At 33.6% G+C, this 72,089-nt stretch overlaps 1 protein-coding gene across 7 annotated transcripts; it reads right to left on the bottom strand.

The window, feature by feature from the left end:
- Window positions 1–34,348: 34,348 nt before the first annotated feature.
- On the bottom strand, window positions 34,349–46,756 carry LOC145675689 (uncharacterized). Of its 7 annotated transcripts, none has more exons than XM_081746284.1 (3): window positions 46,687–46,756; window positions 41,534–42,017; window positions 34,349–36,370 (listed from the first exon to the last, which is right to left on the bottom strand). In XM_081746284.1, exons 2-3 carry the CDS (start codon window positions 41,896–41,898, stop codon window positions 35,032–35,034), a joined length of 1,704 nt encoding a protein of 567 aa, XP_081602410.1. In that variant the 5' UTR covers window positions 41,899–42,017; window positions 46,687–46,756; the 3' UTR covers window positions 34,349–35,031. The 7 variants fall into 7 exon arrangements, with proteins under 7 accessions (XP_081602410.1, XP_081602409.1, XP_081602413.1 ...); XM_081746283.1 differs by lacking the exon at window positions 46,687–46,756 and adding an exon at window positions 46,410–46,665; XM_081746287.1 differs by lacking the exon at window positions 46,687–46,756 and adding an exon at window positions 46,507–46,665.
- Between the last annotated feature and the right edge of the window lie 25,333 nt (window positions 46,757–72,089).

The raw sequence follows: 72,089 nt of genomic DNA, 5'->3' as shown, positions 1-72,089 counted from the left end.
AGGAACGATTTTATACCTAAGCAGCACTTTACTTTTTTAACGTCACCTAAACTAGCTCGCATTTAATATAAAAGGTACAAACTACTTAGTGAAAATTCGATGGGATTGCTACAAAATCTATTAACCTGTTTTCTAAATTAATCTATTAAATTACAAATGCCTGCAGAAAGTTACGAAAATATGCTAATATTATAGCTATTCAAACACAGGACTGAATTAAACCACTACACATTTTCAATTTCATTTGTTTTCATAGTTACAGTCTCTTGTTTTGGACTGCAATCTATTAACAATAATATAAAACAGATTTATTACCTCTATGATCGTGAAAAAGTTGTTTCAAGTCCGTTCGAAATACTTGTTCAAGTGTCTCGAACAATACTCTTTTGAACGTGCAAATTTGATGTATTGCATGGTCTTGTTCAAGTTTCCTTGGATCGTCTACAAACAGCATTAGCGAGAACGGCTGTCCTGTACAGAAAGTTACACTCGGTTGACTTGCTAGTTGCTGGGCTAGCACCTCTCGATGGAATAAAACAATTATATCAAAGATTCACGGCGGACTTTCTGTTTGCAATGGATCTTCTCGGCCAACTCCAACTCCGTTTCTTCCCAGTAGCCCTGGGTTTATAAAGATGAATTTCTCCGATGTGTTGAATTCAAGGCGAAGTTCGAGTTCACGAATACGTATGTAAAAAGGTTAGTTCATCAGGGAAAAGGATTCTCTCAGCATTTATTACATTAATCACACATTGACATAATTCATTACATAACGTGAAAAAACATACTTTTCAAGTCCTGCAAAAGATGCATTAAAATACGAAAGACAACACAGAAAACGACAAGATTATCTAAAGTCTCAGACACAGATGATTCCATTATTATGATTTAATCTTCCATGTTTGTCATTCAGATTTCTATCAAAATAGCTTTGTAACTAAAAGAGTTAAAAAAAAACACACACACAACTGACTCCAACAATTATGAGTTTCCTAATACTAAATGCAACTTTTCAATTTCCAATCGATCGATAGATCGACTATCAATATCAATCCGTGAATAACAATCACTAGTTTCTTCACAATAATAATCAAAGCAAAATAAGTGTGACATCCTCGCCTCCCCAAAATTTTTCTTGGCTTTGATATCACCTCCCTACTATTATGTGCCTAGTGCCGCCACCGATCGTTTCTACACGAAACTGTAACGTTTGAGCTTCAATAATTCCTCAGTTATAAGGCAGAAATTGAAATCAGAATTCGAAGCTAAATACAAATGTTTGCTATTCCTTTTCAAATAAAATGCATGCATACCAAAAGCAAATATAAGCAAAAAACTTATAGGGAGGTAAGTTCACGCTAGCACGTCGACTTCAAACAGTAATGATGAAAGAAGTATTGATCGTTAGTGCATCGTTTCTGCTCTTTCGTAAAGGAAACCTAATTGTTTATGCTCAGAATTTCCACCAATATTGCAGAAAAAAAAAGGTGTTCAAAAATGTAATGAGAGTGCGGGTGCTCGACTTTTAGAAAACTTTTATTATTTTATTTATTTATTTATTTATTTTGCTTTTCTCGTATTATCTTAAAATTCGGATTTAACACAAAAGGTGGCACGTTTCTACTGCAATCCTAACTTGAAGAAGGTAGAAAAATGTTGAATTAGCCTTTTAGTTTTCATTTTTTCTACTTTGCTTAAATACTCTTTATAATCAAGGTGAGTTATAATAGTAACGCTTTAATTCGCTTGACTCATATCGAACTAAATTCCGTCGTAGATTTCGTGATAATTGTATGCACGGGGAAATAAACTTCGGATGTTGTCCTAAATTTATCATTTCTATTGTCGTTCTTAGATTTGTATTTGCCTTGCTTGAAATGAAAAATCTCCATTTTTTACGACAGACATCAGTCAGTCTTTTTTGAGCGTTAGCACATTACCTTAGGTCAGGGGCAGATCCAGGGTGAATGTTTGGGGGGCGTTCTTCCCAAGTCTATAGATTTTATTTTACATTTATAACACAAACGTGAAAATTTTAGGATAGGATTTCCTTTTAAAATTATCTTATCCTCAGACGGTTAAAATATTCTTACGTGTCTCCATAAATAAATAAATAAGTCTCTCAAATAAAATAATATAGCTTGAATTGAATTTAAAAAAATGGATTGCTTTTATTTCTAGAATTTAGGCAATGGAGGTGTACAGCCATACTAGCGAGAACCAAATGACAGAATGACTCAGTAAAGATAGGCAAAAGTTAATAAAATATTATTAAATAAAAAGGATATGAAAAATAAGAGCATAAAAATTTAAATTTCCTATCCAATTCTCGTTACCATGACCATACAAATCCAGTTGCAAAGTAGTGTAGATCCCTGCCTCAAAAAGACCCGAGATCCTTTCGAATAAAATGATCATTTAATTAAAAACTCCATATCACTTATATCTCTAGCTTAGGATCACAGATTAAAAATATCTTAGATTAAATAAAATATTTTCCATAAACTTACCGTAAATCAGGTGCTGAGAACGTTAAAAAATGATAAATATGTAAACCGCTGACATTTTCAAAGCTTTATTACCCTCAAGGGGATAACAAAAAAAAAAACAACAAAAATATAACAACAAGAAAATAGTATAAATTAATCTTCAGTAAATAAAATATTAGTGATAACCAGCATTATACAAATATAAACTTTTTAAATGTATCAGGTTCACAGATTCATCAAATAAAAGTTCTCTTGTTTCATTTTTATCTAATAAGAAATCAAAAATAATGTTCCTTAAAATCATCTATCCTCACAGGTGAGAAACGGCTAACTATTGGCACAAAGGAGTAAATATATAAGCTAGTTGAATTACGTTCTGGCAAAATTGTTCAGTTCAATATTTTATTTTATTTTATTTTATTTTACTTCAAATCACCGTGTTCGAGCAAAACGTTTAGTATTCTCGCCTACAGTTAGACACATATCTCGTCCATCGTTATTTCAACCTTTACCCGAAGAGGAAAGCTTTATAACGTTGAAAGGAAATAATATATATAAGTTAGTGGTTATTCTTATTCACAAACTTAATCCACACGTTAAGTTTAATAATTTTGTCACCAATTAAAGTTAATACTTGTCCAACAAAAATACACAGGAAACCAAAAATAATTCTATATTAATTTCTAGATACTGTAAGCCGAAAGTTTATTAAATATCCATAATATAACTTAATTCCACGGTTTCGCTCAGTCCAAAAAAAAAAAAAAAAAATGAAAAGCAAACTGAATGCTTTTAATCTTAATTTGTAGTACCAAACATCTAAACTCAAATTAATTAACTATCACTAAAACTTTCTCCGATTATCCAACAAAATATAACGAAAATTGTTAATGCCTCAGTTAAACTTTCAAAATTTTCCAGAATTGAAATTGGTGAAAAATTTCCAGAATTATAGATGATTCCAAAAAAAGAAGAAAATTATCAATTTGGTGAATGTCGATGTCCAATTATCAGGTATCTCCTATACTTCTAAACACATTAAGAAAATATTTTTTTCTTTTAAATTTTCAAATTTCAAACGGCAGATAAAGGAACTCCAGGACCAAGATTGAGAACCACTCAAATGCCCCATCAGCATGTACACACGATAGTCAAATACAGTCCTTAATATCGTAGTGGTTTTGTTTTAATTGGCCTTGTATTTTCACTAACGAACTGAATTCATATTGACTTCAATTACGTTATAATTACAGTAACATTTCCACTTCTAGGGCATTCACAAAATTAATACTTTAAAACCAAACGCAATGAATAAGACGAGAGGGAGACAGACACTGGGATTATTTCCTTTCTTTCTCAGCGCCGTTGCAACTTTTACTACGAGTACTGATTTATCATAATATTATTTTCATATTTGCCATTCATCGGTTATTTTTTGCAACTGACGAGTCGCTATATAACTTATTCAATCAACGAAGAAAGGAGCTACATTTCGAAATCATATAATTTACTACGATATATTATTTCGTTAGAATTGCATCCTCAGGTAAATATTTAAAAAGTCTTCTTTCAATATTACTTATACTTCTCAAAAATCAATTAAAGCTCGAAACTTTTACTTAACCCTAATGGCTTTACAAAAGGGGAGGTTAAACGCCAATCATAAAACGTAGAATAAAAAAGTGTCTCAGAAATTCACGATCCTTTGGAGTTTCAAAATTTTTAACTACTACTCCGGAAAAGCAATAATTAGTATCATTAATGAAGGTTTACAAAAATAAACGAAAGGTTGGACACACTTCAAACGGTCGAAAACGCAATAACAGCTTTTCTCCAGTTTTAAAATTTTGAATATTTCTCATCACTGATCAAAATAAAATAACTGTTATACCTAGGTATAGCTTAAGAAGAAATGGAAGTTAAATGTTTATTAGGGAAAAAATTGGAAAGAATTCAAAACCATAAAGTTATAAAATCGAAATTAGACCAAATGTGATAAGTTTCGTAACATTTCCTATCTGAGAATCATTTCTGTCACAGACACTATATTCGCAAACGTCCAATCAGAAGTAATCAATCGTCTTGTATTCAATTCAGTAATACACATTACCAAGATATATTTTAAGATAAACGTAAACACATTTTTCTTCGAAATTACGAAAACTATAACACTATTAAAATAAATGACATGGAACAGTATAACTGACAACACATTTATCCTCCTTTAAATACCTTTGGCATCAGACGCTAAGTATAATTAAATTGGGTTCTGTATGCTCAAGGATAGGCAATCGATCCCCGAAACATATTACGGTACAATAGTAAGATTGGCAGTTGACACACGAAAATAGAAACATTTCACATTAGTCGACATATCATGCAGAAAGTAGAAGAAATGGACAAGGGTTGTAGGGTGCAAAAGGCATATATGTAGCCCTACATTTTTTTTAAATAAAGAAGCGAAGGCTATGTATGATCAACTATTATCAACAGAAAGCTGTACTCAATAGGACCTTGAAATGTAAACAAACCAAGACTTTGTTTTAATAACTACTGTAGAAATATACGTATCGCAAAATAATTAGTGAATATATTAGACAGCATAATTTAAACTACCCTGTTTTTGACTTATTCCCTATTTTGAAATAAACATGTAAAAAGACATTTAAATTTCACAGAAATAACAATACCATGCCCTTACTAATTAGAATTTCAATATTTTTACCGGTAACGAACTTGATGCAACACGAATTTTTATTTAAAAAATCCTAACTTTATACCTGTAACTTCCTATCCTGATATGGGAAAGAAGGGTAAGAGTACCCACTTAATATGTTTTTCGTTACTAACCCGTCATTAGGGTATATTATTTTAATTCTTCAGAATATTTACAAGTGTGTACACTACAATGTCTCCTTAGTACATAAAGGCAAAAGAAACAGGAAACAAATACCAGTTCTGAAGGAATAATAAAAAAATAAAACAAGGTAACTTGCGTACTCTTGCCCGCAAAGTCGGGTAAGAGCAGTGGTGCTATTCAGCCGGTTTGCAAAGGTTCTCTAGAACCGGTTAAAATATTTCGAGTTAGCAGAACCGTTTCTTATAAACAGACATGAACACACACACATGGACGAGATACTACACGCTGTAAGCATTGGTGGAACACCGATGGACAACTAGCGACCTCTCGGCAAAATTAGCGGCTCTTCAGCGACGAACCGCGGTGGACCGACTTCCGTTTTGAAAATTATACCATCACCGGTAGAGACGTGACTAAACGCCAATGAACAACAAAATTACTCCTCCAAAATAAGTTAAATCGCCTAAATCCGTAATTTGTTTACTTTAAAATGAGTGTAAAAAACACTTTTAAAAAAGTAAGAAAAGACCCTGGGGTGGGCGCCAACCATCGACCTTTTCATTACTTGGCACGTGCTGTTCCGACTTGGCCACGGAGGCGATGAAGAAATCGTCGCTTGAAGAAGGATAAATCGTTGAAGTCTTTTTAATTTGGCTAATCAGAGTGCTCCTTTAACTGTGTATATTCGACGACTTTTGGGATGAGATGAAATGTGTTCACTGTGTAATTCTCTAACAAAATTACGCTCTTCTATTTACTTTATTTCATGGTTCTCCTATATTCACTTTCAAATGATCGGGGACAGTTACCATCAAAATTTATACAATTATACGCACTCATTTTATGATTTTTCACTTGATGATGTAGAGGTAGGGACTACTATTGAACCCTGGAACTCAATTAAGAACAATTGATTGGGAATATATATATAACTGCATGAACATGACTGGCGGTAGATCTTGTTGATCTCTTCGCGAGGGTAGTGCAGTGGTGTAGTGTTTTAAGTGTGGAAGTGGCGCCCCCCCCCCCCGAAAGGTGGGTTGTCAAAACTTTTTAACTACTTAAGATACAGACTCGGTTGATGCGGAAAAAGGACCACTTTATAACATTCGATAAGGTACGCAGATCTCATTTTATTCGCATAAATAATAAGAATGCTATCAATTTTTAAACTTTAACGTTATCTTTAATATACTAACATATGTTTTAAAGCATAACGTTCTGAGTGACTGTAAAAGACAATTTTATTCATTTAATAGGAAGCAATTGCATGCATTGACATCAAAGGGTGCAAAGTTAACAGTTTTGTGTTTTCGGTATTGGTCTTTGAACTCTTATACTAACAAACTTATGACTGGTGCGTAGGCAACCCATTGACTTTGGTGTAACACTCAATTGCCTAACATCTGAGGCGTTGAACGACTATAATATAATACTTCTATAGGTAGAATAAGTTGGGCGCGGCTGCAGTGCGGGTTATCCGTATAAATAAGGGGCAATCTGCACTGTAGCAATCATGGATAAGGAAAAAAACAGACCAAGATTTCGGGAAGATGGAACCGCGCGTGCAAGTTTCGGGAGCTACGAGGAAATGCTCGATGCTCAACTATACCAACTAGGAAACAAATCGCCGAGCAAATCAATAACACAGGAGATAGAGAATCAAGATGGTGAAATCACTGAAGATAATAATTGGAAGAAGTATGAGGAAATGTTGAAATTTATTGATACCACACTAAACACCAGCAAGGTTGGGAGGCTGAAAATCGAGAGCTTGGAAAAAAAATAACGGAATGGCTTGCTCTACATATAAGATTAGAGCAGAAAATTGCGTGCCTGAAGGAAGAGATCGGGCTACTAAGAGAAGAAAATAATGACCTACGAAAAGAAAGTTGTTTGCTAAAAGAAACAAAACCAATGGAGACGAAGGATACAAATTTCCCAGCCCTTTCATATGCTGCAGTAATCAAAGAAATTGACTCAGCACGGAGCAAATCCATAAAAGAATCATTGAAAAAGAAGCGTCCAGTGGTCTTTTTAAAAGAAGCAAATGGAGAAATTGGTGGAAAAAAGCTCCAAAAGAAACTGGAAAAGACTTTTAATCCGGCAAAAGGGAAAGTGAAGATAATGTCTACCAGGGCAACTGGTAAAACTCTGATTGTAGAGACGGCTACAAAGGTAGACTTAGATAAGTTGCAAACAAACCAAAACTTGAAATAGGACTTTATCATGGAAAAACGAAAGAAAAAAAAATCCTCAATTGATTGTATACAACGTTCCGGACGAATTTTTATTGGAAACTTTGATCGAACAAAATCTAGACGACGAAGATAAAGAACAGGCGGAAAAGGAATTGAAAGTAAAGTTTAGAACGGGACCAAAAAATACCGCAAGGTGTCACCTAGTAATTCAAGCGCCAATCAAGCTTTACAATCAATTGATCAATGGGAAAAAGATTCCTAATATATGAGTCTCTCTCAGTTAAAGAGTTTCTTAGTGTAGCCAGATGTTCTAAATGTCAGGACCTTGTTCACATAGTGAAATTCTGTAAAGCTACAGAATCCAGGAGCTCACACTATGGAGAAGGCAAACATGAAAAGAAGGACTGCAAAGACAAAGATAAACCAAAAGCATGTATTCCTTGTCAAATTAGAAAGAAAATGTGTAATGCTAACATAGATCAGAACTGTCCAACATATAAATATTTCTATGATAAGAAAGTTAGTAAATACGATTATGGCCAAGATAACTGAGCCAGGACCAATAGCTCAGCTTCCAAGAATTGACAGTCAAGGAAAAATAAACATGTTGGACGACAACTCTGTCAAAAATAGGATTCTAAATTCCAAATCACCGAGTAAAATAATAAGAGATCAAGAAAGGATGAGAACATACAATTTACAAAAAGGCAAAGAGAAATTCCTACAGTGGGCACTCTCAAATATTTCAAAGCCTCCGGAACGCCCTGTTACACGGAAACTGTTAGCTGTTGAACCCAATTTAATAGATATTAAAAAAGGAGGGCAATGTGAATTGCACTTCATCAAAACCTGTGTATCATCCATCATGTGTATTGCCTTAAAACATTTCCTGCTGGTTTCGCTAAATTAATCTCAGATTCACACGAAACTTTCAAACTACAGAATTTCAACGATTTAGAAATATTAAATGAACAGGGTAAATCAATAAAAATCCTTTATTCTACAAACAAATACAGCTGTAAATTTTTACACGTAATCTCAAGCAAAGAATCCTTTCTGGAAGATCTGGAATCAGTCTTAAAATTTTTCCAAGACCTTAGGACGAAAATTGATCCTAGATTGATTATGATTCCGGCTATCGGCATGGGTCTATGGAAGAAACGTCCTAAAGAAATGCTCCAGATCTTTAAAGAATACTATAGTACACCAGACCAAGGAATCTATTTCACAATGTACATGATAAGACCCAATTATTCGTTGAGATAGACTGGATGATCAAAAAATTTGATTACAGCCTTCAAAAACGAGCAGATACATTATATGACGAAGTCCAAAAATTAAATAAGAAAGCTAGACTATCCCAAAAGGAGCCGACTATCTTAGAAGAGGCGGAAACAACTAGAAGAAGAGGATAAAGGTAATATTGTAGAAAAAACTAAACCAAAACTTCAACCACTAGAAACTGCAGCAGATGGAAGGAACAGTGAAACAGGAACAATCTCAGAAAACAAAATACGTGATCTTCAAAATAAAGAAATGTGATCCTCAGCAAGGAACTAGGGATGCGCACGAGTCGAGTCGAGTCGAGATTTAAGCCTGTCTCGACTCGTCTCGAGAAAATGTTGGCTCGACTCGAAAATATGTTTCTGTCTCGACTCGAGTCTCGACTCGACTCGAATTCGAGTCGAGACGTCTCGAAATTCGAGTCGAGACAAAATATATGAATTAAAATATACGCACACATCAGCTAGAACATTATGAGTATTTACCTAATTGTCAGTATGTCCTCCTTTGGCACGGATAACAAAGGCGAATCGTCTTGGCATGCACGTAATGATCCTTGGTAGGTCGCTGGAGAAAGTTGGACCAGATGTGCACACACAGGCCACCTAATTACCGTAAATTCCGGGGAGGGGATGATGCGCTCTGTCACGTTCAATCACATCCCAGATGCGTTCGATTTGGTTCAGATCTGGCGAGTTGGGGGGCCCGCACATCACTTGGAACTCGCCCCTATGTTCCTCGAATCACTCCATTACACTCCTGGCCTTGTGACATGGTGCATTATCTTGTCAAAAAATTCCACTACCGTTGGGAAACATGGTCGTCATGAAGGGCTGTACGTAGTCTGCAAGCAGTGTGAGAAACATCTCGGCGTCTTGGTGCCTTGCTCAAGCTCCACTAGATACATGGGTGGTCACGTGAATGTTCCTTAAAGCTTAATTAAGCCGCCGCCAGCTTGTCTCCGTCCCGCAGTACAGGTGTCAAAGAGTTATTCCCTTGCAACACGACGGATTCGTACCCTCCCATCGTCATGATGAAGAAGGTATCGGGATTCATCAGACAATGCAGCGCTCTGCCACTGCGTCCAGGTCCAGTAGCGATGATCACGTGTTCATTTCAGTCGTAGTTGCCGATGTCGTTTTGTGAACATTCGCACATAGATGGGTCGTCGGTTGCGGAGGCCCATCGTTGGGAGTGTCCGGTGCACTGTGTGTTCAGACACACTTGTACTTTGCCCAGCATTAAAGTCTGATGTTTGTTCCGCCACAGTTCGCTGCCTGTCCTGTTTTACCAGTCTGCCCAACCTACGACATCCGACATCAGTAAAAAAAGTAGGGGGTGCCCAATGATATTTGATAGCACTTCTTTACCTGTAAAAATTTGAACGGCCCGGTAAGTTTGTGTAGGATAATTAACAAGCACAGAACAGTACACACCACACGTTTAGGGAAACTTTGATAAATAAAGAATTTCTACAGTTCATACAGGATATTTTGGTGCTTAAGAATGGTACTTTGATTTGAGAAGAGTTTCTTTAAGCTAACTTTCATGAAATAACAGATCAACTTTTCAGTCCCGAGTGAAGTCGCCTACTTAAGCCTTCATAAAACCATAACTTCAAATCGATTTTCTTTAACGCAGCTAAGTTGTGCTTTAATCATGAGAGAGCAGAACATGTGTTTTCTTACATCATACTCCATCAACATCTTAAAGAAAATTTCATTAATCAGAAAGCTGTCTGGCCTAAAGTCCTAAACATGGAATGGTCTATAAACAGACTCTCCATCAAAAAGGCTAATTCTGTTACTTATAGGATTGAGTTGGTTGAATATAAGAAAATTCCTCTCACCAGAGAAGTGAAGTGCCTTCAGCAGAATCTTCGTTTGAGGTTAAGTTTCTACAAAAACAGTCGTCAAGTTCTCGCACCGAAAACTGAGTCCACTATTCTTTAAGTTCACACTAAGTTGAATGCAGTCAGACTGCGGTTAAAAAAAGCATCTAAAAAGCATTCAAGATTTAAATCACTTGATTTAGAAAAAATCGTTGATTTAAATCGAATTACGAAATAAATTAATTTAAAGTGAAAATAAGTAAAATCCCGTTTCTGTTCTGTTATTTCGATTGTGAACGTTAATAATCATAATACAATGAGAATCAAATGTAGAGTATAGTATGAAAACGAGTGTCATGCAGAGGATGATAAGGGAAAATCCCGTTTTGAACAGGTATCGGAGCAATCCTGCTTTATTCCTTTCTTAACATTGGGTTTGGGTTTTAAAATCGTGAACTATTCCAACGGGGAAATCACCATCGACATTTAAAACGAAAAATCTTTTTTTTGTGCGTATCTGTTTATTTGTTCCCAGATAATATTACGTATTTAGAGGGGTCCTATCCCCTCTCCATGATTTTTTTTAATTTTATAATTTTAGGCGAAATTTATGTATTTCATGCCGCAAGCTAGTTCTCAGTTTTTAAAAATAGGCCTGCCAAATATCAGTAGCCATTGAGAAAGAACGTGTCATTTTGATAAACGTTGCTGTACTTTTTCCTTAATGCTTAGCCTTTTAAATTATATCACCTAGTTTTAGGTGATAGGGTAGAATATTCATTATTCGATTAAAAATGTACCAATAATGCTTTTTACTTCGTTTTCTTTAAGACTGGAGGCATTTTAGAACAGGTTACATATGCTTTCACGCCTTTCTGCGTTGAGGCATAGTGTGTGATATCATAAATTTAAAAAGATATTTTTTGTTATGCGTATTATTATTATTATTATTATTATTATTATTATTATTATTATTATTATTATTATTATTATTATTATTATTATTATTATTATTATTATTATTATTATTTGGCGGGTTACATTTTGCATTCAGAAGACTGAAATTTTGGACACTCGTTCAGTGCACCCCTTAATAATTTTCAGATTTCTGCGTGGAAACAGCGAGGTCCAGAGGGCAAAAATGTTTAAAAAGGAAGGATATTTTTAACAAAAATAGCTTTTTTCGTGATTTTCCCGCCTCAGATGGAGACATATGAATGGTACCGTTTGAAAGCTGTTCCATTCTGAAGAAAATGATTTAACCATAACTTTCTTACAAGGCTGTCTGTATTCTTTATTATAAATTAACGAGAAATGTAACAGTTTCGGAAGTATATCACTTCCTTCTTCAGACTACTATTTCAACTGAAATCATAGATAACATAACATAATTTGTTATCTCTACCAATCAAGAATCATCTTTTTCATTAAAATTCAAAATATATGCCCATTGTTGTGATAATTTTAAACTCTTAACAGAAATCATAGATTGTTACCTAATCTTTATATTTGTTTTAATATATATTAACTAAATTAAATACTAATTAACTATCTAAATATAGAAATTTTCTACCTAATATTGAATACTAAATTTTCTACCTGAATATTCATTACTAATTAACTACGTGAATATTGAGAAACATATAAATAAAATTTGACCCTATATTGTCCTTATATTCTACTTTTCTTCTTTCTTCTTTCTTCTCTTTTCAAAATGTCCTCCCATTCTTCATTAATACTCAAACCACTATTCAATTATGTTATGTTTAATTTATGTTTAAGATGGACCTTTTATAAAAATATCTAAGAAAATGATGTACATACTATGCTTCTAGGATAAATAGGGATGTCTCAGGAAACTGTTACCTGAGATCCTGTTTTATACGGAAATCTGGGGTATTTGGGGAATATTGTTTTTCGCGGGCTTACTTTTGCACCTACAAGATTGAAATTTTGCACATTTATTTAGTGCACTCCTCAGTATTTATCAGATTTGTTTCAGATCTCTGCCTTAAAACAGGGGTAGGGGTCCACAGAGGTAAAAAATTTAAAAAAAAAGATATTTCTAATATGATGGAGACCCCAGATACATGATGGAGACATGTGAACGGTACCTTTTGAAAGTTGTTTTATTCTGAAGAGAATAATGCACAAATCATGATCCTAGGATAGATAGGGATGTCTGATGAATTTTTTATATCACATCTGGGTCATCTGGGGCATTGTGGGAATGTTCTTAGCTCATTGTTAAATAATTTCCTCACCCTTACTACTCAAGATAGAAGCTTGAAATTTTGTACACACATTTAGTACACCCCTTAGTATTTCCCAGTTGATTTTAAGATCTGTGCATTAACACAGGGGAGTCCAGAGGGGATCAAAATTAAAAAAAAAGAATCCGATTACTCTCAAAATTTCCCGCTTCAGGGACATGATAGGGAAATGTGAATGTTACCGTTTCAAAAACTGTTCTATTCTAAAGAGAGTTATGTATGAACCATGATCCTAGGATAAATAGGGATGATGCTGTAGTTGCTTGCCTGAAATTCTATAATTTATCTTTAAAAAGAGCCATAATTTAAAAAGGTTAAAAACATTGTTTGGGATTGATATAGATTAACGATTGGGGATAATACAAAATTCAACCCCAATACTTTCACTTAAATGGCGTAATTATCATTTAATACTAATTCCTAATGCTTTTTCTTCAGTTCGTGACTTGTATTATAGAGGAAAAAGATTTGATTTAAATAAAAAAAATCAATTTAAAAAAATTCAAAAAAAAAATTCCCACCCTGCTAAGAAATAACATAAGAGTAATCTATTTCTCTATCTGGAGATTGCTTTAAAAACTAACTAATTAACTCTATGGCCTATGGAACCCGGAGGTTCAATGCCGCATTCACAAAAGCTCTCCACTGACTTCTATCCTTAGCTAACTGCATCCAGTTTCTACTTTGTATTCCAATCTCTGCGAGATCCATCTTAATATTGTCCTCCCATCTGCGCCTAGGTCTTCCTAATGGTCGTTTTCCGATTGGTCTTCCAGTCAACACTTTGAAAGCGTTTCTACTTTCTTCCATTCTAGCCTAGTGACCCGCCCACCTAAGCCTCCTAGACTTGACAACCCTAACAATGTTGGGTAAATCATATAAATTATGTAGTTCCTGGTTATGAAGTTTCCGCCATTCCCCATTCCCGTTCCTCCTGGGTCCGAATATTCGTCTCAGGATCTTGTTCTCAAATACTTTCAGACTATGTTCTTCCCTTGATTAAGTGATCATGTTTCGCAGCCATACAAAACAACAGGCATGATTATCGTTTTGTATATTTAAGCTTCAAATTCCTCGACAGAATTCGCGACTACAAGAGATTTTGAACCGAATAGTAACACGAATTCTCTGCTTTTAGTCGACATTTAACCCTCCAATACGCGCGCGGGCTACCATTGTAGCCCAGCGTTTTTATTTTCCTTGCTGCAAAGTAATGCGAGATGATAACTCAAGGGTGTCTGTGTACCTTTCTATCAACTATCATTCTGCGTGTTTAGTGTGTGGTCAAACGTAAAATCGAGAGGAGCTCATTGTTATTCTGCTTGAAAGTTTCATGGGCTACATCTGTAGCCCGCGCGACTATTGCTGTCACAAATGTTCCAAAACGTCAAAGTTTCTTCATTATAGTTTTAGTGTTGATCAGATGGTCAATGAGTTTCAAAAATGCCAATTCTGATGCGGCATGTTTTCTAGATGGCGATAGTTAACATTTTGAGACCACATAAATTCATTTCTCGGACACAGAAATAGTGAAAATTCAGAAGATGTGACTGAGAATTCCGGGCGGCAGGAATCACTGATACCTATTGATAATAGTAGTAAAGACAGTTCTGAAGTAAATTGTTATGTAGTAAAAGACAATCTCAAATGGAAATAAGTCACTCCTACTCGTAATATTTGCGCTCGTGCTCATAATATTGTGCTTTGTTTTCCAGGACCTAAAGGTGGGGGCAGGTCTGCGTTGTCGGAGCTTGAATATCTAGAAGTGCTTTTAGCTGCAAACATGTTGATACTTAAGGTTGATTTTACCAATATTTACATTGAGAATATTAGATTGAGATTTGTACTTAATCGTGATGCAAAATTTACAGACGAGATTGTACGTGCCCTTATTGACATTTTGATGCTTTTGATGAGTGGTCAATGAATGAAGGAAAGTGTGCATTGACCACTCACCACTTGTGTGCAGAACATGCTTAGAAGGACATTAATACGGAAACATAAAAAGAAAAATATATGAGTGTAAATAGCATATGTAAAATTATTCAAAATCGTAATCAAACTTTGGTATCAGAAACTCGTTATGCTGAAAAGGTATATGCTTTATGGATAATGCGTTTATTTGTAATATTTGTAAAATTTTTGAAAAATTATAATTAATTTTTAAAGAATTCTAACACATATGTTTAAGAGGAAGGAAAGTTTAAAATGCGCCAGATTGGTCCATTTATTGATAAATACAAATAACTTTTATTCTTTTCCTTTATCACTTTTGAAAAAATGAAGGGTGTTGGTCTTCTTTGTATATACCTAGCTTTCAAAATAAACATATTTCTCAAATTTTTTATAAAACCTTTAAAACAGGTTATAAAAACAATTCTCTACAAGAAAGACAGAAATATTAACAAAGCTAGGCAACATAATAAAATAAAAACAAATGGGCTACAGTGGTAGCCCGCGCGACTATCCACGTCACAAAAATCCACGCGCGTATTGCAGGGTTAATTTCTCCGTGAATATGATTTTCCTATGTTAATATTGATCCTAGATATTTGAAACTATCCACCTTATCAAAAGTATTATTTAATATTTTAACGCATCCATAATTTGCTGTATTCCGGTCCCTACGCACTTCCATGTATTTAGTTTTCTCTGCATTTACTTCTAAATCCATGTCCCTGCAAGCGTTTAATAAGACCTCTGCATTTCTTTCTATTGTTCTCCTATCACCTCCTATTAAATTTACATCATCAGCACACTGGGGATTGATTTACCGAGCCTTAACTAGAAAAAAGTCGAACTGACTCAAAATAGTTCATAATTCCAGTCATACACTCAGAAATAACTTATTTCAACATATATATTTCCTGCTTCAAAGCTTGTCATAGAGAATACTGCTCCAACTTGAGACTATGTATCTGATATATAACAGAGAATCCATCTTTCTCGAAGTAAAACCTTTAAGTCAGGGTTGCTACACTTGAGACAATCAATGATGCCAAACACGCGCCTGAATTACGATAGATTTTTCTAAATTATGCCAGATTCTTTACTTATCTTTCCACACTAATTTTAAAGACCAGCCACCACTTACTTTCATTAAGAGGAGTTAACTGTATTCATGTACTTGTATTAAAGAACTAACATGACTCTTACAGAAACGATAAAAATGAATTAGTAAATGGCACATCATATGTACTATACATTCAATTTTAGTTTAAAGATATTTGAATGTGACTTAAATTTATATTTGTAAATTTTTAGTTTATATCCGTATCAAACACCCAGTTTATGATGGATCTACTGCATAAAGTAGGATCTACTGCATAAAGTAGGATCCCAAAAAAGGTCATTGGAATTTGTACCATCCTTCAGTCGAACCAGGAACTGAAACATAAAGAGTGACATTTTCTTTTTAAAGATACTGTATTAGGCTGAGTATTGTGAAAATTTATGTTAGTACCTAGGTAGAACTACTAACATTATACAAGCGCAATTCCACAACTTTATGTACACATTACCCAATATTGAACCCCCTTGTGTCCATATGGTTAGCGTACGCGTCTTTGTTGCGGGAGACCCAGGTTTGATTTCCGATGGGAACTCCTGTGGTTCTGATCCCACGTTAATTTGTAACTTCACGTCTCATATAGCTTCGATGCTAAAAAGTATACTAAACTCTAATCGAACAGTAAATACAAGTATTTAAAGAAAAAATGATGAGGCACCAAGATGACGTAAATTTGGCTATCAAATCCATCTTGTGTTTTCAGTTATTTTCCAGTAGTATTTTTTTCTAGACATCCTTTCAGAAGACAGTGATGTAAATTTCGTAACTACGAATTCCTGTCCGAAGTCATGAAATTTTCCGATTAGACGCAAAATTTCCCACCCACTGAGATAGATACCGTACATTTACAATATCTAGCAATAAATAAGTTTGAAAAATATCGCTTTAGAGGTGCTGTGACGTACAGTTGAATTCATTCTCGATGTATGAAAGGCATTATATATAATTATGCATGATAAGATCACAAACAAAATTTAGAAATATTAGGTGCACTTTCTTTTAACAAACATTGTATTTTCTTTTATGGTGTGGAAGGGGATATTAAGTTCGGCAAGAAGAAAAAAATACATATTGGCCTTAATTAATTTTCAATTCCTTTACCTTGGCTGGATGTTTGAAGTCTTTTGTATGTTTTGGAAGTTCACTTTTACCACAAAAGAGCTCAATATTAACAGGTCTTACATAGATTTGGTTCGATTCTCAACACGGACTGCAACTATACGTTAAATTGTAGATCCGAAAGCCACTCTTTGTTAAACCTCGCTTATTACCGCTCATCTTAATAATATATATAAGTTTACCGAGAAGCAAATGTTGCATTTCTTCCTTTCATCCTAGCACGAAACAAAACTAAACACAGCTGTGACACGAAGGAGCTACTTCGAAAAGAAGTAAGCTATACTTATGTGGAAAACAACTTCATAGAGATGTGCACCAAATGATATGAAGTATTGTTACCACGAGGTACCAAGCGGAAAACTTGGTCTATTGTAATATTTGCTTCCCTCTGTTCGCTCTTTCGTATCATGTGTATCGGATGGTTTTGATATTTCTTCTGATCATTAAAACATAATAATGATGCCTGTGTGCGGGGAAAATAACCAAAAGCACCAGATAACTGTCTTTCCATTTGTTTTGGAAACAACAAACCCATTTCACGTGTGCGAGTGAAAATGAGCAGAGCGAGATCAGGTGTTTAGTCACGGTCAGTTCGCAGCAGGAGTCCATGGTTAAACATTTGGATCGCTATCTTTTCATATTGATGTGAAAACATACTCGCAAAACCTTACAAACAGAAAAGACTGTACTTCAAAGAAAATTTTAAGATACAGCTAGTTCAGTTTTCTCTTAGCATCTTTCTTCAACAAAAGAGTCGGTTCACTGTATTCGAAGGGAAGGGTTGAAAGGGTGAATTTATATTTTATAGGGAAGTAACAATGTAAGTAACATAAACAATACATACCGCTTCCGACACTGTACTGAAGCATTTCTTTCAGCGGTATATTACTAGATCTATCCTGACCCTCATCCCACCTCAAGTTGTAAAGTAAAAAGGGATAGAAATATCCAAGATAACTGCGCACTTGAGTTTCAGTTCACAATAATAAAACTAGTGGGCAAGTAAAGTCTTTTGTAAGCTAAAGAAAACGGTGATGTTGAGAATGAATGAAATGGTGGAATGAAGTAAGTGGAAGGAAACTAAAGAACCACAAGAAAGTGCACACACACGGTGTTTCTATGCCACAAAGCCCACTTGGTACCAGCTGGGATCAAATCAGAGTCTTCACACACCAAGGGTGAAAGCTCTGTCACTGAGTCACAGCGGCCCCGGGGCTAGGTCAAGTCGCCTTTACGTTTAGTTTCTTAGTATTTAAAGTAATGAATGTTACGATTATGAAATAGATTTTCCTTAATGAGCTGAATAAAAACAAACCCTTCGAAATGCATTAAACAATCAGCGCGATTTGATTGTAAACTTAATAGTTTCTGTAAATTTAAAACTGATTGCAAAATGAAATCGTAATTTTATTAGCTGAATATCAAATATACTCTCAGCACCAAACAAAACTATTTGGAATTGTCATGAAAAGAAAGAAAGAAAAAGCAAATATCATTGCAAAAAGATTAGTAAGTAAGTGAAATACATTTCGGACGTGAATTTCGGAACATAAAAATTACTAAACCCATTTCTCTTTCAGCAGTGCGCAGAATCAATGTCTAGCGAATGAACACCTCCATGATAACAGAGAGAAGTCGGTTTTAAGTCAATAACAAAAGAAAGCTAAATAAATCCATACTAAAAGTTATATCAGTGTGTAAATACGGAGACGCACCAAAGCTCGAAAACTTAATACACTATTACTCCTATGTATCAAGCAATCGTTCAGCTGTCATTTGAGAGGATGGAAATCCCAGGCTCCTAACCAAGTATGTTACTAGAGTAAAGTAAGGAGTGTATTTATCTTACAGTGAACTGCTTTGATGCTAAGTGGCCTAACTCCAAAATTGAAATTTTCCAGGAGCGAAAGTTGAAGTTCAATATCTCATGGACAATTTAAGTTTCTTTTATGTTGGGAACCAAAACCGTAACTACTGTATGTAGTTTATTGTTTTATGATTTAGTGTTTACAAAAATCATTTTGAAAAATATCTATCTATAGAAGTGAGAAGTACCTATCTCTACTAGTTATTGGCATCCAAGCAGTCCATTTATTGTAATATACCATGTAAAATAGTCTCGTATGTGATGTACAACAAATGTTACATTATATATTATGGACATTACGGAAGTTAGAGAAGAAATATTTGGAGAGCTTCGAAATGTGGTGTTGGAGGAAGATGGAGAAGATAAAATGGACAGAGAGAGCAACAAACGGAGATGTTTTAAAACGGATAGGGGACAAGAGGACTCTTCTAGCCACCATTCTTCGTAGAAAGGACAATTAGATTTGACACATCTTGCAAAGAAATTGTCTTCTTAACACCGCCATACAAGGAAAAATGGAAAGGAAGAGAGGAATAGGAAGAAGAAGAATACACCTGATCCAAGATTTGAAAGATAGGAGAAAATATTGGGAGTTAAATGAGGAAGCTGAAGATCGAGAAAAGTGGAAGAAACATTTCCAGGCCAAAATCTAAAATTGAGTAAAAAAAAATCCTAATCAGTCCCACGACCTGCCGAAAGGCAGAATACCTAATAATAATAATAATAATAATAATAATAATAATAATAATACTCGTAACTCGTGATACGCTGCAACACATTAAAGCCTCAAAATAGTTAGGAAACCGAATATCCAGAAGTTATGTAGTCCTATTGCGTTCATGGGAACGAAAACAATAATTATAACTATGCTAAATTACTATAGACTGCCAATTGTTCATGCAGAGAATTTATGAAGTTCACTTTATCGCAATAGTTTTATACAAACTACATATAGGCTACGGATAATAGTTTTATACAAAGTAGATAATCAATTATTATTATTATTATTATATTTGAAGTACAATCAATATCACGACATTAGTATTAATTAGCTGAATTGAGCTGAAAATTAAATCTTGATCTCGAAAGATTAACTATTAAGTTTATGCGTTCTATAATTTTCTAAAGTAATAAATGCTGCAACTGGTTTCAAGGCTGTTTCTCAGTGAATATTTTCTTCAAAATAATATTAAAAATTATAGAAAGATTTTCGAGACATTCGAGTCGAGTCGAAATTTTCACGAGCAGTCTCGACTCGACTCGTGTCTCGACTCGAAAAATCGAGTCGAGAAATACGTTTGTCTCGACTCGTCTCGAATTTTACAACGTGTGTCTCGACTCGAATTCGAGTCGAGTAGAGTCGAGATTCGAGACATGTCTCGACTCGAGCGCATCCCTACAAGGAACCACCAAACAGGTCATAACCTTAAAACAGAAAGGATTATTCAGTTTTCTAAAGAAGATAAATACCATAGAAGTTAAAAATAGATCGGAAATTACTACATTAGTGCAACGAAATGAACCTATAACACAGTCAACAGATGTGAGAAAGCAAGTGAGAAAGCAATCACACTGCGAATCTATCAATAAGCCCAAAGTGGAGCAAGGCACCGTGCGGGATCCAACGCCAGTTTATGACACATTTGAACATACACCTAAATTATCTAGACTTGAACAATCGAGAGCCTTTAGATTAGCTTTACGACACATCATTTGGAAACTGAAGGAAAACGGGGTGCAGATAGTTTTTCCGCAATCAGAAGATGAGGACCTCATGGAACTAAGCCTGAACAATTTGTCAAGTGATCCAAGAGAATTACTAGAATTAGTTGATATGGCGTATGCCAGACGAAAGCTAAATCTTGACTTAAATAGAATCTACGTGCATTTTGTCAGACTGTATGGTCACATGGTATACAATCATAGGAACGAATCGCCAAACACGTGGGTTAAATCCTACCACGTATAAATGGATAACATAACTTGTAGTACGCTCAAGATGCTGCAAATCAACACCATGCTATCAGAATTAGTCATGGAAGAAATAGTACAACTTAATATCTCTTGGAAGAATGATATAGTATGTATACAGGAACCTTACATAAATGTGGACAAATTAAATGCTTCCCAAAACGATTTTAGACTTATTTACAATAATCAGAGTGTATTAGCTTCCGTTTTAATTTTAAACAATGACATTCAGATATTAAATTTAATACATTTTAGTAATAAATGGACGAATTGTTTGCATGTCAAGCACGGAATAATAGATTTTGTTCTTATTAACCTGTACTGCCAATATTCTTTACCAATTCTAGAAGAAATAACGACAATTTGCAAAACATATCCGAACAAAAAGATCCTTATTTGCTCAGATGCAAATGCCAAATCCCCCTCTTGGCACTCAGGCGTTCTAGATGTTAGAGGTGGAATGTTAGAAAACACAATTAGCGAGCTCAATCTACATATTGTAAATGAAGCAGGGAATCCTCCAACTTATCGGAACAGAAACGGCAATACATCAAACATAGATGTCACATTAGTATCAAATAACTTCACTCATGGAATCCTTGACTGGTCCGTGGTAGAAAATGAATCCTCTAGTGATCATCATCTAATTAAATTTACTATAAACCAAACTACAAATGTAGATATAGTAAACAAAAATAATACCTTTAACTATAATGTTAAAAAAAATCCCCTGGGAAAGATTTAATAAAATAGTTAGGCCTAAACTACCAAATATTGATTGCAAAAATGAAGAAGAACTAAATAGGGCAGTCGTTGATATTGAGGAAGCAATAACTCAAACCATTCAAAAAATAAATAGCAGAAGAAACTTTAAACAGAACAACTATTTGTTTTTCTGGAATAATAATATGCAGTCCTCAAAAAAACAAACAAGAGCGAAGAGAAGGCAGTACCAGAGAACTCACGATCCCTACCCTAAGGCAAAAAGGAAGGAAGAATATATAAGATTATTAGCGCAATATAAACTCAAAGAAAGGAAACAAAAGGCCTGGAATTCGTTTGTGAAAGAAAAATTAGACACAGACTCATGGGGGATGCCATACAAAATAATAATGAATAAAATCAAACCGCAATGAATGAGCAAAATGGCGAATACACAAGAGATATTGAAGAAACCTTAAAGCTCATCATCAATAAACTGCTCCCAGACGACAACCCGGACACCGATAATGAGGTAATGAGGATTATAAATTAATCAGATAGAAATATAATTCATTTAGCTATAGCAATAATAACATAAACAGGGACATAATGGTCACAAATGAGGAAATTGAAGAAATTTTAAAAAACATAAAAAATAATAAGGCACTTGGACCTGATAAACTTAAAGAAGAATTTTTTAAAATGAATAGTCAATTCTGGATTCCATATTTAACTAAATTGTACAATAAGTGTATAGAGTTTGGAATTTTTCCTAATAGATGGAAGAGGGCTAAATTAACCATTCTAGAAAAAGTAATATAGGAGGACTTAAAACTCCAAAATCCTATCTACCCATATGTTTATTAAACATTATGGGTAAAATATTTGAGAAAATACTAGCTAATAGAATAAGTGCCAAGAGAGGAGATTTAAGAAATTGTGGACTACAATATGGCTTCAGGAAAAATAAAGGAACAACAGAAGCCATCAATTGTTTAATGGATCATATTGAAACACTGAACTGGGAGAAAAATATACAGTAGTAATCTTTGTGGATATATCCGGAGCCTTTGATAATCTGTGGTGGCCGAAGATATTTTCAGAGCTTGAAAAACTGAATATAAACAAGGGATTACTCAAAATTATTAAGAATTATTGTTCGGATAGGATAGTAACATATATTGGCCCAGCATTTGAAATAAACAAGATTGTAACAAAAGGCTGCCCACAAGGTTCCGTATTGGGGCCATTATTATAAGACGTTGTATTACAACCGGGTCTAGAGAGAATCAATGAACTAGATATAGTTTCCGGTGTCGTCGCCTATGCTGATGATTTGGCCATAGCAATAAACGCAAATAGTAGATCAAAACTAGAAAAGAAGGCTAACATGGCCATGCATGCTCTCTCAAAATGGACCAAATCTACAAAATTGGAAGTGTCTGCTAATAAAACAAAGTTCATTCAGGTCAAAGGAAAGCTGGAGAGAAGCCCCATTATTAAAATAACGAATAATTCAATAAGTAGTGTTCACTCCTTTAAGTGTCTAGGTATTTGGATAGACGAACACTTAAATTTCGACAGTCATGTGACGAAACGAAAAGAAAAAATAATTGGAATAGCAAACAAAATTTTCTACATTATGGCCAAAGAATACAAGTTATCACCAAGGCGCTGTGATGTATACTATAAAACAATTTTCCAAGCGATAATAGCGTATGGAGCCAGTGCTTGGAGTCATAGACTAGTTGAAAATATGAAAATAAGGAAGAAGATTGACAGGGCTCAGAGATCAATTTTGTTAAGAATATCTGGAGCCATGGCGACTACACAGTGGAAGCACTGCAAATTGTATTGGGAATAGAACCATTGCACTTAGCAATCTTAAAGACAGCTGGAAAATATTGGATCCTAAAACATAATCCCGGAAAAACTGAGAAATTATTTCAAAGAAGAATTGTACTGAACGACTTAGATAATTTTTTTCTTACCAGATGGCAGGACAACTGGAATTCCTCTGAGAAAGCAAGAATAGTGTACCGTCAAATGGAGTGAATAGAAACACATTTTTGGCTATATGAGTATATAAATTTGGTGATAAAGATTTCGCGTATCAGATTATTCCAAAAAAACGGTCTTAGTATGATAATGAAGTTAAGTAAACGTCATATTAATTTATCAACTCCACTTTTCTTCACCTCGACTTTTCTTAATGTTTCTATTCACCCCATGGGTAGGGGTGAATAGAAACAATGACTTTATTTTCATTGTTGTTTCTTTTATACTATTGGAAAGGTAAAAAGAAACAGCGTATTTGTTGAAACGAACTATTTATTTGATACCTGCATGATATAAGTTCAATAAGACCAGTATTACCTAAGTTACAAACTTATAAAACAATACAATGTACAAAGTAGGCACAAACGACCATAGAGTTTTGATATTTGAAAAAAAGACTTAACCACTGAAATCACTAAGGAAACTTATCATATACTTAAAACGTGCTGACGAACTCCTAATAGGACCCGAAGTTTCTGAAAATTTCATTGTTTTTGGTGCTTTTATAAAACACTCCCATATATCCACCATGTTCACAATTTCTTACTTGGGTAGCGAATAGCCTCACCGAGTATTTTAGCTTCCCATAAACCTTTACCGCAGCAAAATCATCAGCTTTAGAAAACCATCATCTAGTTCGTGATCTTCTGGAGTGTTGTCTTTCTCCTCTTCCGACAATACACGGGTTAAACTTAAATCTTTTTCACTGTCGTAAAGAGAATAATAGTCTGGGCTCTCTGATGACGAGTGTTCCACGTGCATCAACTTTCTTGTTCGTGAGGGATTCGTTCCGTTGCTGTCGGAGTAAGGGAGCCCAGGTTGAGTTTCGTTATGATTTGATGAAAGTGTATCATTTCCAGAAAACAAACCAAAAATCTTACCAGAAACAACATCTATTCGTACTCTCTTCTTCCGTTGTTTATTTTTTTCATTTTCTCGCATGCTCTTGAGAAGACCCATAAGGGAACGGTCTGCAGTCTGAGATGTTTCTTGCTGTTCTGTTTCTTCTCGTTCAGTGTCTCTTTTCGGCAGCATCCTCAGTACTTAGTCTCGAGAAAGGGGAAAAATTCCACACTTTTCAAATCCAGCCCTGATATTTACCTCCTTCAGTTTGCCACACATTTTTTAAAGAAAGAAAAAAAAGACTTGGGAATCTGTTCCTAGAGATGGTTGATTCATTCCTATCAGGTCCTTTTTCCGGTCCTCAAGAATTTTCCAGTCCTCAAGAAGTGTTTATATTCACACCATTAATTAAAAATCATAACAATAATCCAGCAAAATTAAATTTTGATTACAAATAATTTACAAAAGGAAAACTTTTACCATGAACCTCATTAAATGAAACAACAAACTACAAAATAGGCATATGTCCTGATGCAACAAATATGAAAATGTCATACTTACCAAGAAAGTTTGAGGAGCACCAAAATACCGTGTAGGATTTCAGTAACATATTACTGCTGCTGCCGTCCAGGGAAGCCTGGGAATTTCCCCCCTTCTAAATTTTGACTTCCCTGTCTCTAGGTTTAATTCAGTCTTCCCAGCCTGGGAAGATATTTTCTCCCTTTCTTAAGTTATAAACTGTTTTGAAGTGCAATGATTCAACTTCATGTTTTAGTAGCCATTCTTTATTTTTTTTCAGTATGTTTATTGCTGCGAGCTATGTTGGTCTTGTTTATAAAATTGCTTCATGAAGAGTTGTTCATAGAATTCCTTTCAGTTTCTTCTGCAGAGTGTAAGAGAGGCTTTTCCAACTTAAACTTACAGCATACTGACGCTAGAAAACATTTATTTGTAAAAACCCTCGAATCCCTTCTTACCATAAACGTTAATGGCCCAGACGTTAATTACTTCTTTCAATGCAGAAAAGTATGCCTGCAGCTGGATAAAAAGTGGACATCATGTTGCTACCGACAAACCAACTGAAAAAGACGGTATCCGATGTAAACGAACCTTTTATTGCTTCACTATTCTAAAGTGAGATACGCTGTGTAAATATTGTTAATTTCTAAAGACAGTGTTAGATAAGTCATGCTTCAGCCTAACTCAAGGTGAAATAGGCAGTCAATCCTTTCTTGTGATTTTGTTGTAAAAGCTGTAAATATGGTAGGCTACAATGGCTGTTTCAATTTCGAGAATAAAAGTGAAAGAAAGTGTAAAGTATTTTTTCCTAGGTAGCATCATGTTGGTAATTGTGGTATTAATACATGCTCATGATTCTTCAGAGACCAGATTACAGTCTTTATTCAATTCTGGATTCGTTTTAATACCAGTATGTATTGTTGACCAGAAGTTTACTTTCAGCAGAACAGTTTTAGGGTCACACACCCCTGAATCTAATTTTATTAAGTAGGATGAGTAAGTGCAAAAACTCATTTATGATATGAGGAATGACATTTAATACCATCTTTCCCCTTCTATTTAATAAAATCAGGTTCAAGGGTATGTGCACCTATCACTGTTCTGCCCAAAGTAAACTCTTACCTTTTATCGTATTTATTGTTCGGGCGAGGAATTTGGTTTTCAAAGACCAAATTAGAAGGGACTAAACAATTATTTGTCATAATAAAACTGTTTTATGTAGGAGTGTGACACTTGTTACGACAAGTTGTGCAGATTGCAATGTAACTATAGGGCTTTTACTGGATGCTGCACACTTGTCTTCAGCAATAGGACGAAAAGTAGCAACGTAACACATGTAAATTAATCTACCTAACCAAATCTTATCTAACGTACCAGCCCGTATTTATCATAAAATTGTTTTTAAAAAGGTAAAAAATGAAGAACTTGGGGACCGCATATCAAACTAGTACCATAATTTTAAAGTAGATAGGTTTAAAAATAACGTCGTCCCAACCTGACTTTAAAGTTGTTCTGTTATACGGAACACAATCTTACATAAACATTCCCCCCTTCTGCAAAATCCACAAATAAATCACTGCTGCCATCTACCTCAGTGTTCTCAACTCACTAAAACATTTTGTCTCTGCTGTGAACACTTTAGCCATATAAGACTATGTTAAGAAATTTCAGTTTTGTTGATTAATTTATCGTGCAGATAAATCCAAAACTAATCTGGGAGTTTTTGTTTCTATTCGCTCCCATGTTTCTATTCACCCCATTTGACGGTATGAAATCTTCCCAGATATAAGACAATGATTGCAGTTAGGACATCTTGACTTGAATGAACACGCTTTTCAATTCCTAAGTGGCCATGGTCCCTTTCGGACAACATTTCATAAAATAGGACTTTTAGAAAGCGATTTATGTGACTGTGGACAAATACAAACCCCGGATCATCTAGTGTTCAACTGTGACCGAATACATTTAATGGATGATGATCAAGGAGTAAGGAGAGACTTAAAACAAATCAGTGACACTTATGGACTACTCGAAGTAATTGGCAATGAACACCATAGGAAAAATCTAAACAAACTATGTACAAAAATACTAGAGATCAGCAGAGTTCAAATAGGACTAGACCTTGCAAGGAGACAACAGAATGAATAAACGAAAACGAAATAACAATAATAATAGTGACAACAATAAAAATAATAATTTCTGTCCCATCTACGGTTTTAATTAATATAACCAAGAAAATACTTAATCAACTTTAAATAACAAATAAATTTTAACAAGTTTCACATTTTAACAATAATCATTTTTGTCAGTTGCTCTGGGGCGACACTACAGATGTTGGGAAACACAAAACCTACTCCCCTGAATGACAATTTCCATAGATTTCACAACGAACATCTTCCTAGCTTGCAATCTTTGAAGAAGAAGGAGAATGAAAATTAAAACATTTATGAAGCTATGGGAAGAGTTTGTGACAATTTTTTATTATTATTCGGAACCGAAAAAGCATTTTAGAACAAACGTATATAAGATTAGGTTTTTGAGCTATAAACCTTCTAAACTTTGTTTCTTTATTTTACATTTGAAACAAAAGAGTATATACCGTCACACACTGGTATAGAGAAGGAGAGGTGGAAAAGAAGTTGAAAACTAGACTGGATGAATACCGGAAGGACCCAATCGATCGAGACGTGTGTTGCTGAATGCAAAAGCAAACGGGTCAAGAATTTTTTCTTTTATTAATTTGGACTTAGAACTTTGTATCGATTTCTATGGCGAGAACTGAGCAATTATTAGTTTTCATTTGTTTTATTGACGCATCTTTTTTACAAAATAATTAAACTCCACTTTATATCTTTGAAATCGATTATTGTCTTTTTTTATTTAATGAAAAACGTCCTAGTAATGTGTTATATGAGAATTCACAAATAGATCAAATTAATTCAGAATATCCATGTTGTAATATTGGCTTGCATACTTTAGTTTTTGTCTTTGCTGAATGTATCAGTGAATGTGCATTTTCTTTACTGACTTTTTTTTTACGGTTGTCATAAGATAATTAGTTATTATAAAAAGAAATATTGGACTTATTATTTTACAGCTACATAAAGATAATAAAAAGAATCGGAGGCAAAATATGTGTTGAAACGAGTATCCTGTTTAACAGCAAATAACAAAAACAAGTAACCAGAAGCATTTCGAGTTGCATTCTGATTGGCTTCCTGAACATATTTTGTATTAACTTGTTACATTAATGTGCCAGATAATTAATTTGAGTCTGGTCTCTAGGATTTTAAAACATACTACATAATGATATAGTAATGATATGTCACGCATCCCCCTTTTGTTGATGACATATTTTGAGGTATAAAAATAACATTAAATTTCGGTGATGAACCTTTAGTAAAAATATCAATACAACCCTATTATTGCATTCATGCTTTAAATCATCTCTAATTACAAAATGTGTTCTTTCTTCGATGAAAATTCATTACTCTGTGGTAGAGATGCAAGGGCTCGAAAAAACCGGCATTTTTGAAAAAAAAACTCGGTTTTTTTCTGCTTCGCTTCTTTGCTTGGGAAATGTTGGGCTTTTTTGAAAATTCTGCTTTAAATTGATAAACCAGATTTTGTTTCGCTTCTCTACAACACAAAGAGTCATTTAATTAGTGGTTGATGCCGATAATAATATAAAACCTCGAAAATAAACCATGAATTTTGAAAAGATATTTCAAACAGTTTTACTTCTCAACATATTTACATTATGAATTCCAAAGGATTAACCAATGTATATAATAAGATTTTTTTAACCTCCTACATACAAAAGTAACCAGGGTTGGCAAGAGCCATGGTTGTGTTTGAAAATGCCAAAAACCCGTTTTTTGGGGGGAGTTTAAACTAGGCTTTTTTGTTTTAAACCAGTTTTTTTTGTTTAGATATTTTGATTTATGTATTTATATTACATATTGACAGAAATAAGTTTGTTTCGCCTTGGTGTTATTATGCAGCAACGGGGTTATGCCGGAAGAGGTCACATAAGCTTAAAGAAGTCCGGTCAGTAAATTTCTTAAATTGAGAAACTCCCGCCCTAGCCATCGGGAAAATCCCGTCATTACTCTAAATGTAAAACAATAACGGAAAAAACCCTGTTATTGCTTTGCATGTAAAATTTAAAGGTCAACGTATCATAATCAGTACGCTAAAACTGAGGTATTAAATTACAAATTTAGTGCGTACATATCATTGAAAGTACAATCCAAGCTAATGTTGGAAGCTACATAGGCAATCGATAAATTTTGTCAATTTATATCAGTATATTTAAGCAACCTTGGCTTCTTTATAAAACAACAGGCATTCAGGCATGCAGAAATATACAATTTAGTTTCCTTTCGTATGTTCAGGCTTAACATCCTTACATAATAGCGAGGTTATCAAGGAGAAGACTTTCGCTTAAAGTGACATCCGAACCGCTACTTTGTTTACGCATGAAAGAAGAGTTGTGGTTCGACTGAGAATTGAACATGGGACACTTTGATTAAAAGATGAAAAGGAAATAAGACTAATGCAGATGGTTTGATGTGTGGAAACGTCACCATGAAGTTCACACGATTCGCATTTTTCGTTCTTTTTGTTTGGTTTAAACCAGTTGTTTATTTCAAAAAAGAAAAAAAAAACAGCTGGTGTAAACCAACCAAGCCTAAAAGTAAATACTTCTTTTAAAAAATACTCAAATAAGTAACAAAATTCTATGTAGTATTTTTACTTCAAAATATTCCATACCCTCTTTTTAGAACAAAATAAAATTAAAATAAAACATAAGAAAAATACTTAGATTTATATAATACACTTAAAGGCTGCACAACTAGAGCTTTTGGTTTTGTATATTCTTGAAATTCTACTGTTTTATATAAGCACCATCACGGTTTACTCAGTCCTCAAGTTTTCTGTATTTTTAACAAGAGGGATTGAACATGAAGGGTGTGAGATAAGAACATGGTAACCCATAATTTTATTATTTTAAGAAATTAGAAATTTTCTTCTGCACAATCCATTTTGACAGTCGGAAAGCTGATTTTTCCCATAAGTCTATACATGAGGGATTAAACGAAGCGGTATGCGTTGCTGCCTATCTGATGCTGCGTAACTCAGCAATTGAAAATTTGTTAGTTACCATGTTCTTGGCTCACACCCTTCATATCATTATGGAACTCTCCCCACCCCACCACACACACACACAAAAAAAGGACTACGGAATATATTTAAGTTAAGATAAATACAACTGCACAACAAACATGATTGAATGGAGCTTATGCGCTTCTATCGAGAAGTCCGAAATTCAACTCAGCATTCGACCATTCTGACAAAACTTTTCTTCATTCCATCTATGAAGTAGAAATAGTGCGTGTACTGTGAGTTGGCTGACTTCATTTCTTATTGTTTTTAAATCGTTATTATTACTAATTACCAGCAGTGATGGTTTTGCGAGGGTTAGGGGGGGGGGGCGGTCTTTCGGACTGACGCATGTTCCCCAAAATTACGGAATGTCTAAAACAAACGAAATATCTATTAGTTATGCCCTTACTCATAAACTTTAAGCTGCCGTCAAATAAAAATTACGAATGTTTAGAAAAACTAAACATTAGTAAGAAAAAAACCCTCCCAAAATACTTTTCTAAATCCGCCACTGATTCTCAGTATAAAATGATCTTCAAGGTTGTATCCGGAAGATTATCGCTAAATATATAAACGAAACGAAATACAGTATTAGTTATGCCTGTACTCATAAACTTCAAGCTCCTCCCAAATAAAATTAGGAGATTTTAGAAAATGAAACAATCAGAGAAACCCGTCCCAAAGTACGTTTCTAAATCCGCTACTGATTATTTGTATAAATTAGTATTCAAGGTTGCATCCGGAAAATTATTGCTAAATCGTTGCACAGCTACAGTATAACAGAAATGTGGAAGTACGGTTAGACGGATGTATTGAAAAACGTACGCTTTGACGGATATATAGAAAAACGTAAGTTTAACTTCTGCGTTAGAAGCTAGAGTACTAAGCTCTTAGAAATGAAACAGACGACAAACTGAAATGATATCGAGAAGAAAAAATATCGATAACTCAAAAGTTAAAATAAAGTTAAATAGCCTCTAAAATTGCCCTCAAATACTACATTCTTCATGTTAGCTTTAATTCGTAAAACATGTGCTCCATCCATCTTGATGGTGAATTTTAGAGCGAAATATGGCATTTAGGTCATGGAATTCTTATCTAAGTATAGAATATACTATAAGAAAGCTATTTGGATAGAAAAATCATGAAAATGAAAAAAAGCCAAAATTTCCAAAATTCTCGTTTTTTCCCAAAAAAGCTGTCTTTTTATGTAAAAAAAACCATCGATTAAAAAAGCCGGCTTTTTTGCATCTCTACTCTGTGGTAATCCTTCTTTCAATTTAAAACATGAGGAAATAATCACATACAGAAGATGCGACACACCATAACATGATACTCCTTTTCACTGTAATGATCGAGAAATGTTTTCACAAAATGTGGTTTTCTACATCCTGTAGGACCTGGTAATACTAGTAAACGTGTGTTGTAATGTCATATACTATTATGTAATAATGCAATTAGGAATATAATAAAATACTGTTATTACTACGGCCGGTCGAAAACATATAATACTTAATAATAGATTTCCAACCAACCGAAGAATTATCTTGTGTCAGTAATCCTAACCAATATACACAAGCTTTATGCTTTGTTATATTCAAAATTTATTCTTCAAGAAAAATATGAAAGATAGTTCTAATCAATACCTGTTCATAAAAGCGTCCCTCTACAGGTTGATGACTACTATCTTTCAAGTGATAGGCTGGTGGATTCGTTGGAAATACTTTAGCTATTTGAAAAATTGCCCTACTATAATTACCAGTAAATCATCTTCTTCTTGCTTCATCTGACATAATCGTTAATTTAAAATTTTGGTTCCCCTCCAAAGTGAGAGAACTCTTTACAACACACAGTTAAAAGCAAAATTACTGATGCTTTTTAGTAACATCTGTAGGTTTCCTTTTAATAGTATTATGTTTACTATTATTATGTTGTTTCAATAACTCTGGTAATATTAATACCCTTTTATAATTACCCTGTAATGTAAAGCGTTTCCATATAAAGTTGCGAAGCGGTTTGTTAAAATGCTCAAGTATACTAGCTTTCATTTCACTGTATCTAGAATATTGTTTAATACCATAATATTTCATTAACTGTATAAAATGTGTGTTATTAAATTCCTTTCCTCTATCCGTCTTAAGGTAGTTGGGACCCGTAGAAATTTGCTTCAAAATCAACTCAAAGGTTTGTGTAACATTTTGAACAGTTATATATATAAGCACCAGCCATGCTTTCTTATTAAATGAACCTGTTACTATTAAGAAATAATAGTAGCCCCAATTAATTTTCCCTAACACTTTCAAATCTTCTGAATCAATATCTGTTAAATCAGCTTGCTATAAATCATGAAGATGGCTGGTAATTACAGGAATTCTGGAGTAGTTTTTCTAGAAGGTTTATGTAACTCATTCGCAAAATGACACATTTTAAACTTGTGTTGTTAGAATGAACAAACAGTCTCCAGCTAGTAGATAGTAGAGGAAAATTAACTTATTAAACAAATATAACACATCACAACAGTACACAAGAGATTCTTGTACAAAGTGGGCTGAAAAATTTATTTCTCTGTGTGTACAGGGTAAATGTCGTTCCAGATGCCAGAAGAGTCCTTTTGTGAAGCCTGAAACTAAGAACTTACACTGACTTCTTCGACAGATTTAAGTCCTGAACCAAATCATTAATACCATTTTGTGAAAAAGTATAACCTGAAATGAACCGCTAGGCGGTTTAAAGTTGTCATCTTCTATGCTAGTTTTCTGACTAGGCGAAGTAGAATCACTAACACAAAAGCAGTGATGAAGGTTTTCCGACAGGAATGTCTGGATCCTGACTCATAGGCTCCATAGCTGATTAAATATTTGTGTAATCTACCTTTTTTTCAAGCAACTGAGGCCAACAGTTTCAGAACAGCAGAAGTAACAATAGTCAGTATGATTCTTCGGTCCCTACAAAACATAGGAATTCCAGACAGCATAGACACTTATTTTTTCTTATTCCAATTTTTCAAAAATTCAACAAAAGAATTGGTCACGTTATATGGAACCAATGATTTTGAATGCTCACCAAGTTTTATATGAAAATTACCGTAATATGTTTTTAAACAAATTCCGAAGAACATTGCCGTTGTCTCTTAGGAACAAATTCATCGCAAATATAACAAGACATATTCGGACCATCTTTACAACTACGACTTGCCATTTCTTCTTTCTCAACAGCACAGGAACACAGATTCACAGAAGAAGCAAACCCAAATAAAATCCCATCATTGCGCATGTTGCTTTGTTCACACAAAGTGAAAATAAAGTCAATCTATGACCTACAAAAGAATTTATACCACAGATTTCCGGGGACATTGCTAAGCATCTTATACAATTTAATTTGTAGATAAAAATAAATGTTAATTACATGGACTAAATTTATAACTAACTGTCTTCCCTCATACCTACATCGGCTGCATAATTGCTTGCAAACGCACTGGTACTATCTAAGGAGCGCTTGATTAACTACAGAGCAAACAGATACTATTAGGTTTGAGCGTAATTAGTGAATGGCTAGTAATTCTAAGGTGATAAGAAAAATAAACTAATGCCAGATTCTGAATGAGCAACCTCAAAAAACATGTAATCCACGTGGTATTTTCAAAACAATACCCAGATAAATATAGAATATATATATATATATATATACAGAGAGAGAGAGAAAGTAGAATTGTTCAAAAATTGAACAAGACATTAAATTATTTTCTCTCTTGTGCTTATTTGGCAGGTTACTTCTTTTCAAGCGCTACAGGATTTTCCACTGAATCGTACGAACATTTTATTTACTTTTCGAGATTATTATACCAGAAGAAAATAAATTGAATGAAGTTGTTCCTGTACGCTACAAGATTGAGCAAACTTGTCTATAACAAAATATTCACTCATAGAACTTTAAATTCCGCGATCGCAAGGCAACACAGATTCTACCCCCCCCCCCGTGCGTCCTTAAATAATGGTCAATATAGAGTTCCGATAACGCATGCCATTATTTAATCAGGCCCATACACATTCAGCTTTTCTTCAAAATATTTTATTCATGATTCAAATATTAGAAGGAAAACTACTTATATTTAATCTTTTTATGCTTTATTTGTTTTACCTCATGAGAAAGTAAAGAAAAATGAAAAAAAAAAACATGTACAAATATCCTTTTACTTCACTGAAACGTTACTATCGGATTAAATTAAACCCCTCAAAACATATTTGCATTCAATTTCATGGCGTCAAGTTCGTGTCCCATGAATGAAATAAGATACTAGTTTTGGAGATAACAAGGCTTTTGCCTGTGTGAGTAAGAATGTGCCTCTTCATTTTTTTTTTGGTTAGGTAGCATTCTTTTCACACCGAGGGCAATAATGTCATCTATCGCCTGTAAAAATATCTCTGTTTTATTCACATATTTTTAATAAACAGTTTTTCACATTGAGTGCAAGAATATGGATTTTAACCTGTATGGGTAAACGTTTGTTTCGTCAATATTTGTTCATTATTACCCATCTAACCATACTGCGTGCAACAATGTGACCTTTTCTTCTATATAAGATAGAATGTGCTTATTTGTAACCACTTTACCACATAGAGCGCAACCATTCGACCTCTCACCCATATGAGTAAGCATGTGATTTTCAGTGACGTGTCAGAATGAAAGCTGTATCACACTAAATATTGACCCTTCACCTGTATGAGTAAGCACATGCCTCTGCAACTCTTGAAAAAATAGTCTCTTTCTCACTGAGTTCAACGATGTAGCCTTTCGTCCGTATGGATAAGCATGTGTTTGTTTAAATTACATTTCTGAGTAAATGATTTACAACATTGATTGCATGTGTAAGGTCTTTCTCCTGTATGAATAAACATATGACTTTTTAACTGACATTTTTGTTTGAACATTTTGCCACATTGAGCGCAGGAATGGGATTTTTCAACTGTATGAGTAAGTATGTGTCTTTCCAATTCTTGTTTATAATAAAACCCCTTTCCACACTTAGTGCAACGTTTTGAGCTTTCGTGTGTATGAAGAGTCACGTGCCTATTTAAACTAGATTGTTGAGTAAACGCTCTACCACAATAAGCGCAAGAATATGGTCTTTCTCCTGTATGAATACGCATGTGACTCATCAATACACACTTATATTTAAACCGCTCGCCACACTGAGTGCAGCGATGCGGCCTTGTCACTGTATGAATAAACATGTGACGTTCTAAGTAACATCTTCGACTGAACGCTTTGCCACACTGAACACAGGAATGCACCTTTTGACCTGTATGAGTAAGCATGTGTGTCTCCAATGCTTGCTTAGAATAAAACCCCTTTCCACACTGAGTGCAAACATGTGACCTTTCACCTGTATGAGTAACCATGTGTCTCTCCAATTCTTTTTTATAATAAAACCCCTTTCCACACTTAATGCAACGTTTTGAGCTTTCGTGTGTATGAAGAGTCACGTGCCTATTTAAACTAGATTGTTGAGTAAACGCTACACCACAATAAGTGCAAGAATATGGTCTTTCGCCTGTATGAATACGCATGTGACTCATTAATACATGTTTATAATTAAACCGCTTCCCACACTGAGTACAACGATGCGGCCTTCTCACGGTATGAATAAGCATGTGTCTTTTTAAATGACGTTTGTGAATGAATGTCTCACTACACTCAACGCAAGAAAGAAAATTTGCACCTATATGAGTAAGCTGCGTTTTCGAAGTTATTTTTTCATTGTCACACTGAATGCTAGAATATGAGCTTTTACCTGTATGGTTAAGCTTGCAAGTATTTAAATCACGTTCGCTAGTAAATGGTTCTTGGAAATTAAGACAAGTATCTGGTTGTACAGTTCTGTGTGTTAAAATTGCGTTATTCACATCAAGTTCCCGATTTACCTCCACGTATTCAGCAGGGCAAGTATGTGTCAAATTTGTTGTATAGTTTGAAATTTGAACTGAGGAGACGTATTTCTGACTGCAGGTGTTGAAAGTCGTATGGTATACATCCATATCTCTTGAACTAGGTATTCGGTGCTCCAAATTTTCGTAAAGCGGTTTGCAAACACCATATAAATCCGTGATATGCGACCTGAAAAAATGTCATATGTAGTTTCTTATACGTCAGAACCTTAAAAATACTAAATAAAGGATATCAACGAGAGATGAACGTTTCTCTTATAGTGCTCTCTATTAGTAGAAAAAACAAACTTTGCCACTAGCAAGGACGCCCATCAGGGTTTGCCAGATGGGGCGTTCTCCCCACTTTAAGAGGAAATTGAACTTGGGACTATTGAAAACTTAACAGAATTTTTACACTAGTTACAGCCAAATTTGAAGCTATATTTGAAATATCGCTTATACTTGCATCCCCTTTAAAATCACATGGGCGCCCTTGGTCACTAGTGATGCGGTAAATTTAAGCCTTATATATCAAATACATTTTTATCAAAATATAAATATGGTCTATTATCGAAATCTCTCTTCAGTGTTGCCGTCAGTAGGTCATAGGAAAATACTTTCTGTGGGAAAAAGTATATATGGGTAGATCAGTTTATTGTCCGTGTGTAGCATAATTCACAGAGTACTACTTTTCCTTCCGATTATGATATTTATAATTATATACACCTTTATTTACTGAATTTATTTAAAATAAATTTAGGTCGTATCAAACTCTTATGTGCCAGAAAAACATATTGTGGAAAAAGAATTAATTATTTCAATTTCAGATTGTATAAGTTCTATTCTTGTGTAGTGGATGATTACGTCTTTTACATCTGATCGGATGTTTTGTGTATAGGTATTTTACCGTTTGCTGTGCTCTATCGTAATATATGAAATTGAAATAAAAATAGATTTTCCCTGTTATTTCAACTGTTCAATAAATATAAATTGCAAAAAAACCTAAGCATATTCTGCATTATTGTGACAGTAGAAACGATTGGAGGAAAAGAGAAGTCTTTTGGAATGTCTGTGCAGGATGCGGCTAAGTTCCCTACGACTAATTATATATATCTATATGTGTGTGTGTGTGTGTGTGTGTGTTTCCTACACATAATATAAAACCATAGTATCAAGTTTTCAGCTACTGAGAGGTTTAATATGGGATATATCGATCTCTATGCAACAAATTCCCACAAGGAGAATAGTATTTATTTCGGACAAGTTAATCTGTAAGATGACTAGTGTGTAGAACACTCCACATAAGAAAAATAATAAAAATAATCCTTGAAATAAAATAAACATAAACCACTGCATTTAACTTTAACTAAATAACTGAGTTTCCTTATTGCCGCAAAGTACAAACCGGACATCAATTAAGCCATGTTAGAAACTTATAATGTACGATTAATAAACAACATTATTCACTTGTAACTAATTTTAAAAATCAAAATGAGAATAAAATAAATTGCACAGAAACCTAAGCATATTAGAAATACATTCTTGTCACATTGTGTAATGATATTGATGCAACTATTATTACTGTTATTATTATACTTTCTAATAATATTACAATAGTGGAGCACACAAAAGCCCTTTACGCCACATAAATAAAGAAGAAATTTCAAGAACGGACCGTAAATCCTACAAAAACTTAGAAGTAACTGTGGTTAAAAAGGAAACTTTAAATTGTTATAGATTCTACCCAAATTCAATGGAGGAATTATCACATTCCCCGACCTTCATCCCCATATATGCAAATCTGAAACGAGTGCTCACTAATTTTTATATTTCCAAAGTAAAAATTATGCTCAGCCGCAAGGTGACAAGGCGTGAAAATTTTCTTACGTTTATGCAGTCAGAATATCGTTCTGACCAGTTACGTTAACTACATTGTTCGTAACCAATAATTTACGAGATTAGCAAACCATTGGTTTTCTTCCGTGCTTTGAATATTACACATGATTTTGGAGTAAGTTAAGCGGTATTTAGCCTTAAACATTGATGTTATGCACTGGTTGTGGAATGTAAGTAGCATAAGGTCCTGAAATTATTTTGACGATCGAAACATTTAAGAATTACAATAAATAAAATCAAATTCGATCTCTGATCCCTCGTTCACCTTCCCTTTCTATGTACTAGTATATCTGATTTTGAATTTAACGTCCGTTTCAGCACCAAGGCTATAAGATAATTGGACCTAACTGACTAACGTGGAATCCGAACCACATGAGGTCCCGCCAGGAATCAAACCTGGGTCTACCACGCCAAATAAGCGCATATGCTAACCGCTTAACCAGGAAGGAGTTCTACGTACTAGTAGAATCAACAAAACAAATTAGACATAATAGGTAAGATGTATTCCAAATAACGGGATTATCAAGGTTATTATTGTTCTAGTACATTAACTTCTTATTTTACTTTCTTCACACCTGCATTAAGCGTTGGCTGTAGTGAGAGGATTCCTGAGGGAATATTATTAGTACTTTCTTCTACCATACTAAGATGATGATTCTGATATTCTTTTTTCTTTTTTAATATATTAAGTATTATTGCAACCGATATCATGTGTAAATTCTTAGGTCCCCGAGGGCCGTCCATTATACAAGAAGTCTAAACACACCGTGAGCAGGATGCCTCGACTCACAAATATGTAATGTAGAATACAGTTTTTACGTCTTCACTGGCTTCCTCCTTTGAAACTAGATATTCTGGGAGTATAGATGAAAAAAAAATACTTGACTTTATTAACATATAACATAATTACTTAGCTGCTAACAAAGTAAAATGCGTTAGAAATTTAAAAAAAATGTAGTTGCAAATACTCAGAAAGTTACACATACCAAAATTACCAACTCAGAAATAGACTACTTACTGACACAGTAGAATTTCACGCCCACAAATAAGTACTGGATTAATTTTCTGTTGAAATCTCCTAAAAGAAACCTACAAGGAAGTTAATCCGCTGTAATGTTGGATTTGAATCTATTTTTAATAAGGTCACTTGAGATATTCTTATAATGAAGCAGTCCCGATAATAAAATTTCCCATCGTTTGCACTTAAATGTCACATGAGTCGACAAATTTTCGGTTTACATGTAATTATTTCTTTCCACAATAGCTGGTATAACTACATACAACGTTGAATAAAATTTGGTGCTGATTTCTTGTGCAATCCTACGTTTATGTCCTCTAAGCTAAGGGTGACAATGATTAAGGCAAGTAAATGACAGAAGACTTGGTGGAATGAGAAAATGGAAAGAACCAAGAGTACCCCGAGAAAACCCTCGGACAAGATGTATTATTACTAATGAGTAAGTACGTAGTATTAATAGGGAAATAAGAAGTAGTAACACGTATAAAACAATTAGTTGATCGAGCAAGGAAAGAAGGAAAGCTAGGAGGAAACAGAGACCTTGCGCGAGCATTTGGAAAGAACTGGATACGATAAAATGAAACTAAGGTGCAACAGGAAAGAAAATAAAGGAGAGTAAGAAGACTGGAAAGAGGAAAGAAATGTTATTTGGTAGGAGATAGAGAGTATAGGCAAAGTGACAGTAGGAATCAAAAATGCTCAAGGTGATTGGAGGTAATTCCACATAGAGAAAAGAAAGCAAGAATTTGCTTGAGATTATAAGGAGGAAGACAAGAAAACGGAATAATAAGAAGAGGAGGAAAAGTTGAAAAAAGGTGTTATAGTTAACAAGCAGCAGTAAACGTGACATGCGCTATCGAGGAAACAGAATATATATTAAAAGAGCGAATGAAATAATATAAGGTGCACATTAGGTCGAAGAGAAACAGAAATGCAGTCCACAAGCACATAAGATATACGGAATATTCATTTAATTGGACTGAAGTGAAAGTGCTCAGTTATAAACAAATTTAGTCAAAAAATGGGAACAAACAAAATATATTGAAATAGAAGGCAATTACGTCATGAAGAAAAACTCACGAGTAGTGGCAACTGATGTACAATTGATGAGTAGTGGAATAAAATTAACCACGAAACTTATAGATTAAATAATTTAATTGAACACGTTTATTTCTTGACTTCGTAGTATTGTGTAGTATTTATATAGTATTAATATTTAGAAGTTATTTACAAGGTTATTTACTAGTAAAAGGTAAGTATTGTTAAATTTTTAAGAGTATATATTGTAGTAATTACTGCTTAAATTATATTGGTTTCAAAGTGCTAATAAATAGAAATAAGAGTTGTATATATATATATATATATATATATATATATATATATATTTTTTTTTTTTTTTTTTTTTTTTTTTTTTGAGGAAGCTCATGCAAGATATTTTTGTTAAAATGCATTAAATACAAAATCTGGACGTTTTTGATTTGTGCTCTCCTGGTGGCCAGAATATTACGAAATTATTTTCTGCCCACAGTATGCGACACTTCTTTGTAGAATGTCCAGAATATTCAAAAACGGGTTAATGTTTACGAGTATTCAATAATATTAATCAGGTTTCAGGGACAACTGTGTTGTCATTCACCAAATTTTCACATTTGTTAGTCTGATTCGGATGTTAATGCTCTCCAAGTTTCAGTTAAATATTTTTCCTGTTATATTTTTATTATCATTTCGACTATAAGAGATATTTCAATAATATGCAGTTGCTCTTTTTGTTTACTGCTTCAGTCTTTTCAAGACCAGCATATTTAAAACATAAAATATAACTTCTTTATGTTTTAAATATTCAGAAGATTGAAGCTTTAAACAAAAAGGACAGCACATCATTATCGATTTATGATATTTAAAATATTTGTGATGAATTTCAGCACTTCAAATTCATGTTCCATGAATAATATAACATAGTAGTTTTGGAAATAACAAGACTGTCACCTATATGAGTACGCATGTGCATCTTGAATTCTTGCTTCGATAAATCTCCTTCCCATACTTTACTTACTTTATCAGTACATGCTGGCCATCGTACTGGGAACGTAGAGAGAACTTACGATCCTATTAAGTATCAATCAAAAAAATGTGTGGAATATTAGAAAGGACTGTCGGTAAATGAAAGTAAAACAATGAATGTTTTCTACTATGTCACAGTATAACTGCAGCTGTACTTATGTACACACTACATGCTCATGTAATTCTGGAAGAATATTACCGCATACTTAATCGCAGTGCATCCAGTTACTGAAAATCAAATGAGGATTTTCTGCAATGTAGAACTTATTATCAACATATCCGTGCTTATGAGTTGATATCTGCAAAGAAAAAAATACTTCTATTGATTTTTTACAGAAAAAGGTACAAAATATAAAGAACAAATTTAGATAACATTACCTTTGCATTTCTGGCTTATCTTCTACATGTTCTATCCCGTTCCTAGAGAATGAGTAAGATGTGGCAGAATTTTCATTTCTCGGGTCATCAAGGCAAATTGTTAAATACATATCATCGTCTTTGGTTTCAGGCTCAGACTTTATTTTGGAAAGTGATTCTGACGTCCAGGAAGATGTAACGCTTTGATGTGATATCGGATTCTCATTTCGGATTATTGTCAACTTGGTTTCTTCATTATTTCTGAACCTCTCACAATTTTCTTCACTTGGATCCCGATCAAGAGAATTGCTCTTCTCAGCTTCGTTGACAATTTTCGATAACATTGATATTAATTCACACGTAACTTTATACTCTTCTTCCATCATAATGATTATCACAACTGCTCGATAACGTATCTAATGGTCTTCAACTGCCTAACTCGTAGGCGATTATAACTCATGTGATGTTTCCACGTAAGAAGGAATGTTACTATCCCTTCTAAAACCTTTAAAAAAACAGGAAACGATAATTGTTTCTACACGATATTGGCAAAAGAAAGACAATAATAAATTCAAAATTATACACTCACAGTTAAGCACGTCAGGAAATAGCATAGCTTAATAAAATCATACGCATTACATTTTCGTATGTATTTATTCAAACATGAATAATATGAATTACTACTTTCTGTATGAGACTTAATACCTACATGAAATGATCAAGTTTCTGACCGTTTTTGCACAATTGCGCTGCCATTACCGCTGATTTAAAACGGAATGTTTTGCTTCAAATATTTAAGACTGATTGTCCTATATTTTTCATTGTGCTTGGTGCTAAGTGACACAGTATGGAATTTATTTAAAGAAAGGGCAAGTTAATTCTTACACATACGTAATATAAGAATAAAGTTGAGAAATTGAAATGCTAGCTATATCAGCACCACACAAGAGAGATCACAATTGTTCACGAAATCAATCAAACCGTTTCCAGAAGTGCAACCTGCACACTTGGAGGATGCAGACTGGAAGTCTACAAATAGACTGCACACTAGATAGTATACACTTCGTCAAATTAAGTTTTGATCCGAACTTCGTTACAGCGAATTCATGGTGGTGGAACATGAAACATTGATAACATAAGAAGGGAGAATGTTGCGTCTTAGAAAAATAAACTGGTATGCCTACATTTTCTTCTTTATGAATGCCTTTCCTGTTATATTAAATATAAGTACATCGTGCAGGTTGTAAATATCAGGCAACCATGAAATGACTTAAGAGTTTCTTTTATGTACACCAACAGCTTCAGTTTTACTGCAAAAGCAAATAATTGTCATTTCGAATCTCTCACGCGCAGATCAATAAGAGCGGAGCGTAAAGGTAATATCTATTTACATATTGTGTTAGGTGCTCAATAAACTCGTTATAATACATAAACCACTACACAATTCGCGATGTTTTATTTCATTATGCACGCTTGCGCAAGGGGACATTTATTAATCCACCAGGAGGAGAGTGGAACTGATTGTTAGGACGCTGATGACACTGTTGCGAAAGTATGTTAGGAATTTCATTTCAAGTGAAATCAGGCAACTTGTAAGAGCGACGGTACTAACGGGAGAGCTATTTAAATAATGTGCGCAAAGCTACTTTGGAAGAGAGCTCGCACTGTCTATAATTGCTTCCTGTACTGTAGGTTACGGAACCAACAAAGTGAAAGGAAGTATGAAAATAAGAACCACTTGTGATCATCAGTGAAAATTAAGTGTCGTAAACAAAAAAGAAATAGTATTTGCAGGTAACGTACACTAAAATAACATTAGCAACTCAATCTTGAAAACAGGTTCATGTGCGCCTTATTCTCGGCCGCCATCTGCGGAAGATTTGGCAAAAACTTAAAAGTACGAAAACGCAAAGAAAATCATACGTTGTGTATGATAGAATATATGTAAATAGACGACGGCTTGTCAATTACATTTCATATTTCTAATCAAATTTAAATATTTCTACCTTGGTATACCTTACCTTCGCACCCGATCTTCCTTAAAATGAACCATATATGATGTCCATATATTGATGTAATAGAGTGGGAGAGGTGAATATTTTTTGCAAATCTTTCCTGTATTATACTACTGTAGTACATAATTACAAAATGATTTGGCTCATTATAAGTACTTGTACCTAGTTCATAGGTATCTGAATAGGAAAAATGTCATGCGAAATACATACTGTTCCTAAACAACACAAGACTTGCCTTTTTCATGACATACTGGGTCGTACGGTTACCACATTTATAGCGTTAGGGATAGAGAGGGGCACCAACTCACGAAATTGTAATTATTTTGGCGAACATCAAAATGATTATTTTTCTTTAAGAGTACATAGTAAGCTACAAACATTGAGAGAGACATTTAAAATTGTATCCCTTTTGTTTATTTGTCAGGTGTAAAGTTACGTGTTCTTGAGTTCTATTAGATCTTCTCCTATGGAATTGCACGAACGATTTCTTTTACGTGTCGATATCATAATACCAGAACGAAATAAATGATCTTATTCTCATATGGAGAAAACTGTTATATAAATAACTAAAATATTCGGACATAGGAGTCACTTAAATTTCGCGACTTCACAATTTCGAGTTCGCAACGCAACGCAAAATTTTCCCACTTGATTTGCGACATTATTTTGCGTATAACTAATAATGCGTACTGGGAATATTCTCGTTAGGAAGGAAAAGAAAAGTGGGAATATTCCCTGACATATCAATTCCCAGCAAGAATTTTTTTCTTTACTTTCCAAATGAATAATTACCTTAATTTTCATTTATAAGCCTTTACTTCTACGCTTTAATAATTTGGATATTAAAAAAATGAAATTAGTTGACTGTACTTTATCTAATTTGTTGATGATAGTTTTTTTTTTTTTTTTGTAACTTTTATTTCCATTTGCAGTAGAAACTAGTAAAATACTAATTTGTAATTGAAGAGGAACCAGTTAGTAAAGCAATCTAGAAATTCTATAGAGATATTGGTAATGTGCTATCAATTCACCTTGAAACAACATTAGTAATAGACGTTATCTGTCTGCTCTCTCTGACTCAAAGTTTCTGAATTGGTAGTCACGCCTCTCTTACATGTGAATTAAAACATAGAATTCCAAGAAATGGGTAGAAAGAAAGATCGTGTGTGGCAATGTTACGTGCAAAATTATAAAGATAAATCAGTATCTTGCAAATATTGTAGAAAGGAATATGTATGCGTAAATGCTGATAGAAATGCTGAGACATGTATCAAAATGTTTAAAATGCCCATCGCAAATGAAGAAATCTATTTCGTGTGGAGATTCTGCTGATATACTTCCTTGTACTATTAAAGGAACAGGAACGAGTAGTCCTTGCCTGAGTACGGAAATGGCAGAAATAGAGGAAAGTGATATTTTCCCAGAAAGTCCTGTAACAAAAGAACGTTTATTCACTTTCCATTAGACCTTCATCTTCCTTGTCATTGACAGTAGAGGAGGAGAGGGAAGGTCTTCCAAAATACGTTCTCTAGAATCCTTTATCGACACTATGGGTTCAAGCAAAAACGTAAGTATCTCCTCCCAGGGAACTTTATCTTTCGTAGGCGAAAAATTATATACTAACTCTTGGTCAGGATTTATCAGTCCTGTCACGACTGTTGTGAATGGAATCAAGACAGTGTCGCTATGTTGGTAACTATCACATATTATATACTTATTATATATACAATGTACACACCCTGACGACACTGAATTAGACCTATTTATATTGGCACAGTGAGCCCATAGGCCGTTAGTTATAGTCATAAATATAGAAATACACGGTAGGAATTAAAGAACAGACTATTCTCAAATTATGACGATTAACACCCCGCTAGACGTAGGATAAGTTGAACAAAAACACTGATATTATTGTCAGGAGAAATATACAGTACATTCTACGTGTACTATCCCTAACCACACAATTAGTTTGAAGGATAATTAATTTTATTTCACTTCCATGAGCGTTGTGTACACTTTGGACACATTAAGACTGTTCATTGGTACCTCTTGCATCAATCTTACACACCATCTTACCTTTTCCCTCCTTTATCAATGCATATATCATACAAAACCTACACCTTCACGTGAATCACACATTTACACATATTTCGTATCAATTACCACACTAAATAAGAGTATAATTTCCCAGTCACGATACTGATCTTAACAGCTATCCTTCCTCTTCTAATTTTTCCCGCCAACGCTCTCTAACTAACTACGAATATAACAAATTCTGAATAGCTACTTAGGGTTGCCAAGAGAAGTGTTTTTATGCGAATGTCACAAGAATGATAAATTCATATCGGTCCTTGATTAAATATATATTTGTATGAGTAGTGGAATGGTGACAAGAGGGGAACATATAAATTATCTAGGCAATTATTTAGAAAACGGGTTAAGTTCAGAGTCGCCCCTCCAACTATGCCATAATTCACTTACGCTGTAGATGAGTTTCCAAAACAAGTGACATCCGTTTTGGTGATTTCCATAGCAGTGAAGCTAATTCTTAACGCTGTATCTTTGTTCACAGATGACATGCCTCTATAAATAAGTTTTGCTAAACATTCTTTTTTCTATGTCAATTAACGTTTGTACTGGTACCTGTAAATTTTAATAAAAAGTGATACCGTATTCCCGATCTGAACCCATTTCCGGTTTTAGATGTAATTGCCATACAGCAGGAAATGAGAATTAGTTGTCTATAATCGAAGCATTCCAAGAACATATTTCATCTCCATCCTCAGGTTTCTAATGAAACACAACATGGTAGAAATTTACCAATTCCTGACTCAATCTTCGTGTACATAGAAAAAATAGGAAAAAATATAGTAAGGAACTACCTTCTGCAATAAATTAACCGTTTCATGAGTAGTTGAAACAATAAAACATGGGTTAGTTATCGCAGTTTTCGGGATTTCATAGCTAAATAGATCATACCCCCTCGTAGTTTGTAGTAAACAGTTTGTCAGATGTGTTAAATTATTTGCAATGATTTCTTTTTCTTTTTTAGGTTAAATTCATAACTTCTGGTTTTGTTGATTCGTGGTACGGAGAACGTTATTGTAACATAAGTAATATGAATAGTACATTCACGATATATTCCGCTCATTCTCTTACCGTACAAAAGGACAACCGCACTTCTTCCTTTGTAGGAAAATCTGAACAAGGTTCTGACTACTACGATATTCAGGGCCGTATGCAGAGTCATTTTGAAGCGTGATTAGTGCCATACTAAAGAGTTCGACTAACATAAGGTTCCTGTAGTAGTCAGGCCTTTAGTAAGACTTTAATCATACTTCAAAACGACTCTGTATAAGGCGGACAGTATATTAGTGGAGCACCGCTGTCCATAGTAAAACATTCCTTTTGGATCCATTTCTTCAAGAAAATGAGACCATCGTATAAACTGCCAAAAAGAAGGGCATTGGCTAACTCTTACTTTGATGATGAATATGAATACCGTACATGCAGTCACAATCACATCTGCAACTTCAAGAAGCAAGAAACTTAAAACGAAGGTATTGTAAATTTTATTGTCACGAAACGCGAACCTGTTTTTAAAAAATATGTGAGCACTGAAGACCATGCAGAGGCAACTGAGTTCTTAAAGAAAAAAAAGAAAGAAATAAAAAGATAATAATATCTGTCTTTCGAAAGTATGAACCCTTATTATTATTATTATTATTATTATTATTATTATTATTATTATTATTATTATTATTATTTTGTAATAATTGCTTAATATGCTTTAAATATGCACTGAAATTGGTACAAACAAGTTACAAACATATTGTTCCATTATGGTGCTTAACTTACACCTTGAATTTACTCTGTTGTGATGTTCTGAGATCTCATGCGGCAGCGCAATTAATGGAAAATGTAACAATAACTGTGAAGAAAACACGTTCTGTGTACCTTCTTAACCCAACATTTATTAATATAAACAAATACAAAAAGTGTAAGGTTTTTCTGAAACTACCAAGTAAAAGTCATTGGGGCAGTTGTCTTTAATGTCTTGAAAGCATGATTACTTGCTAATGCATTTCACAAACATTGGCTTTTCAAGAACAAGCAACCAAAGTCTTGCCTAAGTAAATGAGAGCAATGTTACTCGATGATACATCATTTTGGAGTAAGATCAAAAGTTAGTTACAATTTTGAAACGTATTGTGAAGTGGATCTTTAAATTAGAATCGAAGGATTCATGTATATTCTGTCTACACTGAATTCTATGACATTGAAAGCAAGACATGCGAGGGACTTCCGTTGTTGTCGACCATGAGCAGTCTAAAGTACTTAACAATATGAAACTAAAAAATTAACATGCTCAGAAGCCAGTTAATTTCGCAGCTTCACTCCTGGATCCGCCATCACATGGACACAATTTATCTCTGGGAGAAACGATCGATGGCATGGAATTCATTCATGATGTTACTTCAAACATCCAATTAGATACAATTTCAGTCATGGAGGATATAGCACGTTTCAGACCAAAACAGAGATTGTGGAGGTTTTTTTTTTTTTTTTTTTTTGACAACAGCTGAAACAATCAGTCCCCTGTTATGGTGGAAAGGGTTTCAAAAGTATCAAAAGTGGCTGTGCGCATTACTTCCGCTCCTTGCACGCAAGGTGCGTATTACCGTTAGGACGAAGGGAATTTCCGCGTCAATCACATTTTGTTCCCTCAAAGAAGTCAGCTGAAGTATTCCCACCGGGGATGCTCGCTTCCCCCGAAACAATACTTAGTATAACACCAAATTTCACTGATTTTTTTCACTTCTTGTAAGGTTAATCTAGCTATATTTCGAAATGAACGATGTAAACTATTCAGTTTTGGCCATTTCTACTTGCCACCTAATCATCGGCGCAAATCTGTTTTCAACCTTGGGGGGGCGGACGGGTAAGACCTTTCACACACACACACACACACACACATATATATATATATATATATATATATATATATATATATATATATATATATATATATATATATAGGCGATGCTCAAAATATTTATGAAGATGAGAAACAATTCTGTGGATGATCAGATCAGCAGAATTGTCTTGAGTGGACTATTTAGGGTGCTTTCGGGCTCAAGTTCCCCTCGAAATAAATTTGTTAGTTTTTCGCATTCTACTTAAAATAATAATCCTTCTTACCATTTCTATGATTGTCATTAAATTTCCATTTTCTTATGCTCTTTGTTCAGATAAAATACCGTATTTGTCAAATTTCATTACATATAAGAAATACGTCCTTTTATTCTTTCTTTCTTCCTTTCTATTCTTCTGTTTCTTTTTTTTATATTACTGTCTTTCATTTCACCCATCATACTTTATCGACCGTTGTTAGTTGTGATTCAAGTCGGTCGACATCAGTAACACCCAAACTAAGAGTTGTTGATACGCGAAACTGGTGTTCCACACCAACTTGCGCGGATAACAACATGACGAAACTTTAGGTATTATAACAAAGGAAAAATTATATCGTTTAGTTATTTTTAAAATAATGAAATGTTTGAATTAAAGAAAATCAAAACGGTGGAATAATTAGCCCTGAAAATTAGGTAGGCTAGGAAGATACTTCCTTTTTCTTGTATGAACAGAATAAAGGATTAGATTCACTCCTAAATTTTTGTATCATATTATATAGGATTTATCGGTCTGCAATTGTTACCATTATAACTTCACTTTATGGACAAATTAAAATATATTTTATTCTCTAACTCAGGTGGGCAATTGCCCACTTCCTTCCTGGTATTGGGCATAGCCCCACGAAACGAAATCCTAGATATGCCGTTGGTTGTCTTCAACATTGCGAGGGGGCAGATTAGTGGCTTATTCTAGAGAAGGGAGATGAAACTCATATTACGGTAGATGAATCTGAGTTGTTGATTTTAGTTTAGCGTCCCTTTCAGCAGCGAGGCTATATGAGACGTGGACCCACTGATTAACGTGGAATCCGAACCACATGAGCTCCCACCGGGAATCGAACCCGGATCTCCCACGCCAAAGGCGCGTACGCTAACCGCTTAGCCACACTGCCGTGAAAACATCCTGAAATCTGAATACATGCATATTTATAATTGGTATGTTTCTAATTAGGCATCCACAAAGATCCACGTTAATTTGTTTTTACAATAATGACTTCCCAAAAACTATGAAGATAAAATACCAATGATGTATGACGCAAAAAAAAAAAAAACTCTTATTGGAGCAAAATGATGATAATCTCAATAGCATTACAGAAATCGTTATAGAAATCTGGCGCATGCCATATACTCTTTAGTTAACAGATGTAACCTTAAGATTATGGAGATAAATATTCCAGCAATTAAATTCTTTGCTTTGCTTACGAAGCATCCTCTCTCAAGAGAAAAATTGGGACACGCGGACCATGGTTCGACCAGCAATGCATTAAACTAGCAGAGAAGAGAAAACAGGCAAAATTACGTAAGCTACAGAATCCGAATGAAATAACTACACAAAAGTTCATAGACATCAGGTGGGAAACTTTTAGAACAAAGAAACGTGATTTTTTGAAAGCTGACATTAAGGAACTCAAAGATAATAAGAAAAATAAAAATATTCGGGACATGTATAAGGAATCAACGAATTTAAGAAATATTATCAACCTCATTCTTATATATTAAAGAAAGCTGACAGAAGAGTTCTCACTGATACAAGTAGCATTTTAAATAGATGGAAAGATTTCTTTGACGATTTGCTTAACATGTAGCCAAGAACTAATGTGCGTGGAGAAAGGGAGGTACATACCGCAGAACCGTATATTTCAGAACCCAACCGAATAGAAGTAGAAATTCCTATAAAGAAATTAAACAAACACAAATCCCCGGGTGTAGACGAAATTCCGGCTGAGTTAATTTTAGCAGCAGGCGAAAAATTGTGAAACAAGATACGCAAACTCATTCTCCGCATCTGGAACAAGGAAGAATTCCCACAAGAGTGGAAAGAATCAATCATTGTTTCAATTCACAACAAAGAGGACAAAACTGACTAATAATTATAGTGGTATCTTTCTTCTGTCAACATCCTATAATTTTTTTTCAAACATTCTATTAGCAAGATTGACTTCATAGGCAGATGAAATTATTGGTGATTATCAGTGCGGATTTAGGCGAAATCGATCACCTATCGATCAGATATTTACGATTCGTAAAATACTAGAAAAGAAGTGGGAATACAATACCCCGGTACATCAACTATTTATTTATTTTAGAAATGCTTATGACTCCGTTAGGATAGACACATTGTACAACATTCTTACAGAATTTGGAATACCAAAAAAAGCTAATTAGATTAATTAAAATACATTTAAATGAATCACAAAGTAAAGTCCGGGCAGGAAAATATTTGTCCACGAGCTTTTACGTCGAGAATGGCCTGAAACAAGGAGATGCGTTGTCGCCATTATTATTGAACTTTGTCCTGGAATATGCTATAAGGAAAATCAAAGATAGCAACTAGGGCCTAGAGTTGAACGGTGTTCACCAGATTATGGTGTACGCTAATGAAGTAAATTATTTAATAGGGGATGATGAGAGAACAATAGAATGAAATGCAGATGTCTTATTCAACGCTTGCAGGGATATGGGTTTTATGGGTTAGAAGTAAATGCACAGAAAACTAAATACATGGAAGTGCGTCGGTACCATATTACGGTAAATTATGAATGCTATCATTATTAAAATATTAAATAATATATTTGATAAAGTGGATAATTTCAAATTTATAGGATCAATATTAACAAACGAAAATCATGTTCACGAAGAAATTAAATGTTGACTAAAAACAGGGAATTCTGGTTATTATTCAGTGCAAAATCTCTTGTCGTCGCGAATTCTGTCGAGGAATCTGAAGCTTAAAATATACAAAACGATAATCATGCGTGTTGTTCTGTATGATTTCGAAACATGGTCGCTTATTCTGAGGGAAGAACATAGACTGAAAGTATTTGAGATCAAAATATTGAGAAGAATATAAATGAACCCAAGAGGAACGGAAATGGGGAATGGCTGAAACTTCACGACGAGGAACTACATTATTTATACGGATCTCCAAACATTGTTAGGGTCATCAAGTTTAGGAGGCTTAGGTGGGCAGGTCATGTAGCTAGAATGAAAGAAAATAGAAACGCTTGCAAAGTCTTGACTGGAAGACCAATCGGAAAACTACTATTAGGAGGACCAAGGCGTAGATGGGGGAACAATAATAAGATGGAACTCGCAGAAATAGGAATACAAAGTAGAAACTGGATTCACTTGGCTAAGGATAAAAGTCAGTGGACAGCTATTGTGAATGCGGCATTGAACCTCCGGGTTCCATAGGCGATAGAGTTAGTTAGCTTACGAAGCATGAGTAGATGACTAGACTGATACTACAAATAGATGAAATGCGCATTTACTGAAAAGATGGGTTCTGCTGACATTGGATAGTGTATATACTCTTCGTATGCTAGAGACTAGGCGAGAGGAGGAGATAAGATTTCACATCAGGTTACATCACGCACAGTCGCACGCCTTCATTTTCATTAAAAATGGAAAAGCCAAGAGAAGCAATTTCATCTAACTTTCCTTTGTGGCAGTCGGACACAAATCATCACACTTATATCAAAAAGCACTTTTCGCGTCATATAATTGGGGGGACAGTCCCCCCAGGTCCAACATTTGGAGGGACATGTTTCCCTCGTTTCTCCGGGATTTGCGCCAGTGCACCTAATTACCCACTATTTTCAACGTAGTTAAGTTGAACTATATTATTGTGACTAGGGTTACTACTTGCAACCGTACCTTTGTACCCTTCAATTCGTCATCGTTAGTGAATTTGAATGTACTAATTCCGTATAACAAAGTCACATATGGATTGTTTTTAGCGGTTGGCCAAGAAGAAGTAAAAAATAGCTTCTTCCACCATCTTTGCTTAAATTCGGGCAGGTCATATTCATCCTCTCCATTGTATCGATTATCATTTTATTTTTTGTTAAATATCATTTTTGAGTATTCTTTGTTAGCACATGGCCCTTATTCTCTAGTAGTTCGTACGTATGCAACTCAAACGTTGCATTTAATTTGTGGAAATTAGCAGAGTAATCACTGCCTTTTACAGTTTACGGAAATTAACTTTTAATACTGTACTCAAAATCTGAGATATAGGTATTATCTCGTGCCTATATGTTAACGTACATGCTGGGGATACGCCCCTAGTCAGCAGACATGTTAGTGAAAGTGAATAAGCGCATAACTAAAGATTTGTTTCAGCATTTGTTGATACCACTGGTTCTCCATGTCATTGTCCGTGTCTGTATAAGCACTTCAACTAGAGCGGGCTTTGTAATGTTAACCTGTCATTTCTCTATCTTTCCTTTCGCTGTACAGTTTGCTGTCCACGCCAATAATGTCTGAAAAACTTCAATGTAATGTTTCACTTTATTTGAATAACGTATATCGAAAAGAGAGTATAGTTGGAAGAACCTGAATATGGTTGCTTGAACCATAACATATAGTCAATATAGGGAATACTATACGTATAGTTGCCAAAACCATAAAATATAGTTGTTTTTTTATAGTTGCTTGAACCATATTTATTGTTATAGCTACCATAAATTCGACCATAATTTGTATTGTATATGCAACTATTTATGGACATTATACTCACATGTACGATAAGATGCACTTCTACAATACTGATATGGTTCCACCTACTATACAAAATGGTTCTTACACCAATACTTTATAGTCAGGTGAGGCATAGTACCATACTGTATTGTTGCAGGACCATACTGTATAGTTACGTGGAGCATACTGTATTGTTGAAGAAATCATACTCTTTCAGTGCATTGTTGTGAGGAACATACTATATTGTTATAGAAATCATACCTTATAGTTGCGTAGACCATACTGTATTGTTGCAGAAAACATATTCTCTGAGTGTATTGTTGTAAGGAACATACTGTACTGTAATAGAAATCAAACCTTATAGTCGCGTGGACCGTACTGTATTGTTGTAGAAACCATACTGCATTGTTGTAGAAGCCATACCGTATAGTCCCATGTACCACACATATATTGTTGTGAGTGCTATATAGCTGGCAGGAAGTTTTCGAAAACCTGAAAACCGTCTTACTGTGTTCCTCACATACAAGCAAGACAAAAGTTCATTTACAACTTTCCTAAATGAACTCTTGTCTTATTTGGATATGAGGAACACAATAAGACGGCTTTCAAGTTTTCCTAAACATCCAGCTAGCCATATAGTACACAGAATATAGTGGTACATGGGACCAGGGGCGGATCTAGGATATGATCAAGGGAGGGGCTAAACCATATTTTTCCGTTTTATCCAGTGTAAAGCAGGATTGATGCCCATTTTATCCCGTGTATATCTGAGCGTAAAGGGGGGCTATAGCCCCTATCGCTCCCCTTCGATCCGCCACTGCATGGGACTATACAGTATTCCATAGAACGTGGATGCAGCCAATATAAAAATAGAAACTGGAATTCACTCGCTCAACTTTTCAACGTCTGTATCTACAAAATCAAATACCTGGGGAAAATACTAAATAAAATTTTATCTTGATCTTATGTGAACAACAACAGGAGCACTGCAATGGGCTTGGACCACACGTAGTGTCCGACCGCGAATCAGTTACCTTGCTATCTCACGAATTTTACTTACTGAGTATACAATTTATGGCATTCCCTCACAAAAAGAACATTATATATAAAAGACACATCAAATATAATTAATGTGAAATACAAATTACACAGAAATCGAAATGTAAATTACAACTTAGAAGCATGTATGCAAGTGGTTGTTTAGAATCGGATATTGACTGAAGTATTCAGCAACGGATGTATCACTGTTCACGATTTTTTTCTGCGGAGATGTTCTTTTCCAATATTCCAAAACTTTCTTCCAGGGTTCTAAGTTGTTCCGAAGCCACAATATGTATTCATTGTTGTTTTCTTCAGTTAAACCTATAAAATGCATATTGCAAAAGTAGCACCAAATGTTGAAATGCACGTTTTCGAATGCGATAATTAGTATTGATAATGTGATATCACAGGGTGTTTCAGATAAAAGGGTCAATGCTTATAAATCAGAAGCGGCTGGGAATAAAAAGATGAAACAAAAACTGAGATAGAAAAATGTCATAGGGCACATCACATGGTGTTGTGTGGTGACCCCCAGAGTACTCCTTGAAGGAGGCCCAGAGACAAACTACAAATTTTCAAAAGGAACATGTATTGAATCATACCTCTTCGGTAGTCATTGAAAAACGAAACAACTTTTGTAGGAAACAATTTTCGATTTGGGCCTCCGTTCTCAAAATTACCGCAAAAAGTGGAACCTGTATCTGACAAAAAGTACAGTGCTTATAAATCAAAAACGGCTGAGAAGAAAAAGATGAAACAAAAACTAATAGGATAATGTAATAGTGCACATCACATGGATGCACAAGACCCACTTTTTGCAGCCATTTTGAAAAGGTTAGCCCAAATCAAAAATTGTTTTCTACAAAAGTTGTTTCGTTTTTCAAGTGCTACCCAATGAGGTATGAGTCAATACATGTTCCCATTTGAAAATTTGAAGTTGGTCCCTGGGCCCCCAAGGAGGGCCGTGGGCGTCACAACAACAAGCCCTATGTGATGAGCCCTATTGCATTTTCCTATCTCAGTTTTTGTTTCATCTTTTCATTCCCAGCCGTTTCTGATTTATAAGCACTGGACGTTTTATCTGAAACACCCTATATATATATATATATATATATATATATATATATATATATATATATATGTAGACAAATACATAGATACATGGTGCTAATGAACTAGATCGATACACTGAAACAGGTATTTCCTCACATCAAAATAAGAAAAGAGTCCATATGGGGCTATGGTCACAAGTGCATAATTTCGGAGACATGGGCTGCCGAATACGAGGAAGAATGAAATATAAAGGTTCATAGCTCCACTGTTATAGACACTATAGTAGTCGGGTCAGGAAATCACTTACAAACTTTTTTTTTTTTTTTTGCTATGGAAATATCCATGTTTCACAATCGTCTAGTACATTTTAAAGACGTTTTAGAGAGACATTCGATGAGTACTCAGAAAACATGAAGTGCACGCATACTGATTCTCAGAAATTGTCGCGAAGCTACCGGAAGATTCTGCCTTTATTACAACTCAATGGGGAAGGGGATCAATGTTCTAGAACTGTGCCGGCACGTTGTTGTCTATATTCATTACAACTCAATGGAGACGGGGACCAAGGACCCTTTCGAAAACTTGCATACCATGGAAGTAGTTTCGTACCGTGGCACCATGGCATGCCTTGTATGGAAGAGTACCTCTTTTTTTGTAACCTCAGAATGAACTAATGTGGTGTTAAGTTGCAATGTTGATCGTCCGTTTCTAGGAAGCTCTGAAACTTTACCGGAAAAAAAAATGAATAATTTGCTAGTTTGTGTGCTTGATAATGTATAAAGAGAGCGTGAGTTGTATTTATTTTCTTATATAAATGGTTCTAAACATGGAACTATTTGACAAGCAGAGGGAACTTTCTGGAGCAAGGTTACTTCATGGTAGGATTATGGGAATGTAATGAGCATTTGTTTTGTAAACATGGCTGCTGATATTCAGAAAAATCTATTAAAAGGACGTAAAAGTCATGGCTTAATATATCTAAAAATAAATTGTAAAAAATGCGGTAAGCAAATAACTGTAAAGAAACGTGGAGGAAGTTCTACTTTTCAATGTAACGGTAACATAACCGACATGGCGGCAAGATTCTAGAACTCATGTTCTCCTTCCCACTTAACTATAATATAGACAGAAAACACCGAACCATGCGGGGCTATAAAGAAAGAATGCTTGTAATATAAAAATGAAGTATTTTTAAATGAAGAATGCCAACATGCTAAAATAATAATTTAAAATGAATTAATTATCGACTGTAACACTTTATAGTGCCTAACTGGATGCACGGTTTTGAATTTATTGCTATACTAGGTTGAAGACAAACAATGATGCGGGAAGCATAACGTGTCATTCTCAAACTCACGTAATGATAAGCCACGGAAATAAAACTGATATATAAAGAAACACTGATCTTTCCTATCTACAGAAAATAATATCCAAGAGTTTTGTTCTCGAGATGTTAGTTATCACCATAAGTCATAGGAGTCTACAACCTCTTTGTTTTGTTTGCTAGTAGTAAAGTTGGATTATTTTGAAATCACTCTTCCTTATGGGCACCTAGGCTAGTAATTTCTGGACATACAGCTTAATGCACGACTTGAGCTAGACGAGAAGGGACACGATGTCTTAATGATAGAGCTCTTAAAGCAGATGTTTAGGATTCCTGGTTCGATCTCTAAGCGAATGGATAACATTGTGTCCGTGAGTTTGATCGGATCAATTTCACAAAAATTCTGAGCTGGACACTTCGCGAATGTACTTTGTAAGTCAAACTCCTTTAATAAATTGTTTTCAAGAAGAATCGTCGCTTTTCCTGTTTGTTTAGAATTAGAATTTGGAATGGAGTCTCTGTTAAACAACAATTTAGTTCATTTTCCTATACTACAGGAGGATGGGACTCCATTTATGAATGAAACATTGTGTAACATTCTTACAGAATGTGAAATACGAAAAAGTTAGTTATACTAGATAAGACACTTTTAAATGAATTCCAAAGTAATAAATGTTTGTTCACGATCTTTCACTTTGAGAATAAGAAAGACTTTGAGAATGAGTTGATAGATTTATAGAAAGAACTGCAAAAATCTTAATTAACGTTTGCAAGGATATATGTTTAAAAGTAAATACAGTGAAAACTAAATACATGGTAGTTAGTCGAGATCTTAATGCTGTATTTTACGAATGCGTTAAAACACCAAATAATACTTCGACAAAACGTATGCTTTCAAATATCTAAGATCACGAGGAAATTTGTAACGACCGAAAGCTGGGATCTCGTGTTGGATTCAAAATATTCGAGTATTTTTCTTTTGTTTTCCGAATATTCGCTCTGAAAAATTATTCCAACAATTCCTCGAATAAAACTCATTCGTGGTTAAGTGGTAAGCGTACGCACCTTAGGCATGGAAGAATGAATTCGATTCCAGGCGGGAGCTAATTTGGTTCGAATTCATGTCTAGTGAACCCGGAAAGAGAGGGGATTTGTTGTTTTTTTGTTATTTTTTGTCTTTTGTTAATTAATAGTAAATGACAGTGGTAAATTTTATTTGAAGAAGTATGAAGTTTACTTGGATTGTGTTATGTATTGTATAAGGAAATTAATTTGGGGAAGAGAGGATTGTAAATTTTAATTAGTATAATTAGTTTGAATAAAGATGGATTATTTGTGAAAAAGTTGTAGAAACGGTTGTTTATTAATGGTGGATAAGTTTTCATAAAGATTATTTTTTATTATTTGTTTAGTGAGCGAATTGAGCGTAATTAAATTTTGATATTTTATATATTTTTGTTTTATTTTTTAGATATATTTATTTTTTATTTTTTAGTTTACTTTTTAGCAAGTGGACGAAATACTTTGGAAGGATTTTTAAAGTAAATTATTTGCATTAAATAATTTTATTATTTGTTCTTATTTATTTTAATTAGTTACATATATATTTTTAGTACATTGGTATATGTTATAGATATTTAAAATATAATAAATATTTAAATAGAACTGATAAGTTTAATTTAAGTGGTTAATTTTATTATTTATTTATAGAACATTAATTAATGGAATTATTTTAAATAATACAGAAACAAAAGCAAGAAAAAATGAAAATCAAAGAAACATTTTAAGATTTATTTTATATGTATTAATGAAGAAATATAAAACTAATGAAGGAAAAAAATATTATTAGTACGTAAAATTCTTTGAGCTTAGATTTTTAGTTTAATTTATTGATATGATCATATTGAAATGCAAGATTTATTGCCTTAACTGTTTTAATATTTTTTTATTTTACTGATTGGAGTAAGATGAATGAATATGTTTTTTTAAAATAATTTTTGGAGTAAATATAATATGTGAAGAATGTAGAAAATATTATTATGAATGTCGTGCGTGTTATTAATAACGTTTATAATGAATTGGTATTTAGTTTAATATATGTTATTTATAATGAGGCTTTTGACCAAAATAATAATTTATTATGGTTGTAGATTTTTAAGTTAGTAGCATGGCGCATAGACGTTTATAATTTACGTTTATATGATTTTTTATTTAACGAAACATAATTGGTTATTTATTAAGTTATTATATTTATATTGTATGATAATTTATAACTTTAGCATGTAATTATAGTTTTAGAATGATACGTGTGTTTGAGGCATAATAAAACATTGTATTTGGTATTGATATAATAGATATATAGTGAATGAATATATAATTTAGTTTTAATGCAATACAGTAAATATATTTTTGATGGATTTTTTAAAAAAGTTATACATATTCAATTTAATTTAGAATTGGTACAAATGATATTTAACGAAATTGATTAAATTATATATATATATATATATATATATATATATATATATATATATATATATATATATATATATATATATATATATATATGTGTGTGTGTGTGTGTATGTATGTATGTATAATTGGGAGTAATTGACAAATATTTTTCATATTTGTTGGATTATATATATTAAATTTTGAGTAGGATATATTGTACTTAAATGTATTAGTGGAATTAACATTTAATTTATAAAGAAATTGATTATTTATGAGTAATAATTAAATAATTGATTATGTAGAAGGTTATAAACTATGTATATTTGTTTGTTAATAAATAGCATGATACGTTTATTTTGATTAGCCGTTGAATAATACATAAAAGCAGTATAAATGATAAAATACTTTCAATAAACGGATATAGCTATAAGCTACGATATTATTTATTTTATTCTTTAACACATTAAATTTTAGTTTTGCTCTAGTATTAAATTTTATACAGGTAAGTATGACAAATATTATGAAATATCTTTTTATTATTTTGAGAAAAGTCCTGAACTTGTATAGTTTAGTGGTAGTATATTATAGTAAAAGAGGAGTGCTACTGTTTAAAGAGAAGAAAAAGAAAGATTTTATTTATTAATGATTTAGCAAATGGAATTCTTTGTTGATTTAAAATTTGATTAGGAAAAAAAAGACTTTATTATATAGGCAGATGATAAGGCTTAAAATTTTGCTTGACGTTGAAAGACTTGTGATAATGTTTGAAGATATTTTAGGGAAAAGAAAATGTTATATATATATTGAATTGACTAAACGGTTTAATATTTTGTTGGCAAGAAATTAATTATTTTTTCTATATTTTAGTGAAAAAATATATTTTTGTATCTTTTGTTTAAATTGATTGTATATACAAAGAAGAAAACTTATCATTATTGTTTTAATTACAGCTATATTGACCTAGACGACCAATAAGCGAATTTTTGAGCTAACTTAAGCAAACGTGTTATTATTGATGTAGTTTTATTAATTATTTATTTATGAGATTTTATTTAAATGAATGTGATAACAATTTTTATAAAAGTAGTTGTATATTAATTAAGTGTTAGTTTATATTATAAATAAAGAATGTTGTATATTATAGGAAAACTTAGCTTTATAAACACGTTCAACTATTTAATACACAAATATATTTGTTGACGAATAAATATTTATAATAATTTTACTTTAGTATTATTACCTGCAGCATACATCTGAAATATATTTTTATTTTAAGAAATTTAAGCCTTTAACATTAAAAGTGAATCTATATAATATTAGAAAAACCTGCCTGTAGATATGTACATTTCTTAATGAAATAAAATGTTATGGTTAATTTTATAATTAGAGTATAATAGGTTAACATGTTTAGTTTTGTTATTATTAAAAAGGAGTATTACTGTTAATATAAGCATAGTTTTTTATGTAAATTTTTATGATTATTGGATGGCGATATGAAAACAGTGATGCAATAGACAATTTAACTGGATAAACTTTTGCGTATTTATTACAGAATTTAATTATGTATATTTTATTAGTATACATCAGCGTTTCCCAACCGTTGTGCCGTGAATGGGCCGCTGGTATGCCGCGGGGAAATCGAAACAAAATTATCAATTCTATAACAATCAAATTACAACACATAACGGAAAATGTATATTTGTATTTCACATTACTATGAACCTCTAGTATGAATCTACAATTTTAAGTTTCATACCGTGTTACTCTTGGGTACGATTTTAATGTTGAGAAATATTTGTTATCATTGTTGTGACTATTGTTGTTCCTTTACTTTTGCAGACTATTTCGTAACTTGAAATTTTAAAATTTCATTCAATACTTTCGACAAAGCAAACATGCATACAAATTACCTACGTTTGTGTCTTAAAAGTAAAAGAGATGTGTTTTTCCGTTCGTTATTTAGTGGTCTATCTTCTAAGGTTGGATATAGTTTTCGAAAAAGAAAACGTAGTTTTTAAAACCTGAGTCCAATAAATCATTGAATTGTTTTCTATTTTTAAATTAGAATGAAAAGTAAGCATAATGATTAACCACGGGGGGAAACCAGTGACCGAGCTTTCTTCTCTATTAGAAAATAATTTATCAGAAAAAATACCACGGTATTTTATATTTACAAATAATATCTATGAGTGTGTCGCGAGAATTCAAGTTACACCCATAGTGTGCCGCAAGTTGAAAAAGGTTTGGAAACGCTGGTATAGATTAATATATTTTTAATTAAGATATTCATAGCTAATATTTTTGATATAGAAGTATTTGAGTAAATATGAAGCTGCTGTTTACGATGGTTTTATTTACAATATAGGCCTATTTTTTTTATCTAGGACGTAATTAATAAAAGAAAGAGAAAATCTAGTAAGTCAGTGTTTGGGAAGATATTTTTATAACGGAAAAGGTTGTGTTTCACGTTATTTCCTAGGTTCAATAGTGTCTATTCCTGTTCAAATTGCTAATTTCATAACGTGATTGGTGGCTAGTCAGATGTTTAGGCGTTAATTTATAGGTAGTGCTTACATCCACACTCCCTCAAGAGAGGCAGGAGGATAGAAACTATCAAACTTTGCGTGCTGTATGATGTCACTATTCATAACAGACGATCATTTTTTCCATATAAAAACCAAGGCTGTCCTAAGGGGAAACCTTAGGTTTACAAAACCAGAGCACCACACAATATGACGTCACTAAATGTGATAGTAAGTTGAGCAGTGTTTGCAACTGATTTGGTCTCAACTTATTAATTTTGTACTAGAATAACAGACCGATAAAGAAACTGTGTTAAAAAAATGATTATCTATTAATTAAACAATATACTTAAAGAGAAATTTGTATACTTGTCTGAAAACATAGTATCTCCACACGCGAAATTTGATGATGTACTCCGCGAAAGATCCACAATATATAATTGACATAAAAATTAATGATAGGTCTACATCATATTAGTATGTGACAGACCCATATACAGAAGGACCTGCTCCATTAAGTTTTTACTGACCCCTTAAAATTTTCACGGTAGGCTTGCAAGTGAACTATAATATGATTAACTACAAAACGTTTCGATCGGGACCCGCAAACTTCTATCGAGCTCCCCCTACATTTTTGGGCTGGCTACCGGCTTGGTATGTGATAAGTGACAGAACCGTAACTTGAGAAGGGAGGGGGCAACTGCTTGCCCAGGGAAGCTCCCTGCCGTTCGAAGGGGCCCATTCTAAGACAAAATTTTCTTACTCCATATACGATATGAACATGAAATTATAAACGAAGCATCGAACAGGTCCACTATATTATATAAACAAAACAACACACAAAAAGGTAAATAAAACAAAAATGAGTCGTGGGCCCATTTGAGTAAAAAAAGTCTACTATTTGGGGCCCCTAGAAATAATGCTCATTCGTATGGCTTTGATATTTTTCAATATTGTCCCCTTAATTCATTTCTCATGTATGGAACGGGCCCAGAGGTGTAACTAACGACCCCGCAAACTTTGCCGTGCGGAGGGCCAACAGGCACCGGGGAGCCCACAAAGAGTAAGAGAAAGATGGAAATAGGAAGCCCTAGGTTGGATTCCTATTCCTAGGGCCCCCTGCAGTAGATACAGAAGCAGATCAATAATTCGTATGCCATTTTCCTGGAAATGCAATTTTTACCCGGGAAAAAATAAAAAATCGGGAATTTGGGCAATGAGTACCAGTTGTCGAAAGGCACAAGATGGTAAAAATTGAATTTCCGAGAAAATGGCATACGAATTTTTGATCTACTTGTTAATACGAATCGAATGGTACCTATCTCGTCCCTGTCGACAACTGGTCCCCATTGCACAAATTCCCGAATTTTTATTTTCCCGAATAAAAATTGAATTTTCGGGAAAATGTCATACGAATTATTGATCTACTTGTTAATACGAATTGAATGATATCCATCTCGTCCCTGTCGACAACTGGTCCCCATTGCACAAATTCCCGATTTTTTTTATTTTCCCGGGTAAAAATTAAATTTTCGGGAAAAATGCATACGAATTATTGATCTACTTGTTAATACGAATCGAATGATACCCATCTCGTCCTTGTCGACAACTGGTCCCCATTGCACAAATTCCCGATTTTTATTATTTTCTCGGGTAAAAATTGAATTTTCGGAAAAAATGGCATACGAATTATTGATCTACTTGTTAATACGAATCGAGTGATACCCATCTCGTCCCTGTCGACAACTGGTCAGCATTGCACAAATTCCCAATTTTTTTTCCCGGGTAAAAATTGAATTTGCGGGGAAATGGATACGAATTATTGATCTACTTGTTAATACGAATCGAATGATACCCATCTCGTCTCTGTCGACAACTTGTCCCCATTGCCCAAGTCGTCCCGTAATGATAATTAGGGAGAAGTAAAAATCTTTCCGCGCTCCTTCTCTTTCCTATCTTAGTTAGCACAATTCGAATATTTATTATTATGTAGGATTTATGCTAATTAAGTTGGAAATATTTTGTTTTTAAATTAGTATAGAATACTTTGGATTCAGCAAATTTCCAGCTTTAGCCTCTAGCCTACTAGCTGAATTTGCACTTTGATGCAGTTTGATGGGTTTGAAATAAAACGGTGCAATTGTCTTCATCATACCGTAGTTTGACTGTTTCAAATTGTGTTTGACAGTGACTCGTTTTCAATACGGAAAACTTGTTGCTCAAACATACGATGGAGCTTCGGTTATGGTTGGTAAGGTAGGTTAAACAAAGATATACTTGTACAAAAGTCTATTTTTTAATTGTCATGCCCATAGGCTTAAGGGAATCTTCTACCTCTTCGCTGATGTTTCTAACTTCCCATTTGAAAACATGTAAATTTTAATATGGTAATTTCTAACAAAGTATTGCAGGTAATGACTTGAAATTTTTAATACAAATACACAAGACCTATATAAATCCAACCACGGTCTCCAATTTACGTTACATGCGTTAGATTAATTGCAATATATTCTTCAGTAAGTTTGGCAACAGAGAATAAAAAATATGCTGCAGAGGGGAGAGGGCTGACCATCTGTTCTAGCTGCTTTTAATGTGATTCTCACTTCTCAGTGGTTAGAATGGTCTGGACTGGAAGAGCCCAAAACCACTTCTTTCTTCCTTTCACGGTTTGTTTGTTTCTTCCACCCCCTGCAGTCACAAGAAGACAACTTGTTTCGGAAAGCATTTTGAATTAGTAGCAAAAAGGAAAACTGAATGACACCACGGACGGATTAAAGGGAGGGGCGGTCACTCCCTCCGAGAACATTTGAATACTTTGAATAATCGGAGTAAGAAACTAGAAATTGCGTGATCTAATAAGAAAAGTTTGTTGAAGTATACAGATCAAGACGCATTTCAAGTGTCACAGCATTGTACTCTCCTCCCCTCCCCTCCCAATTCCCTTCTGAAGAAGTTCTCTTTTGTTTCTCTGTTCCATATTAGCCTTTACACTTACACTTTCACTATCCAGTATTGATGTTGACCATACCATCTGCACAGCAAGGCGAGTAAGGTTTACGGGTCCTTCCTGCCCCCATTTTTTTTTAAAAAAATTGCTAATTATAATAAAATTTATTGAAAACAATTCATCCCAATGATAAAGACTTATACATATTCATTAATGCAATCTTAAAATAAACTCGCCGCCTGTCGCGTATGCTAGCGATCTAATATATACGAATAGATGAAAAGTTAGTTTGAAGCCTTATGTATTGTTTTTCTGTAAGTCCGAATTCATACTTGTTTCTATTGTTGCATCGACAAAAGTGAGTGCCAAATCGTCTTAGGCTCGTTGGTCTTTGCGAGGTCCCTAAAGATGCAAGGCCGTGGGCAGTCGCCCACCACTTGAAACGCCTCTGCACTAGAGGTCTGCACGTGCTCGGGCCTACAAAGCATGTATCACTTCGGGCCCGGGAGGGGTTCAGGCAGTAGCGTCATTTCAGATTTGGCTTGGGGGGGCAAGACCCCTTGATATAAGTAAAATTTCGCGTTTTTCACTGACTTACTACTATTCTATTGATAAAGTCTATATAAATCACAAACTCAGGGGGGCAAATGCCCCTCCCTTCCCCCCTAAATGACGCCCCTGGGTTCGGGCTGTGAATTTTTAAATTAACAACAATATTTCTCGGACTTTTTCGGGCCTAACTTTGTAAATATAGTGTAAAACGATACAAATTGCACCGTTCTTTCTGGAGGACTTTTAAAACACAACTGCAAAATCAAACCTCGAATTGCTGTAAATAAAAATACAATTTTGCATTAATAATTAAGTTTCTGTGATTCGGGCTTATTTCGGGCTCATTTGATTATCACAGAGCTCAGTTCGGGCTCGGGCATAAATGCTAAGACATATTTCGGACTCGGGTCGGGCCTCACATTGTAAATTCACGGGCCGGGCCCGGGCTGAAAATTCCGACCCGTGCAGATCTCTGCTCTGCACCCGCACACATTCCTTCCTAGTCCAGAAAATCTCCTTCCCTCCGCATCGTCAATAATGGTAAATTTGTTCCTCGTATATTTGCTTATTATTGTAAGAGAAGTTTAAACCAGAACTCTAAAATTTGTTCGTTCTCTAGGGTAATGTGAGTAATGCAAATTAAGAAAGATATGCGTAATATACAAATGTCAGAAAAAAATGATATCAATTTGAATAGACCTTTTACGTAATGTTTATTTTAGAAATAATAAACTTAAGCAAATATATCGAGGCATCTGAAATTTAATGTTAAATAGTGGCGAGTGAGCCAGAAGGGGCGTGCACTATTCAGTTAGTCAAAGAACTCATATATGTAGCTTGAAAACTACTACTATTTAAACCAATATTGAATTAGAAAAATTTGTAAAAAGTAGAATAACTATAGTTGGAAATAATGTGTGTACTTTTTAAGAGGAAACCCAGAAGTACATTCTCGATATAATAATAATAATAATAATAATAATAATAATAATAATAATAATAATAATAATATTAATAATAATAATAATAATAATAATAATAATAATAATCTTCCTCACTTCAATCATAAGTTGATGCGTAAGAAGGAAATTTTAAAACTTTTCTCTCCCCTGGGAAAGCTGTTTTATAATTTCATAAGGCCTATTCTTCGTAACTGCATCTATCCTTGGTCGGGCCGCGGTGGCTCAGTGGTAGAGCGTTCACCTCTAATGCATGGCGTCCTTAGTTCGATCTCAGCTCGCACCAAGTGAACTTTGTGGAGGACAAACACCATGTGTGGGGTTTTTCTCGGGGTTCTCCTGTTTCTTCTATTTTCTGCATTCCACCATTTCCTTCATTTCTCAACATCATTAGCTCCTTTAACCTACCAGGCATAACTGTGGGACGTAAAACTTATAGATTTTTCTATCCTTGGCCTTCCACTTCCTGGTTTTTCTTCTGCCTTTTCCTCTATCAACACGGTGGTCAGATCAGAGTGTTGAATAACATAAGCAAGCATGCTCTTTCTTCTCTTTCCTATTATCTTCATGATCTGTCGTCCTTCACTAGCTTCCTTTAGTACGTCTTCATTCCTTTCCTTATTATTATTATTATTATTATTATTATTATTATTATTATTATTATTATTATTATTATTATTATTATTATTAATAATCTTTCTACGGGTACATCACGCTTTTGTGGCAAGATTCGCCCATTCTAAGGTTTTAAACTTTTGTTCTTGATTATAAAAAATCATTATACATTATAAAAGTCTATACAAAGAAACGTATAATGCATGGCGTTATAGGTCTACATCCTATAAATACTATATACACATTCTACCATTATAAAAATAGTATACATCTTACAAAAATAAATTATCAACGAAATACCTCACTACTGTCAAACAACATTTTTACTGTGTATATATTTATATTAATTATACAGACTGTCATGTCTTTTAATCACATGTCTACCCAGCTTGACGATGGGCAGACGCCAATAATTTGAGTATTCTAGCAGGGAATCGAACCTAGAACCAGGCGATCAGGAGTCGAACGCTCTAACCACTAGACTATGGAACCGCATTGAGTGACTATACGGTTAAGATTCAAATGATTCTACAAACAACAATTATCAACAGTAGATAGGGAATGGGGATTCTGCAGACAAATTTATTATTAGCCCATTTTAACTATATGTCACCCTATCATCTCTAATAACTTCTAATCTAACCCTAATAATTTCTAGCGCACTCCCTATCCCAAATAACTTCTATCACATCTCAAATAACTTCTATCTTACTCATAATAACTTCTAATGCATTCTATCACTAAATCTAGTTACAAAAAATCACTAAATCTGTTACAAAAAAGTCATTAAATCTGGTTATAACCGGTTTTGACTTCAAAAAATCATTAAATCTGGTTACAAAAAATCACTAAATCTAGTTACAAAAAAATCACTAAATCTGGTTACAAAAATCTGGTTATAACCGGTTTTGACTTCAAAAATCATTAAATCTGGTTACAAAAAATCATTAAATCTAGTTACAAAAACAAAAAATCACTAAATCTAGTTACAAATTTTAAAAAATCACTAAATCTAGTTACAAAAAATCACTAAATCTAGTGACAAAAATGAAAAAAATTACTATATTTAGTTAAAAAACCACTAAATCCGGTTATAACCGGTTTTGACTTCAAAAAATCACTAAATCTGGTTACAAAAATCGCTAAATCTAGGTACAAAAATGAAAAATCACTAAATCTTGTTACAAAAAATCATTAAATCTGGTTATAACCGGTTTTGACTTCAAAAAATCACTAAATCTGGTTACAAAAAATCATTAAATCTAGTTATAAATTAAAAAATCACTAAATCTAGTTACAAAAACACTTTTATAACTTAAAAATATCATAAAGTTAATTAAATTTTACTTAAAACTAAACTATAAATAATTACTCACTAACACCTATCAACTACACTTTACACAAAAGTTAATTAAATTTTACTTAAAACTAAACTATACATAATTACTCACTATTATCTATCAACTACACTATACATAAAAGTTAATTAAATTTTACTTAAAACTAAACCACACATAATTACTCACTAACACCTATCAACTACACTACACATAATTACATTTTAACTATATCTTATAATGCCCCCAAGCTAATGTACTTACTCCACCCTCTAGTATATATCTTTTATCATCACTCGAATCTAATGCTAACTTATTTACAGCTATGGTATACACATCATGTTTACAACTTCGAATTAGATTTATATTTTTGTATGTTTTCGTATCATTAAATAGGGTTCGCTTATAATCATCAAATTGTAATTCTTTTGCTAGTACACATTTAGTTATTCCTTTTGCTTATTTCTTCTCTTTATTTTCAACTTTAAAGGCATACATCTTTGATCTTAACCCAATAAACTCTGTCATTATTTTACCATTGTTTTCATCCTTCATCTTTCCTAATACTTTTTTGTTTACTAATGGTATTCCATATTGATTATCCTTTCCATAATCACTTGTGTCAAATAGATCAACCATTTCCTTTAAGTCTTTGTAGAAGTCATCTGTATTAATTTCATATATAAAACTATCAGTATCCGTGTGACATAAGTCTATGTCGATATCGTATTTAGGTTTCATAATGTTGTAATGGAAGTCACACATTAATAGTTTTGACAAATCTAGCACACTCTTACCAACATATATAGGTTTGTTGAAGGTCAATTTTTCTTTTTTCATATGTATCACACACAAATCTTCAGTAAATATTGTTCTGTAATCAAAGTTCGGTTTCGCTATTAACTTTCCCACCCTCATTGGATCACATTCTAAGGTAATAGATGGCCTCTTTCTAATGTTTTCCATTGTTTTACCAAATACGCTATTGTTCATTAACTTGTAAAAATCTTTCTCGAAATCATTCTTAGCTCTTGTTCTCATATTTGTATTTAGATATATATATATTCCTTTAACCAGTTTGATTGCTTGAACTCCAATATTCTATGAATTTTCTTTAATATCATCCCAAGTGATATATACAATTTTAAGTTTCTGTAGTGAATAACATATCTTTCTTTATTATAAAGCGTTGTTAATAATTTTGAATGTTTTGATCCTGGTGGACACATTTTCTGGAGCTAATGGTAGATCTGAATGTTTATCATGTAAGTGTTCTGGATATTCTAAATCAACTTCTAATATGTTGCCAGTTTCCGAATCATCTGGAATATTCATTATGTTCATGTAAGGTTGGACCCATTTAAAGTCTTTGTAAGGCATGTATTGACTCATAGCCCATCCATATAAATTATTTGCATCTAGATAAGCTAAATACTTTGAAGGTTCGTCTTTGTTATAATTTTTCATATACTTATTATTTGCTTTTACATATCTCTTACTACATTGTGAAATTCCACCTCTTATACCTTTTTCTATCTTTAATATTTTGTCATAGTCAGTTAACATTTCTAGTTTGATCTTAGTCATCTTTAACATTGAATCCCACGATAAACCAGGAGCAGTGAAATACCAAGCAGGATCTAAACCATATGCTTTTAAACACACATCTCTAAAACTTTCAAATATATCAGCTAATATTAATACATCTGTCTTGTTATAAAGTTCTGTATATTCATCTAGATTTTTAATATTGAATAACTTCCAAACATTTTCCGCATGCTCATAATCCTCATCACTGATGTGGGTTTTAGTAAGTTTATTAAAGAACATTTCTTTTGAAGGTAGTTTTGTTTCTTCTAATCTTTCAATTCAGTCAATATAATCATATGGGTACACACCTTTTTTAATTACTAAATCTAACAAATCATTAGAGAAGTACTTTGACGTTTCTCTATATTGTTCTTTTGTAAAGTTATTTGCTAGTTCTGCTAAACTCCTTGACATAAACCTAAATGAATCTAGAAATCGTAAATTAATTCCATTCTTTTTATCAACCTTCACATATTTTGAGTGTTATATATTTTTTCTCATTATTTGCAATTAGTTTTATTTCATTCTTATCATAAGCAAATTCTTTAACAAACAGGTGAGTATCATAACCACTTAAGTTGCGAATAAATACTGGAATAAAATTAGGATTTCGATAGTTTAAGTTACAATAACTGTGAGCTGCACCTCTAAACTTTCCAGTTAAATGATCATGATCTCTTACTTTTGCTTTATTTTTATTTATATCCTTTAAACATTTTCCTAATTCATGTTTCCATTCTTCTAACTTTTCAACCATGCTATCATTATCTTTAGCGAATTGTATTTTCTTATTTAACATATTTACTTGTTTTTCAATTGCTGGTGGTAAATCATTCAAGTTTTTCTCACATATATGACAACTATTGGAATTATTATATATCTCGTTCTCATCTTTAGTTAGGTTATTCATTTCAACTTTTTTGTTATATTTTCTTTATTTCTATTGCTTCTTGTTTTAACTTCTTCACAATCACCTTTGCAGCATCTAAACCAATATAACTAACAGGACTTTTATACATACCATTTGAGTATTTGATGTAATAACAGAAACTCATTGGTAAATGCTTTTGATACTTCACAGTTTTAGAACAAGTTAGGAAATGGTCTACTTCCATTTTACATAACAAACATTCAAAATCGGCATATATCGTAAATGGTACTCTTAATGATCTATTATAATTTTGGAATTGTATTTGATTGTCATATGGTTTTGGAAGTTCTATTCTAACAGATTCATGCTCCTTACAATATAGCTCATGTTGTAATTGCTTCTCATTTCTAAAATGTCTTACCAAACATCTATCACAAAAGTACAATTTCTCCTTATGTTTTGTTACTTGACTTCTTATTAATATCGATAAATCCTTTATCCAACAAAAATGACTATTATTTTCAACTTGTACATATAATAAATTGACGTGTTTGTCCTGCTTATTTTTTGTGATTTGAAGTGGGTATATATTATATTCATCGTCATAACTATAAACGTTAATGGGTATGTTAATTCTCTTTTCAAACTTTATATCTTTTAATTGTACAGGAAATTCAATACAATTACAATATTTATCTTGTAACTCATTCACAATTTCTGTATAGTGTGAAGGTCGTTGATATTGAGAAAATTTATCAATAGGTTTTAAATAACTTGCAATTGAATATAAGAAACATTTATTATCTTGATTTTTAATATTGATTACTGCTTTCTTATCTTTAATTGTTTAGGAAGGTCAATGTAGGAAGAAGCTCGTAATGGTACATATTTATTTAGTCTGATTTCTAAATGTTTAATTTGATGTAATGTCCATCCTGATCCTCTACCTTGAAATTCCTCCATCTCTCTACATAGTTTTTGTTTAGCATGGGTTATATATTCATCTAAGTTAGTTGATTGTAATATTCTTTCATTCATAGTTTTAAAATTGCGTTCTTGTACTTCTTTATCTTTAATATAATCACCAATGAATACAAGGTTGACTTTTAATGGGTGATGCTTTAATTCTTCCTTGATCTTGTTAATAACTACTTTCCCACTTATATTTAAAAACTTCACCGGATCTTTATATCCTCCTATGTTTTCAATTGTGATAGTTTGTAATCTTTTCTGTATTGCTGTTTCCTTTGTTTCTACTTTAATTGGTATTCGTTGTGGTTTCGATTCTTCAAAAACATCTTGTTTAAATGGAAATATGTTTCATATTTTTTATTTGTTTTGTTCATCTTCATATTTTTTAATACGGTCAATAAGTTCAGCCTTTCTTAATTTAGATTAACCTTTTATTCCCTTACCTTTACAATGTTTTTTTAGTTCATCAACTTTCATTGTGTATATAACTTTCAATTCATCTGGTTCATTTTGATATTGTTCGATTTTTTTGATTAATTCGCTCTTATTTAAAGAACTATAGTTACGGATTTTTTTTTACTTTACATATTAGTTTTAGTTTTGTAATCGACATCTCCCTCATCTCCTCACCAGTAAAATTAACATTAC

Source organism: Thermobia domestica, chromosome 18, assembly GCF_964235325.1.
Source record: "Thermobia domestica chromosome 18, izTheDome1.hap1.1, whole genome shotgun sequence".
In the NCBI taxonomy this organism is placed as follows: domain Eukaryota; kingdom Metazoa; phylum Arthropoda; class Insecta; order Zygentoma; family Lepismatidae; genus Thermobia; species Thermobia domestica.
The sequence above is the reverse complement of the archived record's forward strand: the minus strand, read 5'-3'. Positions and strand labels throughout refer to the sequence as shown.

Coding starts and splice junctions, on each gene's coding strand:
- LOC145675689 (XM_081746284.1), bottom strand. CDS start 41,898: ATGATGGAAGAAGAGTATAAAGTTACGTGTGAATTAATATCAATGTTA. Junction 36,371..41,533: donor GATAAGCCAGAAATGCAAAG/GTAATGTTATCT, acceptor ACATTTTTTCAG/GTCGCATATCACGGATTTAT.